At 42.8% G+C, this 72,089-nt stretch overlaps 1 long non-coding RNA gene across 1 annotated transcript; it reads left to right on the top strand.

The window, feature by feature from the left end:
• Nucleotides 1-34,983: 34,983 nt before the first annotated feature.
• LOC117509796 lies at nt 34,984-53,019 on the top strand. The gene is made up of 3 exons (XR_004560525.1): nt 34,984-34,996; nt 40,667-40,669; nt 52,935-53,019. It is a non-coding gene; the product is annotated as an uncharacterized LOC117509796 (long non-coding RNA).
• Nucleotides 53,020-72,089: the final 19,070 nt, after the last annotated feature.

Here is a 72,089-nt window from a genome sequence, read left to right as displayed (position 1 = left end):
CACGACAAAATGTTGCAAGTGTGTGTGTCACATTCACTTGACAGTCACTGGAAAAAATAGGTGTTGGTGATACATGTTGGGCTGAAAATCAGTTGCAGAGCGTATCCCAAGCATACCCAAAACCAGTGGTGGGCACAGATAACCAAAAAATTAACTTCGATAACAGATAATCAGATAACTGAAAAGTTATCTTTGATAAAGATAAAATGATAAACCACCCAAAAATGTATCAGAAGTTACAGATAACCAATAAATTCCAGTGTTGTCTCTGGTACACTTGCAACTACTAACAAGATGATTTTGAGTTTTAACACCACAATCACTTCTGGTAGCATCAAAGGTGACAACAGACCCAAACAATGAGCCAGCACTTCTGTCTTTGAATATCTTGCTCCCTGCTGGAAGCTCCTGTTTACTACATGGCTTCCAGCACAGAAGCAAACTGAGAGGAGCCATGAAGCTCAACTCTCTACTCAAGCACAACACTTCCGTCAGGCGGAGATCTTGGAAAATAAAACAATGCTGAGTTATGGTTTGGTGTATAAATAAAGTGAATACTGATAGAATAACTCTATTAATGTCCCCTCTCCCATTGAGAGCTTTTGTAAATTAAGTTTGAAAAAAAAGCTTCTGTTTATGTTTTGGTTCTGTAAACACGACTTCAACATGTGGTTTTTGAACATACAATGTGTGTGAGAACATAAATTGTGTGCTCTGAAGTTTTACACCGTGCGGTTCTGTGGTACAGTTTGAGCTGACTACAGTTTGAACCGATTACAGTGATTGAAAATATCAGCCCAGCTTCAGTTTGAATACTGCCATGAACACTACTAGCCAGTAGATGGCAGTAGAGACTTGCCAAAACAAAATTCCAGATAATCTGTGTCTGCTGCTACTCTGCTACGTTTAAGATGTGTGGAATTTAATAAACACAAACACAATAATGTCTATAAACCCAGAGAATATATTCACAAGCGTTTTAGGCACTAGAGTTTAATGCTGTTATCCGTGGAGCCTGATCAGAGTGTCTCAAATGCATTTCTCATGTCGTGACGTACTGAGATTATCCTATACCCATAATGCACATGGACACAGCATATCCACACTAAAACCTTAAAATTTAGCGCATTACTTTAAAACTAAAACATACAACCCCTGGCAAAAATTATGGAATCACCGGCCTCGGAGGATGTTCATTCAGTTGTTTAATTTTGTAGAAAAAAAGCAGATCACAGACATGACACAAAGCTAAAGTCATTTCAAATGGCAACTTTCTGGCTTTAAGAAACACTATAAGAAATCAAGAAAAAAGATTGTGGCAGTCAGTAATGGTTACTTTTTTAGACCAAGCAGAGGAAAAAAATATGGAATCACTCAATTCTGAGGAAAAAATTATGGAATCACCCTGTAAATTTTCATCCCCAAAACTAACACCTGCATCATATCAGATCTGCTCGTTAGTCTGCATCTAAAAAGGAGTGAACACAGCTTGGAGAGCTGTTGCACCAAGTGGACTGACATGAATCATGGCTCCAACACGAGATATGTCAGTTGAAACAAAGGAGAGGATTATTAAACTCTTAAAAGAGAGTAAATCATCATGCAATGCTGCAAAAGATGTTGGTTGTTCACAGTCAGCTGTGTCTAAACTCTGGACCAAATACAAACAACATGAGAAGGTTGTTAAAGGCAAACATACTGGTAGACCAAGGAAGACATCAAAGCGTCAAGACAGAAAACTTAAAGCAATATGTCTCAAAAATCGAAAAATGCACAACAAAACAAATGAGGAACGAATGGGAGGAAACTGGAGTCAACGTCTGTGACCAAACTGTAAGAAACCGCCTAATGGAAATGGGATTTACATACAGAAAAGCTAAACAAAAGCCATCATTAACACCTAAACAGAAAAAAAACAAGGTTACAATGGGCTAAGGAAAAGCAATCGTGGACTGTGGATGACTGGATGAAAGTCATATTCAGTGATGAATCTCGAATCTGCATTGGGCAAGGTGATGATGCTGGAACTTTTGTTTGGTGCCATTCCAATGAGATTTATAAAGATGACTGCCTGAAGAGAACATGTAAATTTCCACAGTCATTGATGATATGGGGTTGCATGTCAGGTAAAGGCACAGGGGAGATGGCTATCATTACATAATCAATAAATGCACAAGTTTACGTTGATATTTTGGACAATTGAAAGGATGTTTGGGGATGATGAAATCATTTTTCAAGATGATAATGCATCTTGCCATAGAGCAAAAACTGCGAAAACATTCCTTGCAAGAAGACACGTAGGGTCAATGTCATGGGACAGGGTCAATGTCAACGAGCAGATCTGATTTGATGCAGGTGTTAGTTTTGAGGATGAAAATTTACAGGGTGATTCCATAATTTTTGCCTCAGAATTGAGTGATTCCATATTTTTTTCCTCTGCTTGGTCTAAAAAAGTAACCGTTACTGACTGCCATAATATTTTTTTCTTGATTTCTTATAGTGTTTCTTAAAGCCAGAAAGTTGGCATTTGAAATGACTTTAGTTTTGTGTCATGTCTGTGATCTGCTTTTTTTCTACAAAATTAAACAACTGAATGAACATCCTCCGAGGCCGGTGATTCCATAATTTTTGCCAGGGGTTGTATATCTGATATTTTCACTTTATAAAACTTCAGACGTGACATTACTTTAAATAACTTGTACGAAATTAGTTTGGTTAAAATTTGAACCATAAGTTAAAAATGTATGCCTCTGGATGACTTGGGTGATATTACCATCAAATCAGTATGAGGTTAGAAGAAATGAGGGGGGCTTTTTTTGGTGATCAGTTCTCCTTTGCCTGCAGAGGATAGAGCGGTTTCTTCTAGAAGCAGCCCTCCTCTTTTTGCAGAGGGTAGAACTACACATCTGCTACAAAATGTTTAACAGGTAGGTGTTCAACTGATTTTAAGTTTTATAAGAGTTTATAGCTGTTCAGCTTTGTTTACCGCGTTAATGGTCTAAAAATTATCGGACAAAAATTTATCGGAAGATAATTAGTCTGATAATGGTTTTCAAAGTTATCTGAAAAGATAATCCGATAATGAAAACATTATCTTCGATAATTATCGGTTATCGGATTATCGGAACTGTGCCCACCACTGCCCAAAATACACGCAAAGATTGACTCTAGAATGTGGTGACAGATTTTTTTTGTTTTCTGGTATGCCACGGTGTGTATGATAGCAAATGGCACAATGACGGAGAGAAAAAAAAACAGAAGAGGAGGGAGCAAGAAGAAAAAGAGAAGAACAGCTCCACTCCTGAAGTTTGGAAAGTGGCCTCTGTGAACAGCCCGATACATTCAAAATCAGATGCGTATGAATTACTTATTTATTTTTTTAATCTGTAGCTGGGGACTACTTTGAGGTGCAACATAGGAAGCCAGACACAACATGTGTTTAAAGACACAAATTTGTATTTTTACATGCTTCCATGCAAGGACATAAAGAAAAAAAAAATCCTTTTCCACAGACACATGTTCACAAAATATTACTAATTTCTGATAATTTTACAGAAAGTAAAGAGTGTAAACTACATGGATGCGCACATTACTTACATGGCACATTCCAATGCAGCAAAATAATGAGGAGATCTGGACCCTCATGCACAAAGGCTCTGTATACACACAAACATGGCGTATGTCCCTCTCTACACAAATGTTCAGATGCATCAAACGTGAAATGATCGTGGAAATGTGCGGTGGTTTTATCTTTTCTCCACTTGGTCAGACCACCTTCACAAGTCAGACTAGACATGGGGCAGCAGCCTGGATCTGGCCACACCTCAAAGTGCTCACCTGAGTCAATCAAACCAGACTTTGTAGGAATAAAGGTACCTGGCATGGTTCAGACTGTGACATGTGTCTGTGAGACAAATATGTCAAAGTTCATCGCAAAAAAAAAATGCATCACGTGTGGGTGCATGTCTTATAAATTTGTGCAACATACACACAGCCATCACACACCAAAGTTACCGCCATCGTGCACATCAGTGCCATTTGCAAAAGAATCTTATAATATTTGACTGAAGCTTTTTTCTATACAAAGTCCGCAACCACATTCTTGAGCAGCCTGCAACAGAGACTATTAGCAGCTCTCTGAAATCACCAACAGTTTCATCTCTGGTTGACCAGGGTTTCGCACAATAAAAAAATGTAAACTCAGTATGAACTAACAGAATATAAAGTGAACAGAAAACCAGCCAGTTGAAACGTAGCTGAATCTAAAACCAAAAGAATGTAAAATTAATTCAATACAAAGCTAAGAAACTAAAAGGTTAAGTGATAAGACAGGTGAATCTTAAATAAAAATGAAGGTAAGCAATCATTTAAAAATATCTACAATAATAACAACAATAATAATTAGAGCTGCCACAAGCGACTATTTTGATAGTCGACAAGTCAGCGATTATTTTTGCGATTAGTCGACTAGTCGGATCATACGTAAATTGCAGCTTATCATTCATGCAGCATTTAATTGATATTGATACCATTATCGATTCCACTTATCAATCCGATTCCTTATTGATTCCCTTATCGATACCTCCTGTGAATTTTCTGTGTGCTACACAGGCTTTACAGGTTTTCTATGTCAACAACATTTTATTGAGTCTTAAAGTAAATAAATATTAAACTGGTCAATGGATCCTTGATCTCTGGACATAGATATTAAAAAAATCTGTAGTTTTTGTCAAAAGCATTTCCTTTCAGACATTAATGGCATGATTGTCCAACCTGGTCTCACGGCAAGTTGTTATTCAGCAGCACGAAATATACATTAATCTATTGGTTTGTGATATTGTGACGAAAAGCTCCTCATTTTCGTCACGGCAGCACGACTTCATTTTAATTCATTCCGTGATGGCTGCACAAAATTAAAAGTGAAGTGGGGGGTTGGGGTGGTTATGGTTAGGGTGGGGGGGAAGAAGGATTAGGTTATGGTTAAGGTTAGGGTTGGGGGTAGGAGTAGGGTTAGGAATAGTGAGGGGCGCACAAAAAAAAAAAAACGTGAGACTGGGCTGGATTGTCACTCCATACGTCTGAGCTGAGCTCAGCTGGCTGCTGGAGTCTGCAGGTCTGCAGCCATACAGTCTTGGGCTGCTGTATGTCATCCGGGACGTCTCAATTTGGGAGGGAAAAAAAAAACATTTTGATCAATTGCAGATTATTGTTTGAATTGCAACATTTGGAAAGAGGTGTCATTTGATTTAAATGGAGATGCGCTTTGAAGTTACTAATTCTGAGCGGACTCTGTCTTTCTAACTAGACTCGGCGACGCAGAGTTTGGAGCAATGGAAGTGAGGACGATTCTCATTTCTTTCTCACAACAAGGCAGGAGTCCCAGTTAGTCACTTTAATCCTCACAAAAGTTACTCATGATTGACAAATTTGAACGGATTTGACAGGGGATAAGAAGTGGAGTTGCCGCTTCTGAAGAGGAGAGAAGCAAAGATCCCACAAAACAGCGGATCGAAGCACTGCTTCATTGGTTTAAGGTTCAAAGCAAATGACTCGTCGACTACTAAATTAGTTGTCAACGGTTTCAATAGTTGACGTTGTCGTGACTAGTCGACTAGCGTGGCAGCCCTAATAATATATAATCATAATAATTTTATTTATAAAACACAAATGTTTCAAGTCAAATGTTATAGAGCTTGTGGAAAATATTAGAAATTAGAAACAATGATACAACTACAACTGTTTGTGCTACTAAAGATTTACATGCAGCTCATCTCAGAGTAAAGAGATAAAGTGAGTGAAGCCAGATTGAAAAGGTCTAGACGTGCACAGAACGGATGCAGGATGCATTAGGAAAAGGATGCTGAGGATGGAGCAGCCAGGCAGTAGAACAGAAAAGTCAATGAGGGGGTTTATAGATGTGGTGAGGCAGGACATGCAAGTGGTTGGTGTGACAGACGATGGAACAGAGGACAGGGTGAGATGCAGATGGATCATCTGCTGTGGAATCCCTATTCGGAGCAGGAAAACAAGAAACCCGAGGATCAGTAGACAGTATCAATCAGGCACAACAGGGTGACAATTAACTGGGAAACAGAGAGCCAGGACATCTCCAATGCAGATTACTACAGAAGATACATATACTGTACACCTGTGGGTGAAGACAGAAGCAGTGATAGAAAATTATTTGCCACAAGACACCTAACAGATGTCAGATTGAATGAATTAATGAATGAATAAAAGTTTTATTTCAGATGTCAAAAGCAAAACAAATAAAGAACAACAACAACTAACATAGAAAAGCAACAAATCATAAAAAAGACAAAACAAAAGAACAATGTCAACATAACAACATGTCCAAAGGGAGTAGGAAGAAGCGTATGCTTATCTCACCTACTCCTTGTCCTATCTAAGCCCTTTTCTTATCATCAGTTGATTTCAAAATACTAAGTAAATGTATATAAATACCTACTAACATCTCATGATTAGACATTTTTACATATGTGCATCTTTACAGACAAAAAAGAAAAAAATAAATAAATGTAAGTAATAAATTAATCTGTAAGTAAGTAAGTAAACTTTATTTATATAGCGCTTTTCACAGACAGGGGTCACAAAGCGCTTTACAAGGTAAAACAATAAAAAAAAGGAAGTTAAAATCTTAGCCAGAGAGAAGAAATGGTTTGAGAGAGGTGTCAAGGAAGCATTCTTTGTAAAACAGTTGAAACCCAGCCTTAACCGCGGAGCGGGTCTCAGACACGCTTTGTCCCCTGTTTACAATGTGGTACTCAGGTCAAAGCAGTTTCAGTCTTTTGTTCATGGTAATGAGTCATTCACGTCATCAGGAGAGAGTCGTCAAGGGAGCCATCAGGGGAGGCTTCCGTCCTGTCATTAGGAGAGTGCTAACTAGAGCACAATAGGTACTAATTAGAGCTATTGTTTAGTCACTAGCCTATAGCAGTCAGCCTCTCGGTAGGTGGGGTCTGGTTAGGTTAAAAAACTCCAGCTTTTGTTGGCTTCTGGTTTATTCTTCTCTACAAGACTCAAGACAGAAGTCAGACTACCAGAGCAAGAATTGTAGCTAAGGAAGCTTCTGTGATTTGAAGCGAAACGTCCTCACATCAAGCAACCCAGTCCAGTTGAAGATTCAAGCTTCTCTATCATGTTTGCAACGTAATGCCCCCAAAAAGGTGACCATTTGTTATATGTTGTGGGTTTAAATATGGCAGTTTTAAATATTTTACATCAAGCTTTTGTTTACAATAATTCAAACTAATTCAAGGGCAAAATGCTCCAGCAAATCATGACAGAGCCAGTTACTTCTGGCTAGCTATGAATTTTCCTGCTTTTATTGCTGAATCATCGCCTTTAACATACATTAGGGCCCCTTCACACATAGTGCAAATTTAGTTGACGTGCGCATGAAGCAGGAATCAAATGCAGTACGTGTAAAATTGTAACTGCTTCCAATGCCTCATACACGTGTTGCTACTACTATCTGCGCACACCAGAAGGTGTGTGCACTGTGCAAGCCCATCGAACCCTCTCGCGGCAGGTGTCGCCAAAATTCCAGCTGACATACATGAACATCTAACACTGCTCGTTTGGCACTTTGAAAATGTGTGGCCATTCGCACTATTAACACAACAACAGTCAGCAGACGATCACTGTCGAGCTGGATGTGAAATTTGTTTAAGTACCCCATGACTGTGGAGTTGCAAAAAGCCACACACATGTGCTGCATGTGTCTCGCGCGTGTGCATATGTCACCCTCCCACCCCCACCCCAACACATCCGCCGTGTCGGGAGGGCACACTTGTATAAAATGCTTATATTTACATACAGATCTGATCACATGGGGGCCGGACAGCCAGGTCAGATCACACACAGCACGGGGAGGTGCCTGTCAGCTGATCACAGCATACTGACAGCTAGATGACGGCTCAGTGCACACAGTAAAAACACAGAGACCACCGCCAGGACAGGTATATAAATAATTATGACAATATCTACATATGCAATTACATAACAAATAACGAAAATGAATGACCACATAACACAAAGTGACACGTTGGTCTGGCCGCTGAACGGAAAAGGGGGGCGTGTCCTCCCAAAGCTGTGGCTGTAAAGATCTCTGCTCCTGGACTTCCCAGCTTGAGAACACATTCCATGTTTGGAAGGACATGAACTTACAACATTCCTCCATGAGGCGCGTGTCTCTGCCTGTTGTCCTCACATGGAAATATATAAAACATCTTTTGCCTTTGCGCCGGGCTGCAACGGCTGCACACAGTGCACCTCCTTCATGTCCTTGTTGATTTCAAGCATTTTTTCACTCCAATTACAGGCCAGCGATGGTAGCGAAGTGCTTAAGTTTTGGTCTGGTAATCAGAGCTTACAGGTTCAAATCCCATGAGTGGCATTTTTTTTAAATCTAAGCACGGTTATTTAACCGCGGGGTTCTGTATTGCATCCCCTTTTATGTATTATTTATATCAACCCAGTGACATTCACTAATTATACAGCTGGTTTTTATTTTATTTTCCTTCACATCAGTGGTGCAATGTGGTGCACCTCGTCCCAGCTGCTCGCACTGTGTTCCTGCTCGCATGACACCGTCACATGCACGACACTGTTGCATCAGGATTGTGCACGCCTGCCCGTCGGCTCAATGTTTTCATTGTTCGCTCATACAAGCTGTTCCACCGTGAGTCACCCAGATTTGTATTTAATCGTACTATGTGTGAAGGGGCCCTTACATTCATTACACATTTAACTCAAAGTTAAAAGGCATATCTCACTCCAATCATCACTTGTTGTTGTTGTTGTTGTTGTTGTCCATTCGGCTGCTCCCGTTTTGTTCGGGGTCGCCACAGCGAACAGAGCCAGATCCGCACATGTTTTATGCCAGATGCCCTTCCTGACGCAACTCCAGTTTAACCTGAAGAAACACACACAGCTGCTGGTGTTCCAAAAAGGTCTCCCATCCAAGTACTGACCAGATGCCGCACTGCTTAGCTTCTGAGATCTGACAGAATCAGGCTAACACAGATCAGACCAGCTGCGTGTGAGTCCTGATGTACCTGATGACAATATAATTAGTCATACAGCATCTGAAACATGCATAACAGATTCAGAGCCATTTTTAGCCATTCACCCTATTGAGATATCCCATCATCCCTTGCGCGCCAGAGAGTCGCTGTCGTTTAAATGATGACAATTGCAAATGAACATTATACAACCAAAATGTAAATTTTTATGCTTTTCATCACGTTAATAAGAGACTGCTGCATGGGACCCTGAAAACTTGCTAAAACAAATATTCCAAATAATCCGTGTCTGCTACGTTTAACCTGCCTGGAATTTAATAAAAGCAAACTGAATTTCAGACATCTTATATATATTAGTCTGGAACAAACAAGACAAACAGTGCGGTAAAGGACAATAAGCAGGACGTTAAAGAGCAAACTTCACTTTCCCCCAGAATGACATGAACAGGAAGTGATAGCAGCTCACAGCGATTCCCATTGAAAATAATGGAGGAACAACCTGAGCTTCTTGCATGTTTACATAAAACAAACACAATATCAATGTCTATAAACCCAGACAATATATTCACGAGAGTTTTAGGCACAAGATACAAAGAGTCTTATGTTGTGATATTAATGCTGTTGTCTGTGTACAGCGGTTAAAGTGCAGCCTGATCAGAGTGACTCAGTGCAGTGCTCAATGTTATTGACATCTCGTAGAGCGGCGAACTCTCTGAAGTTTTGCAAGATTTTGCGGGATTCGAAACTCCAATAGGGTGAATAATAGTGACATCACCTTAGGTGTTGAAGGTTACTCCACCTGTGTCCACTTCATGAATTATACCAGGACACACAGTCAATCTGGATTGTCCACAAATGTAATGTAGCTGTGATATGGTTTAATATGGCTTTAATTTGGCTTTCAAGTCAAATTCTTGTATTTTGTGATCATCATATATCCATCTCTTTCTCTTTGTAACCTGTGGTTTATTCAGAAAAAAAACAAATCAAACAAACATTGGACACGTCTCAATAATTACATACTGTGAAAGTGGTGTATCTGATTTTACTCCTGCTGTGCTTGGACACCGAGCCCTGTAGAATTATTGTTCCACTGTGTGACACTGTTTTTGGTCCACGAAAAACAGTATTCTTCTTCATCTTACCGGCTCCTGGTAGCTTAGCATAGCTATCATTTAGCTCAGCTTGGCCAATAACACAATTGCGGAAGCTGGTCCATGTTACAGCTTTCTTTTTAGCAGCGATCACTCGTCACATTCTAGCTGACTCTCTGATCACAGAAGCGGCTTCCTCAGCGAGACTCACCGGCATCCTTAGCAGCTTAGCTTAGCATGGCGTGATGTGACACGGTGGCACAAACCACAAACATGGCAGGTTCCACATTTTCGAATGAGGTAACATGCTTTGTTTTTGTTCTCTTGGCTACACAAATCTAAAGGATAAAATCCGTGATCAGATCCATGTTTTGAAGGCCATTCTCAGGCTGTGCCAGTGTCACAGATTGAATGGTCCACCCTAAAAATCGGTCCGCCCTGCCTTCACTGCGCATGCGTAAACAGCCGTGACTCACCGATTATCACCTCGTTTCTGCTTAAACCTGCCCTCCAGTCATCATCTTTCTCAGCGATGGATATCTGAAGCTTTTGTACAACAATCATTTCCACATAAATTCAGCATTATTTCATCATAAAAAACGGAGGACGCAAAAAAAGCGCGGCAGCTACACAAGCTGCTATCTGCTGTGTTCACTGTGCCTCCGTCATTTCAAAGCATCACCGATTATCGCCTTGTTTCTGCTTAAAAGGGCCTTGTTTCTGCTTAAAACTGACTTTAGAATGATTTAAGAGGTTTTACCTTGTCATCTGATGGTTAATAATCACATTATTCCATTTGATCACTTGTCTGTCTCAAACGAGCTGCTGAGCTCCAAAATGATGCATGTGCGGTGGAGGCAGGGCAGACCAATTTTTAGGGGGGACCATTCAGTCTGGGAGACCGGCTTCATTTCTAAACCTCCTCTCACTTTCCTCCTCAAAATATTATCTTTGGAAAATCTGTCCACCTAATAAGCAGCACTAGTTGTTTTACTGCATCCTTGCAAAACACCCATTTTAACCATTTTGGGGTATTCACAAAACTACACAAAAACAATCACTGATTTCACACTGTAAAAAAAAATTGAGTTTATTTCAACAGAGCATCTCGAGAGGGCATTACATGGTGTCATCAAAGACCAGTTTTATGAAAAGTTCATGTTTCTGAGCATTTATCAGCAGCAAGTGAAATCAGGCTAATTTCTCCATGTTTATGACTTAATTTCTCACGGCATATGGCACAAAAAAATAAAACGCAGTACATTATCATTTTCCTAATTCTTCAAATTAATTCAAATCATACTCTAATTTGATAAACATTGGTCTGTGTGTTGTACTATTCCCCTACTAACTTGTTTTGTGAATATATGTTGGCCCCTGAATTGTCAAAGAGTTTGTGTTGAGTGAGACAAGGGTCACTGGAGTCAAAGGTCAAAATTTTGGGTTTATCTGTCTTTTCTCATCCTCCTCCTCCCATGCCCTTCGGTCAAGTTCCACCAAAATTGATATGTGGATGAGAAGCAACCCTAGAACTGCCCTAAAAAGGTTTGTTTGGGCAAAGGTCAAAATCCTTGGGGTTACAGGTCAAAATTGTTATTTCACTCTAATGTCCATCACACCCGGTACACATACATAGGTAGGGTCTTGAACAGCCCAGGTGAGGTTAAATTTGCTCAACACCAATCACTGGGGTCAAAGGCCAAATTTTTTAATTTTCTTTTGCAAATTGGAACGAAACTTGGCACTTAAATGAATCTGGGTTCTGGAATTGTCCAAGTAAGGTCAAATTTGCAAAAGGTTGAACATTGTACTGTCACTGATTTTGACCAAACCTGGTGTGTCAAAAGGTCGACACTGAAACTGCCCTTAAACAATTCACTTTTGGCAAAGGTCAAGGTATTTGATTTTCAACCTGATTGAACTAAAGGAGGTACAGTTGGATTTCAGAATCTCTTGACCAAGGACAGCCATTTGGGTGAAGGTCAAGGTAATTGGGGTTAAATGTCAGATTGCCATAGCCTTTACTGTCTTCAGACCCATGAGTACTGTTGGTAAGTGAAAAAATAATAATGAACAAGGTGATTTTTCCTCACAAAATCAGAACATTGTAGCCACATAAATTATGAGTGTGTCAGGTGTGTGATGCTGCCATGTTTCACAGTCAGTGCTTTCATTCAGAGAATGCCTGTCTATTTCATTATCATGTAAAGCTCTCTGTGGATATGAGCTTATTACAAGCAAGCTGTGCACATCTGATTGCAGTTGCCATTATGTTTTTACCAAGGCTGCAATCCCATTTGATATGTATGGTGTTTGCTCTAATACAAGCAGCAGCAAACACAGAAATGTTGCTCTCAGTATGGCCCTCCCACTCTCCATGTGGCTATAATTGTTTGTCCTTCCAGAAATGAATCAATGTGCAACACACAGGCTCCACCCACATATTGTCACCATTATGTATAAATACCGGCGAGGGCTTGCCTCTCGTGCCGTGATGTGAGCTGTGACCCAGCAATAAGCTTAAGAAAATATGTCTTGCTAGATTATTAAAGTCTAGTTCTGTCTGTATTGATTGGTCCTGATGCCCTTGAGGGAGTTTGGCTGTTTAGTAGTGTGACAAGGCACAGTGAGTCATAAACACAGTGACAGGATGTCAATGAGCCATAAACACTTCTATAAAAACTATCTCTCCCTGGTGTTACTGAGATTAGTTTCCCCATCACATGAACATGGAGGTGAACTGATGCTGTATTTCACTGCATGCATTTTTCCAATCACCCTATTTGGCTAAAATACTAGTTATCACAATTAAGTCAGCATGAAAGCCTTATGCTGAGATCTTTCCAGAATTAAAATGACTAAACTGAAATCAGTCCTATATTTCAATGAATAATATCCAACTACTCAACAGAAGCAGCTCTCAGAGTACAACAACCTGTTCTTACATGATGCCAAGTCAGGCACTGTCAAGTTATGTTTGATTTCACACAGCTCCTGCCCAACGTTGAAAAAAGGCTTGGGTTCACATGAAAGGGCGTTCAAGACAACTCATTCTTCTTTTCTGCATTTATTGCAATTCTTGAAGATTAAATAGGTTGATAACCAGTAGTGTCTTCCATTGAAACCTTGAGCTGTTCCTTCTGAGTCTCTTTGCTCTGTGAGTCAGTCAATGAATGGTTTGTTAATGTATGTTAGGGGAGGTGATGGTCTAGTGGTTAAGCGTTGGGCTTGAGACCAGAGGATCCTCGGGTCAAATCCCAGCCTGACCGGAAAATCACTAAGGGCCCTTGGGCAAGGTCCTTAATCCCCTAGTTGCTCCCGGTGTGTAGTGGGCGCCTTGCATGGCAGCAGCCTCACATCAGGGTGAATGTGAGGCATTGATGTGTAAAGTGCTTTGAGCGTCAGATGCAGATAGAAAAGCGCTATATAAATGCAGTCCATTTTACAATGGTCCAAATAGGTGTTAACAATCCTCTAGTTACTTTCTGCTCTCACTCAGAACTGTTTTCTTCCTCTCCCTGCTCATTTTGTGAGTCACAGAAGTCTGCAACTCTTTATCACTATCAGCTGGGCTGGAGTCGGTATTGCATTTCTGAGTCTGACTCAGTTTAACTGAACAGATATATTTATTCTTTGTGATTCAGTGATACCATAATACATGGTTCTGTGTGGTCTTGACATTTGATCAACTCTATCCAACACTGAACCCCTATTTCCTTCACTAACATGCAACACATCTACCATGCTTAATCTATAGTGGCACCAAGTTGGTTCAGTTTAATAGTTATGAGGTTGAAGTTGACTTTTCAAAGCACCTGAAGGTCAAAAAGTCACATTACTAATAGAAAGTTGACATGACTTCATATTTATATTTAAAGTCATAATATGTGTACCTTCAACTAATGTCTCAGAATAAACATTATAAACATCCTCCACACAGCAGGTTAGGTCCGGGAGCACTCACTCGTACTGCACATTGTCAGATTTACTACACTGTAGAACTGCCACGGGTTTTGGACTGAAACCAACTTTTATTTTCAAGGGTCAACAGCATACCTGGACCCACCTACCCCAAGGGTTCACTAGTAGCCCTCACGTGTTCTGTCAGGCTTTGGCTGACAGCTTGACCTCTTTGACCTTTTCACAGGGAATCGCCCTCTTGCAGTATGTGGATGATTTGCTGATTGTATCTCCTAGGAGCAGTGTGAGCATGACACCTTGTTGCTTCTTTCGCACCTGGCAAAGGTGGGACATAAGGTGTCACTAAAAAAAATTGGAGTTTGTAAAGCCTGATGTTACTTTCATTGGCCAAAATGAGGAACAGGTAAGCTTTGTGTCCAAAAGCTTTTTTCAGACTGTAAGCAGAGAACTGATCTAGAAGGTGTCAGGGGAGAAGCGTACACGTGCACATGCACAAATGCTGAGGGAACCTTCAGATTTCAGCAGAGTCTTATCAGTTTGTTTGGGAACAGAGTGTGATTAAAATACTCAAGCCAGAGAGAAGGGCAGAGAGCCAACTGAAAGGTATGACAATGTTTTCGGACCCTCAATTCTGATGGGTTTCAGTTGCCAGAATGGAAATGTGCACTGTGCGTGTTATCTTCTGTGCATAATATGTGGAGAGAATGTACATGCAGGTGAAAGTTAGATTAAGAATGTTGGAAAGTTGGAAGTGCAAGTTTGAGTTGGTGTAGAGTGTGTGGTTACATGAGGGTGTGTATGCAGGGGGACGAAAGTAAAAAAAGGTTGGTAATAATAACACGTGTTCAAGCCATCATTAATATGCCCCGCCCACAAACAACAACAACAAAAAAAACAAATGTGCTCCTATTGTAGGAATTTTATTCCTGATTATTCCTGCATAGAAGCCCCATTGAGATCAATGGTGAAGTTTTCTGGTCCCATCAGATTACACTGCTCTCTTGATGCGGAGACGACTTTCACTGCATTAAAAAAGGCCTTACAGATTGCTCACACTTTGGGTATTCCAGATTCTGCCAAACCATTTCACTTGTATGTGGATGAATGTGCAGGTTGCATGACCTCCGTTCTGACACAACCCCATGGGGGTCGAAACTACACTTGTGGTTACTTCTCTCGAAAACTTGATCCTGACACTCAGGGTTTTCCAACCTGTTTGCATGCTGTTGCTGCGACAGAGCAAGCAATCCTGGCTGTTCGTGAACTCACGGGTTATGCTCCCTTGACCGTTCATGTTCCACACTGCGTGTCTTCCATTCTGCATGATCAAAAGATATCACATATGTCTTCTTCCCATTGGATGAAATATCACACAACTGTGTTGGGTTTACCTGAAGTTACCATCAAACCTTGAACCCAGCAACCCTGTTGCCTCGACCTAAGGATGGTGAGCCTCAGTCCTGTGAGGCGGCACTTCAGGAGGTTTTGACTCCCAGACCTGATCTTTCTTCTGTCCCATTTCAAACAGTGACACGATCCTGTATGTAGATGGCTCTGACTCTCCTGACTCTGCTGGTATTAATCATGTGAGTTTTACTGTTGTTTCCGATCATGAGTTGATGTCCATCCATGGGTTCTCTTCCATCCAGCCTTTCTGCCCAGGCAGCAGAATTGGTTGCTTTAACAGAAGCTTGCAAATTAGCCATGGATCGGTCTGTTACCATTTACACAGACTCTCCTTATGCTTTTGGTGTTGTGCATGACATCACAGAGGGTTTCTGAAGTCCGATGGCTCTTCCATTATCATGAACCCCAAGCTTCAGCTCTTTTGGACGCCATTTTGCTACTTTCCTCTGAATTTGCTAATTATGCTGCTAAGCAGGCTGCCCTTCGGGCCCCTACTCTTACCCTCGTTTCTATTTCCGCTCCTCCCACTCCAGTGATTGATCTTGCTTGGCTTGCATCCATTGTGACTCCTGGTGATGTCTCTCTTTGACACAAAGCTGGTGCTGAGAAGGTTGATGGGATAAACCTTGCATGGCTAGAGCCCTTTTGCAAATTTATGCTAATTTATCATATGGTCATGACCATGTGTCCAAAGGGGGAATGTGTGCTGACATTCACAAATTTTGGTTCAATAAAGGCTTTGTGGCCTATGCAACTTACTGCTGTAAAAGACGTTTGATTTGTGCCCAAAACAATTCAGGTAAAACTACTCCATTGATTTCTGTGGGTGCACACCCCCCCCAACCGCAAGGTCCTTTTCAACACCTTATGATGGATTTCACTGAATTAACCCCAGCAGAGGGGAAGAAATACTGCCTTGTAATAGTGGACATGTTTTTGCAAATGGGTTGAGGCCTTTCCAACAAAACACACATTAGCAAAGGCAGTGGCAAATGCTTTAATTGCAGACATTGTTCCCAGTTGAGGAATTCCAGAAAAAACATTCTTCAGACAATGGAACACTTTGTGAATGAAGTGATCAAAGAGCTGAGTGCTGTCTTGGACACTGAGCTTAAAAATCACTGTAGCTATCATCCGCAATCGGGAGGAACTGTAGACAGGGAGAATGGCACATTAAAAAACAAATTGGCAAAATGCACCACTGAAAAAGGCCCAAATTGGGTAAAATGCTTACCACTGGCTCTGATGCAAATGAGATTTCACACACGACAGAGAGTTAATCTGTCACCCTAAGATTTTATCAATATCGATACCATTATTGATTCTACTTATCGATCCAGTTCCTTATCGATACCTCTTGTGAATTTTTTGTGTACTAAAAGTAGGCTTTACAGGTTTTCTATGTCAAAGGGTCAAAGAGCTTTTTCTTATCGTGCACCCGCTCAGTGGAATGGTCTTCCTGCGTCCATGAGGCAGTCAGAGTCCGTGGACATTTTTAAGTCAAGACTTAAAGCCTATTTTTATTATCTTTCTTATGAATAGTTTTTATTTTTTATCTGTTTTATTCTTTTACTTCTGTTTTTAATTATGTATTTGAATTATTTATTTATTTATTCATTTAAATTTTTTATGTTGAACTGTTCTATGTGAGGCGCCTTGAGATGGCTTTTGTTGTGATTTGGCGCTTTATAAGCCAATTAAATTGAAATTTAATTGAAACTGAACAACATTTTATTGAGTCTTAAAGTAAATAAATATGAAATTGGTCACTGGATCCTTAAACTTTGGACATAATAAACTCTACATGGTGGATCCTTGATCTCTGGACATAAATAGAAATAAACAAAATCTGTCGTTATTGTCAAAAGCATTTCCTTTCAGACATTCTTGGCATAAATATCTTTCCATACATCTGAGCTGAGCTCTTGCAGCTGACTGTGCTACACATCAGGATGAAATTTATAAAGAATGCAGGACATCTCATTTTGGGAAGAAAAAAATGTTTTAGTTGATTGTAGTTTCTTGTCTGTATTACAACGTTTGTAAGCGGTGTAATTTTATTCAAAGCGGCAATTCGTTTTGAAGTTACTGTATTAATTCAGACTGGACTCTGTCTCAGCAGAGAGCCGTGCAGTGTTTGGACCTGTGCCAACGGAACGGAGGACGATTCTCATTTCTTGACTGCCACAAGACAAGAGTCCCAGTTAGTGACTTTAATCCACACAAAAGTGACTCACAATTCACGATTAATGGCTTTGAGAGGATTTAAAAAGTGGACTTGTTGTTTCTGAAGAGCAATAAATCAAAGAACCATGAGCCAGTGGATCAAAGCATTGTGTCATTGGTTCACACTTCAAAGTGGTGTCACGCTGCAGAAACAGTTGATTACATAGCCGCTACAAGGTCTCTAATCAACGTAGAGGAATGATCATTTTCCCGACAAACACCTTCAAAAACAACGGCTGCTCTGACGGATCGATAAGGGAATCATTAAGCAAAAAGGCTATTGATATCGGTGGATCGAAACATTTCTTAACAATACTCGAAAAGAACCAGTTCTCGATACCCATCACTAGTCGTGAGTGAAGACAGCCCTTCCGTTGGCAGCTGAACAACCACTCTGTGATATCCATTTTGTGATCGTAACGAATCTGAGAAATAAGCGCTGGAGTGATCTTTGCTGGATAGACCCCTTCCAAGTGCAATTGACGACGCATGCCGCCATCAAGGTGGCAGAAGGATTGACATGGATACATGCAACTCACTGCAAAAAAGTACTGAAATAACTGGCCCCTGTTCTTGATCCCCTTCCCCCAACAACCTAAAGAGACTTCAACCAACCCAAGTCCATCCATCATGCTTGTTCGCATGAAAAAGCTTCCCAGTGTTCAGGTCATAGTATGTCTCCTTCTGGGCTTTCTGTTCTTTGCAGTCATCCCTATATTGAGGGGACACAATCCAATAGGTGAATCAGTCTTTACCTCCACCAAGGAGGTTGTTTTCGGTCACGTCCGTTTGTTTGTTGGTTGGTTGGTTGGTTGGTTGGTTTGTTTGTTAGCAGGATTGCTCAAAAAATCCTCAACGGATTTCAAAGAAATTACAACCCCTGGCAAAAATTATGGAATCACCGGCCTCGGAGGATGTTCATTCAGTTGTTTAATTTTGTAGAAAAAAAGCAGATCACAGACATGACACAAAACTAAAGTAATTTCAAGTGGCAACGTTTTGGCTTTAAGAAACACTATAAGAAATCAAGAAAAAAAATTGTGGCAGTCAGTAACGGTTACTTTTTTAGACCAAGCAGAGGGAAAAAATATGGACTCACTCAATTCTGAGGAATAAATTATGGAATCACCCTGTAAATTTTCATCCCCAAAACTAACACCTGCATCAATTCAGATCTGCCCATTAGTCTGCATCTAAAAAGGAGTGATCACACCTTGGAGAGCTGTTGCACCAAGTGGACTGACATGAATCATGGCTCCAACACGAGAGATGTCAGTTGAAACAAAAGAGAGGATTATCAAACTCTTAAAAGAGGGTAAATCATCACGCAATGTTGCAAAAGATGTTGGTTGTTCACAGTCAGCTGTGTCTAAACTCTGGACCAAATACAAACAACATGGGAAGGTTGTTAAAGGCAAACATACTGGTAGACCAAGGAAGACATCAAAGCGTCAAGACAGAAAACTTAAAGCAATATATCTCAAAAATCGAAAATGCACAACAAAACAAATGAGGAATGAATGGGAGGAAACTGGAGTCAACGTCTGTGACCGAACTGTAAGAAACTGCCTAAAGGAAATGGGATTTACATACAGAAAAGCTAAACGAAAGCCATCATTAACACCTAAACAGAAAAAAACAAGGTTACAATGGGCTAAGGAAGAGCAGTCGTGGACTGTGGATGACTGGATGAAAGTCATATTCAGTGATGAATCTCGAATCTGCATTGGGCAAGGTGATGATGCTGGAACTTTGGTGCCGTTCCAATGAGATTTATAAAGATGACTGCCTGAAGAGAACATGTAAATTTCCACAGTCATTGATGATATGTGGCTGAATGTCAGGTAAAGGCACTGGGGAGATGGCTGTCATTACATCATCAATAAATGCACACGTTTACATTGATATTTTGGACACTTTTCTTATCCCATCAATTGAAAAGATGTTTGGGGATGATGAAATCATTTTTCAAAATGATAATGCATCTTGCCATAGAGCAAGAGCAATAACAGTGATGTGTTGGAGCGTTCTTTTGTTTTTCATGATTCCATAATTTTTTTCCTCAGAATTGAGTGATTCCATGTTTTTTTCCCTCTGGTTAGTCTAAAAAAGTAAGCGTTACTGACTGCCACAATTTTTTTTTCCTGATTTCTTATAGTGTTTCTTAAAGCCAGAAAGTTGCCATTTGAAATGACTTTAGTTTTGTGTCATGTCTGTGATCTGCTTTTTTTCTACAAAATTAAACAACTGAATGAACATCCTCCGAGGCCGGTGATTCCATAATTTTTGCCAGGGGTTGTATGTATCTTGGCCTAACTTAGAAGTCATTAAATTTTGGTAATGATCCATAACACAATCCGGATTCAGTAATTTTTTAAGGATTCTTTATCATTGCAGGATAGGTGTTGGGAAAGTGTAGTGACACGGACCCACAACAGGGGGCGTAAATGAACGGACAATGGAGGAAGTCAAATATGAACACTTTACTGTTGTGAATAGCACAACTCAACACAGCAGATTACAGAATAGGTGCAAAAATCAATTAACAAAGGTGTCATGTGGGCAGGTTCGAGGATAGAAGACATCTGTCCTGAGAAGAACCGGAACCACACGATTTCCTCCGCCACTGAACCTGGAAAATACTGGAGCCGACAAGTTCCGAGTCCCCAGGTGGCCACCGTCTCCGCGTGTCGGATCTGGTACTGCTGGCGAAGAACAGAAACAATCAGATGTGGGTGTGTGAACACCCAGTAACACTTATGGTGGTTATTCCACCTCCACCTCTAACACAGGAAGAGACTGAGGGCTACTTAGGTTGGACGTGCGTCACTCGTCACGTCTCCCCACACTTAGTGTCCCGTTGTCAGTAGGCCCCTCCGGAACTCCTGCAACAACTCAGAGAATTACGACTTCTTTAGAACAACAACGGCTGAGAATATTACCTCCGTAGGTAGATGATATCTCGGCAACGAGGTGGAGATGACGTCTGGTCTTTATGGAGTGAGATGATGTAGAGTAGATGGGTGACAGCTGTCAAGAGATAATGAGTGACAGCTGTCACCCCCGGCTGTGTCCGTGGCGGCAGCGCCCTCTCGTGCCTGAAGCCCGCACTTCAAGCAGGGCGCCCTCTGGTGGTGGGCCAGCAGTACCTCCTATTCTGGCGGCCCACACAACAGGACCCCCCCCCCCTCAACGGGCGCCTCCTGGCGCCCGACCAGGCTTGTCCGGGTGGCGGCGGTAGAAATCGGCCAGGAGGGCCGGATCCAGGATGAAGCTCCTCTTCACCCAGGAGCGTTCTTCGGGTCCATACCCCTCCCAGTCCACCAAATACTGGAACCCCCGACCCATCCGACAGATGTCCAGGAGCTGGCGCACCGTCCAAGCCGGCTCCCCATCGATGATCCGGGCAGGAGGCGGCGCCGGTCCGGGAGCACAGAGGGGTGAGGTGTGGTGAGGTTTGATCCTTGACACATGAAAGAACGGGTGGATCCGCAGTGAAGCTCCAAACTCCCGGCTTCACTGCGGATCCACCAGGACTGAGGACTTTGAGGATTTTGTATGGTCTGATATACCTGTCCTTGAGTTTCGGGGAGTCCACCTGGAGGGGGATGTCCTTTGTGGATAGCCACACCTCCTGCCCGGGCTGGTAAGCAGGGGCCGGGGATCGCCGGCGGTCTGCATGGGTCTTTGCCCTCGTCCGGGCCTTCAACAAGGCAGAACGGGCGGAGCGCCACACCCGACGGCACTTCCGCAGGTGGGCCTGGACCGAGGGCACACCGACCTCTCCCTGCACCACGGGAAACAATGGGGGCTGATACCCCAAACACACCTCAAATGGGGAGAGGCCGGTGGCAGAGGACACCTGGCTGTTATGCGCATACTCGATCCAGGCCAGATGTTCACTCCAGGCCATCGGGTGTGCGGACGTCACACAGCGCAGGGCTTGCTCCAATTCCTGATTGGCCCGTTCTGCCTGTCCATTGGTTTGCGGGTGATGCCCAGACGAGAGGCTCACAGTGGCCCCAGGTTCCCGGCAGAAGCTCCTCCAGACGTGTGAGGAGAACTGGGGACCACGATCAGACATGATGTCGGTAGGTATCCCATGCAGACGGACGACGTGGTGGACCAGGAGGTCTGCAGTCTCCTGGGCCGTGGGGAGCTTCGGGAGGGCCACGAAGTGGGCCGCCTTGGAGAACCGGTCCACTATCGTGAAGATGATCGTCATGCCCTGGGACGGCAGGAGGCCCGTGACAAAATCCAGACCGATGTGGGACCAGGGGCGATGAGGCACAGGAAGTGGCTGAAGAAGTCCCTGTGCCTTCTGGTGGTCTGCCTTGCCCCTGGCACAGGTGGTGCAGGCCTGGATATATTCCCGGATGTCGGCCTCCAGGGACGCCCACCAGAAGCGCTGCCGGACCACTGCCACGGTCCTTCGCACCCCCGGATGACAGGAGAGCTTAGAACCATGACAGAAATCCAAGACAGCAGCTCTTGCCTCTGGTGGGACGTAGAGTCTGTTCTTAGGCCCTGTTCCGGGGTCCGGGCTCCGTGCCAGGGCCTCCCGGACGGTCTTCTCCACGTCCCAGGTGAGGGTGGCCACGATAGTGGACTCCGGAATGATGGGCTCCGGTGGATCCGACAGCTCAGTCTTGACTTCATCTTCATGCACCTGGGACAATGCATCCGATCTCTGGTTCTTGGTCCCGGGGCGGTAGGTGATTCAGAAGTCAAAACGCCAGAAGAACAGTGACCAGCGGGCTTGCCTGGGGTTCAGCCACTTGGCGGTCCTGATATACTCCAGGTTCTGATGGTCAGTGAAAACCGTGAAAGGCACAGACGCTCCCTCCAACAGGTGTCTCCACTCCTCAAGAGCCTCTTTCACCGCAAGGAGTTCTCGGTTGCCGACGTCATAGTTCCGTTCTGCCGGGGTCATCCTGCGGGAAAAATAGGCACACGGATGAAGAACCTTATCGGTCTCTCCACTCTGGGGTAGCACGGCTCCTATCCCTGAGTCAGAGGTGTCCACTTCAACCACAAACTGGCGGCTAGGATCGGGCTGCACCAGAACGGGTGCAGTCAAAAACCGCCGTTTCAACTCCTGGAATGCGGCACCGCACCGATCCGACTAGGTGAAGGGGACCTTCGGAGAGGTCAGGGCTGTCAGGGGGCTAACTACCTGACTATAGCCCTTAATGAACCTCCTGTAGAAATTTGCGAAGCCGAGGAACTGTTGCAGCTTCCTACGGCTTGTTGGTTGGGGCCAATCTCTCACCGCTGCAACCTTGGCCGGATCAGGGGCGACGGAGTTGGAGGAGATGATAAACCCCAGGAAGGACAAAGAAGTGCGGTGGAACTCGCACTTCTCGCCCTTCACAAACAGCCGGTTCTCCAACAACCGCTGCAGGACCTGATGTACATGTCGGACATGAGTCTCAGGGTCCGGAGAGAAGATAAGAATATCGTCCAGATATACGAAGATGAATTGGTGCAGGAAGTCCCGCAAGACGTCATTAACCAACGCTTGGAATGTCGCGGGGGCGTTAGTGAGGCCGAACGGCATGACCAGGTACTCAAAGTGACCTAACAGGGTGTTAAATGCCATCTTCCACTCGTCTCCCTTCCGGACCCGAACCAGGTGGTATGCATTCCTAAGGTCCAATTTGGTAAAGATCTTGGCTCCATGCAGGGGGGTGAACACCGAATCTAATAAGGGCAACGGGTATCGGTTGCGAACCGTGATCTCATTCAGCCCCCTGTAATCAATGCATGGACGAAGTCCGCCATCTTTCTTGCCCACAAAAAAGAAACCTGCTCCCATCGAGGAGGTGGAATTCCGGATCAGCCCGGCAGCTAAGGAGTCCCGGATGTAGGTCTCCATTGATTCGCGCTCAGGTCGTGAGAGGTTGTACAGCCTGCTGGACGGGAACTCAGCGCCTGGAATCAAATCAATGGCACAATCGTACGGACAGTGCGGGGGAAGGGTGAGTGCCAGATCCTTGCTGAAAACGTCAATAAGATCGTGGTACTCAACCGGCACCATTGACAGATTGGGAGGGATTTAGCCTGTGAACCGGGAGGAACCGAGGATTCCTAAAACACACAATGGCAGGTCTCGCTCCACGGCACCACTACCCTGGACGGCCAATCAATCCGGGGATTGTGCTTTAACATCCACGGGAACCCCAAAATCACGCAGGAGGTAGAAGGAGTCACAAAAAACTCAATCTCCTCCCGGTGATTGCCAGACACCACCAGAGTTACTGGTAGTGTCTTGTGTGTGATCAAAGGGAGAAGGGTGCCATCTAGTGCCCGCACCTGCAATGGTGAAGGGAGCGCAACCAGAGGGAGCCCTACCTCCCTGGCCCATCTGCTGTCTAGCAGAGTCCCTTCTGACCCCGTGTCCACCAGTGCTGGGGCCTGAAGGGTTAAATCCCCGCTAAGGATTGTAACTGGGAGTCGTGTGGAAATATGTGTGTGTCCCACGTGAATGTCTTGGCCCACCCTAAGCCCAGTTTCTAGGGGCAGGCGTTGGTGTTTAACCGCTCGGGGCAGTCTCTCAATTGATGCTCAATTGAGCCGCAGACAAAGCACCCCCCGCGGGCCAGCCTCCTTTGTCTATTAGGTGGTCTAAATGTGGCCCTGTTCGTGTCCATAGCCTCATCAGCAGGGGGAGCTGTAGCCACACAGAGTGTAGAGGCCGTGGAGCGTGGGGAGGGCAGAACCCTTTTGGAACCGGAAGGGAGAGGGACGGCACGTGCCCGGTGTTGGGTATTTTCTCCTCCAAACATTCTTAAAACCTTTGATAAGACAAACAGAGTCAAGAAACACCAGTGAGACAGAAAGTCAAATTAATCATGCGCGGCGTGCGGCCAGGCTGTACACCAAGGCTACACTAAGTCTGGCCTGTGCTCCCGCTCTTTTTATTAGAGATGCCCTCATTACATCATAAAACTTGTCCTAAGGGGGGGGGGGGGGGGGGGACAACGCGAGACAAGTTTCTTCCCGTAACATAAAACACATACGTCAATAAGCGCAGCTGTAAGGAAAAACAGTTTCTTTCTTTTACTCTTATCGTCGGAGGTCAGCACATCTCGTTCGTCTGTTGCAGTTATCAGCTGTTGTGCATCTGCCTGGAGTGTCCTGGTCTTCACGCTAAGCATCACATCACAACAGTCAAAACAACCTTCAGGTCTATTACTCCCAGTTCATGACTGACCCCGTCATGCTTCACTCCCAGTCGTTAGCGGCTACAAAAACAAGTTGTATAATAATAATAATAAGTACATCCAGCTCCTCATTCCCAGTTCAGATTGACCCCAGCATGCTAAAACAAGGTTGGATAACACGTACATTCTCGGGGTCAGGTGCAAACAGCACAACACCGTTCTCATCAGAAAGAAGACAAAAGGTACAAATGTTTAACAGTGATAACATATATATAAAATCTTTAACATTCCCCTCCTGTTTATCACCTGTTAAACATACAGTAGTAGTTATCACCTAGCTTAGCACTTCTTTTTGAGATTTTCACTAACAGGTTCATCATGGTATGTTCTATAGGCTTACACCCCAGAGGTGATGTCATCATTGTCACCATCATCGGTGTCTGGGTCATCATACTTCCATTGGTCTGGGTACAGGTCATGGGAGTCATCGTCCTCCTCGGTGTCGTCTTGCCCCAGGAGTGGATATGATGCTGGTCCCCCTCCTGGTCCTGGACTTATTGCTGTGGTTATCATTCTATTTACAAGGCCTCGGAGACATGGAATACAACAACATCCACACAATGTTAGAATTGCAGCAAATACTGCTATAGACACTAATAGTGAAGAAATCAAAGACCTCCATCTTCCCATCCCTTCCCAGCCACCAATCCCAGCCTTCGGTGTTTACTCCACTGTGCTCTTTCATCTTCCTGTTCAACGTTCTCAGCCCGTCAATGGCTTGAGTGAGACTGCCGTCTGCAGCCGTGTTGTTGGGAATGAATGTGCAGCATTGTTCTCCGAACATGGCACAAACACCTCCTTTCTCCGCCAACAACATATCCAGAGCAATACGATTCTGGAAGGCCATAAGGGACGTGGCTTCTAACTGTGAATGGACAGCCTTAAATCCTTCCTCAGTCCAATTTCCTAATTTCTGTACATTGTAGTGGATGTAGTTTATTCTGTCCACGTTTTTATTAATTGAACACCACCAACAGATGGAAGATTCGAATCCAGCTGCTATTGATCAACCAGTTTATACTCGTCAGGCACTCCTCTGGGGACTCCTATTGCGTCAATATATGTTGGATTTCCTACTCCTTTCCACTCTCTTTTTACTCTATGTCTGGCTATGCCTTTCTGCCAATCGTCAGGAATAAGAGAGGCTGCATATGTCGTAACGTCTTCAGGGGTCATGGGTATGGCTTTAACTGGTAACAATAATGATATTAATGCACAATAACCTGACACATTTCGTGGCAGTCTGTCAAAGATTCTGTTATCACCACACCACCACCATACATCACTCCTACCGACAGGTTTGAATGTGGGAGTACTATGGACCACATTCTTACACCAGGCAGTGTGGCTAAGCTACCCAAAGTCTTACTTGTCCCTGTCAAGTGTACACATGTATGGTTAGCATGCCCAACTTTGCTTGAAAATAAAGGTTTGATCTTAGTCAATTTGGTTCAATGGATAGATCTTGTCCCACTTAGAACATTTGTTGTTTGCTGCAATGTATGTCTGTGTCATAACCGTCAGCAGACAGTCTTTGGGTAATACTGCCGGTATTACCTGTAATATAGGTCTGGGTCCCATACATACAACACAGTCCTTCTTTGCTGCTAGTCCTGCTTGTTCTGCCATTAAAAGCCAATTGTTATTTTGTCCACTAATTCCTGTAGTTACTAGGAACCAGTCACTCTGCCTTCATGTCTTTTGTGCCTTGTACGGACATCCCCTTGCTTGTATGGGCACTCCCTTTGCTTGTATGGCACCCCCTTTGACGTACTTAATTCGGTCAATATTGGTTGCTGTACTCTATCTGTTTCACAGAGGAAAAAATGGAAATACGGATCTTTTCCTTGTTTGTATACCCAAGGAGGAACAACCAACAGTCTCCCTCTATATCAGGTGGGAATATGGTTCCTTTTTCTGTGGTATTCACCACTATAGACAGCTTATCATCTGTTTGATACATTTTGAGAATTTGACTCTGGTACTTAGCCCACTCGCGTTTGTGCCCATCTTGGTGTCCATCTACTCCATTCATAGCGGCTACCAACGTTTCCCATCTCTTATCTTGTTGATCAGTGGTCATATACCATGAGAAACTATTTCCGTAATTAGTCCCTCTGTCACCATCCCCACCATCCCATATTCCATGGTAAGAGCACTATATGGTACAGAGATGACCACAGAAGCTTTCTAGGAATGCAGGCTTGTATACCAAATCGGTACGCATTGTTCCTATCACAGCTATGTACTGTGGGCATTTATTATCGGACTGGGGTCTTCGGTACTTCTTTTTGGTCTCTGCAATCTGCGGAGGTGATCCTATTATCATGTCCCGTGCTTATGGCTTTTAATAATAAGCCCAATCCGAAAAAGAAAAGTAGCATAACAGGACTGTCATGGGGTCCAGAAACCCTCGTCTTTTGTTTTTTTTCTTTCGCCATTTCTGCACACTACAGCACACCTATGTTCAGAACAGTGGCTTCTTAATGTCTTCTGCTAGCTTTCGTGTCTAACCTGGATCTTAACACCAAGCTCACACACTATTACTAGTCTTGTCCTACTGTTCTTACTGTTTGTCTGTGTCTGCAGAATGACTTTCTACAGTGAGTCAAATGAATCCATGTACTTCTTTCCCCAATTTTCAAGGCTGTGGGTGTTGTGAGTAGTACTTGATGGGGCCCTTCCCATTTAGGTGAATGCCAGTGTTTTCTCTTGATGCTTCTTATCAACAACCCAGTCTCCAGGTACCACTTTAGGGTCCTCCTGTGGAGAAATGGGATCATCAGTGTTTGGAACTCTCCCTCGTTGTCCTTCTAACATTTTCTCATGTAATCCGCCAAATTGGCTTCCTCAGGTACATCCCAAATTTGCCCATAATATGGCAATCGATATTTTCTGCCAAACAATGTTTCATACGGTGTCAACCCCATGGTACTAGTTATGTTTATATACATTTTTACCAAATCTACACAATGTGTCCATGGTCTGCCTGTTTCCTCCATTGTCTTTCTAAGTCTGTTTTTTACTGTTCCATTCATCCTTTCCACTAATCCGGCGCTTTGTGGATGATAAGCACAATGATTTTTGAGATTGACCTGTAGCGCTTCTCCTACGTATTGCACTATTGTATTAACAAAATGCGCTCCATTATCTGAATAGACTGTTTCTGGTATTTCAAATCATGGAATGATGTCTTTGCACAATGCCTTAGCCACTGTAAGTGCATCTGCATGTTTTGTAGGGAACAATTCTACCCATTTTGAGAAGGCATCAATTATGACTAAACAAAATTCCTTCCCTTCATGTTTACTCAGCTGTATATAATCCATATGAATCACTTGAAAGGGATATTGTGGTGTTGGAAATTTGCCTCTTTGGGGTCTCAAATTAGAGAGAAAACTGACCCACCTTTCGTCAAAAAAGTGACAGCTGCCAATCAAAATCGACTACATCACTAAGCCCCGCCCCCTCTATGACATCACAGCCAATCAGATTCGATGACGTCACTATGTCCCGCCCCTAAGCCCCTCCCCTAGTCCCGCCTCCAAGCCCCGCCCCTTATGACATCACAGCCAATCATAATCGATGACGTCACTATGCCCCGCCCCTAGTCCCACCTCCGAGCCCCCGCCCCTTATGACGTCACATCCAATCAGAGTCGATGACGTCAGTATGTCCCGCCCCTAAGCCCCACCCCCGGCTCCTCCCCTAGTTCCGCCCCTGGCTCCTCCCCTAGCCCCACCCCCCAAGCTCCTCCCCTAACCCCGGCCAAGCACCGCCTCCAAGCCTTACCTCCCCTCCCACCCAGGGTCTAATATTTTAATGTCATTTTATTTCATGAATTAAAGAACGATTAAAAATACCTAGATCTTTTTAATGTATTAAAGAATTAACTAATTCTGAAATAATTAAACATAAATCAGTGTCTATTATTTAATGCCCCTTTAATATTTTTAATTCTTAAATTATTACGTTTCCTTTTCTGTTTTTTAATTCGTAAATTAAAGAAGGGGGTACAAATAGCTGTCTCTCGGCTGTAAGTCTTTGCAGCAAGACGGTCAAATACCCACGCATAGAGCCGCTCGCGGAAACATGACCCCACGGCTGTAAAACCTGTTGCAGACGCTGTGTCTGTGTGAGTGCGTGTGTGTGTGTGTGTGTGCGTGCGTGTGTGTGTGTGTGTGTGTGTGTGTGGCGGGACACCCGCTGAGCGGAGATGCTGCCCCGAGGTGATGAACCCGAAGAACAATAAACAATGCTCCTTATCACTCACGCCAGATGATGTTTTCTTTTAAGATATTAGCCGATCGATCATGGTGCGCGGGACACCCGCTGAGCGGAGATGCTGCCCCGAGCCCGAACAATAAACAATGCTCCTTATCACTTACGTCCCTGGGAACGAGTCAGCGAGCATTTCCACTACGACCGGTGAAGAGTGAAGATGCCTGGACCCCCAGCTATACCCATAGCTGGGGGTCCAGGCATCTTGTTTGTGTCTTGCATCATTATTGACCATGTGTTTGGAAGTGGGTGGAAATAATTTCAGTTAGTGTTAAAAACATCCATATTTCAAATTTTTCAAAACTTTTCTTCTCCAGTTTTTCATATTTATATGAATGTTGCCCTAAAAAAATGCAGAATCAGCCAGATGTTGAAGTATTTTTTATGTGGAACTGAGTTTATGTAAGCATCATTGTTCATTATCAGATATCAAAGTTTTAAAAAAACACATCAGTCATAGACACTTTAGTCTTCCCTAATATGCTTACTTCACACAAAATAACACCTGCATCAGGATTTTCTTAATGGGCTCTGAGCATTGTTTAGGAAGTGCACATTTCCTTTAGCAAAACAAATTTGTCAATTCCTTCATTAATTCTAATTTAACCCTTATAAGGTCTTTGGGTCTGTGGGACCCGTTTTCAGTTTGTAGCTTAAGATAAATGATACAAATAATGTTTTTTTCAAATTGGCTCATTTTCTGTGAGGAACATAAATCAGAAAACATTTTCAATGACGCATCCCCATATACCCCCCTTCACATTTACATTTCACACAGGGTCTTCAGGTCCACTGGGCCCGGTGCTAGTTCCCACACAGTGGTGCAACCTTGCAGGGAACTGCACCCACATTCCCATATATTTCCCCTGTCTTGTGGGAAACAATCTTGGGGACGTGACAGTATAAATTCAGTATTTAACATCTCCCATAATCCCCCTGTGCTTCCCAGAATGCGCCACAGTTCAGGTGTTTCAAAGCCATGTAAACAATATCTCAAGCGACGATGTACGAGGTCTATTAGAAAAGTATCCGACCTTATTATTTTTTTCAAAAACCATATGGATTTGAATCACGTGTGATTGCGTCAGACAAGCTTGAACCCTCGTGTGCATTCATGAGTTTTTCCACGCCTGTCGGTTGCATCATTCGCTTGTGAGCAGGCTTTGAGTGAGGAGTGGTCCACCCCCTTGGCGGATTTTCATTGTCAGGAAATGGCGGAATGATTTGGGCTTTTTTCCATCAGAATTTTTTCAGAAACTGTTAGAGACTGGCACCTGGAAACCATTCGAAAAATTTATCTGGCTTTCGGTGAAAATTTTACAGGCTTCACAGAGAATAAGGACTGTTACTACAGCTTTGAGGATGGCTTTAAGGACGCTCGGCGCGTCGCACTCCGTGCCGCCATCGAGAGCCACAAACCACCGGATCATTTCTAAACGGATGGCTCTGTGGAGCCGGACCGTTGTGTGCACTTTCTCTGGTTATCACAAGAGCTGGACATCAACCATTTTCCAGCAGATTTCACTTTTAACAAGAGATTTTGTCAAGGAAAGCCGAGCGGAGGCTTCGCGCGTCACGACCGATTTGCTGATGGAGCGAGACAAAGGAACACCTCCGTTTTGGTCTCACAGGATGGCTTTGAGATGGCGTTCAGACAGCTGTCGGTGGTTTTTCCATCGAGTGATTATCCGAGAAATTGTGGATGTGCCTGGACATGCCAGAACATGTCCCATGAGGCTTCATCACGCCGTTGGTGTGCGCCATGTGGCACCGCCACGATGCGCGGAATTTCTCCACACGTCTGTCTCAATGTGCCAAAAAAGTGCTGATGTCCACGTCTTTTCACAATTCCTGTGCTAGTCAGACGATGTCCCGGATAAAACACAGCGTCCGGTTTGGAAATGAACGGCACATTCCACTGTTACAGGAGTTTTTGTCATGAAAAGAGGAGTGGAGGCTTTGCGCGTCGCGGCGGTGCTGCATGGCGCACAGCAACGTAGTGATGAAGCCTCACGGGACATGTTCTGGCATGTCCAGGCACATCCACAATTTCTCGGATAATCACTCAATGGAAAAACCACCGACAGCTGTCTGAACGCCATTTCAAAGCCATCCTGTGAGACCAAAACGGAGGTGTTCCTTTGTCGCGCTCCATCAGCAAATCGGTCGTGACGCGCGAAGCCTCCGCTCGGCTTTCCTTGACAAAATCTCTTGTTAAAAGTGAAATCTGCTGGAAAATGGTTGATGTCCAGCTCTTGTGATAACCAGAGAAAGTGCACACGATGGTCCAGCTCCACAGAGCCATCCGTTTAGAAATGATCCGGTGGTTTGTGGCTCTCGATGGCGGCAGAGAGCGCGGTGCGCCGAGCGTCCTTAAAGCTGTCCTTAAAGCTGTAGTAAGAGTCTTTATTCTCTGTGAAGCCCGTAAAATTTTTACCGAAAGCCAGATAAATTTTTCGAATGGTTTCCAGGTGCCAGTCTCTAACAGTTTCTGAAAAAATTCTGATGGAAAAAAAGCCCAAATCATTCCGCCATTTCCTGACAATGAAAATCCGCTGAGGGGGTAGACCACTCCTCACTCAAAGCGTGCTCACAGGCGAATGACGCAACCGACAGGCGTGGAAAAACTCACGCATGCGCACGAGGGTTCAAGCTTGTCTGACGCAATCACACGTGATTCAAATCCATATGGTTTTTGAAAAAATAATAAGGTCGGATACTTTTCTAATAGACCTCGTAGATGGCGTTGATCCAGTGAGTTCATGAGCGATTATGATGATGATACGTGCTCTCAAGTTGAGAGGGTTATCTCGAAGAGTGATGAACTTCTGCTGTGCCCCAATGTTGTCTTGTTGTCCATACTTCACAAGGTGTGTTTGCATTGTGCCCTGAACCAGAACTCTGCTGAAACTGACCTCTCGTGGGAGTAACGGAACACAAGACAGTGTAAGATTCACAACTGCAAAACACAGAATAGCTCTGTCAGAATGGTTCTACACCACAACTGATCAAGATGGCAAAGCGACCCCTCTGACCCAGACAAATTTCTCTCTAGGGGATACTAATAAAGACACTTTGACTTTGACTTTGTTCAGGTTGCCTTACAGTTGATATGGGAAGAGACAGAGGGTTTTGAAGGTGATGCAGAGGAAGAAGTACATATGCAATATACACATAGTGGGCCTCATGTATCAACGTGTATACGGCGATATTTGAGCGTATATGGGGTGTACACCAAAACGGCCGCGCTACTTGGCATTTATCAGTGTTGTCGTTGGCGTACGCTGCGCTGAAAATATACACCAGGTCGAGAGGTGGCGTAAATTTATACACCAAAATGAACCAGCGCTGGAATCCACATAAAAATGAAAATGATCAACATGATAAACAGTGCCATTATACAAATCAATGCATATGTTACATAAATAACACTTTCTTGATTATACTATACGAATATATTATACGAATAATCAATACAAATCCCGCTTTTGCGGGATTGCTGGTCTATCGAGCACGATCCGTGGCCACAGCGCTGACTGCAAAGAAAGCACTGCTCGCCTTTTTCTCCACAACCTGGAGCCAGAGCAGCGCTGAGCTTAACTTTATGTGGTGTGATCGTTTTAGACAATGAAATTGATAATTACAATTGTAGTGTTGTCATTCATTAAAAGGGAGTTTTTCCTTCCCACTGTAGCCAAGTGCTTGCTCACAGGGGGTCGTTTTGACCGTTGTTGTTTTACATAATTATTGTATGGCCTTGCCTTACAATATAAAGCGCCTTGGGGCAACTGTTTGTTGTGATTTGGCGCTATATAAAAAAATTGATTGATTGATTCCCTTCACCCGTGCTGCAATCAGGTTGTGTCGTCTCCATTCGTTTGTCACAATAAAATAAATAAAGAAATACATCTTAAGAATAAAGAAATCTGAAAAATTAGGCGTGTCTTATTAATTGAGCAAGAAAACATCCACATGTCAAGAATTACTGACATGTGAAAAGAGAATACAGTGGTCCCTCGCTATAACGCGGTTCACCTTTCGCGGCCTCGCCGTTTCACGGAGTTTTTAGTCCAATTTGCATCCTTTTTTTTACAGTGTTCTGTGTTCTGCGTGTCTGTTTATAAGAATCTTCTTGCCCAGAAGAAAAAAGAGCGCCATCAACTACTCATAACTGTGTTATGACTCGGAAACAGACACCTGCAGCCAGGTGTGAGTGGAAAAAGGCGCGGCGTCAGGACGCAGAGGCGTGTTCTGTGAAATACTGGTCAGTCACTATTAATAATTTCTTATGTGTCCAACATCGTAGGTTGATCGTTAAAATTAAATTCGTTAGTTCTAAAAGCCATCATAATTATTTATAGGAAAACATTCTATTTTTATTTCTCAAACAAATGTTTGGGCCTGAAAACAGTTTGGTCTTATTTTTCTACTAAGGTTTGAACTTTGAGAGTGTTTACACACGAGAGAAAAGTGAGAAAATGTTCATGCCTGATTGAGAAAAGTGTATAAATTGGTTTTACAGGGTTTTACAGCTTTGAAACGTCTATAATAATTGTAAAAAATAACGCTGACTACGTCGCGGACTTCGCTTTTTGCTGACTATTTTTAGAACGTAACTCCCGCGATAAACGAGTGACCACTGTAACACTTTTTTGATTATACTACAAAACAATTAATACGACGGCCGCTTTTGACGCTCTATTGGCACGCATCATGATTGGTGGAGTTCTTTTTCTTTGCCGTCTTCCTGGCTTCCATGTCGTAAAATGAGGGTGTGTCTGAAGCGGAGTCTGAATATTTATGGGCGTGTTTATTATAATTACGATTGTTTTCACCCGCCGCATTTATCAAGGTCACGTCAGGCGTACGCTGGAAATGGGCAGGTGCGCACTGCTTGATACATGTCACGGCAACTTTGGTGTACTTCAAATTCACACCGGAAATGTATGCCAAAAGTGCACAACGTTGATACATGAGACCCAGTGAAACTCTGCCCCTCATGTGTGGTACAGTCTGGTATGAAAATCGTCAAGTTCAATGGAGCTAATGTGTTGTTCTGAGAGATGTTATTTGTAAACTGACTGGAGTACGTTGAATTTCTTATGAAATTCAAATAATACACTATAGTTTTGGAAAAACTTGCTTCATTTGCACATTTGTTAGTTATTTATCTGTTTAATGATGCATATCCCTATTTTATGAATGAATGTATTTATTTGGCACACAGAATAACAACACAGACAATAACAAAACTCACAACGTACAATGAACCCCTGTGGCCAAAAGGGTGAAGGCAAAAGGGTGAAGGCAGAAGCAAAGCTTGTAAATACCCTCCCCTTATACCATAAAAAATACAGAATGTATACATATATAAAGATATATACTCATAACAACAATACAAAAGAAATGTACACGAACAATACAACTCAGTCAATGCACCAGAATTTCAAAACACAACCAAACGAGCAACAGTGCACAATCCAAAGCACAACAAAATGGCAAACCTAATTCTTCAAACTATAACGGGTAAATATAATAAATTTATAATGATATATATATATATATGAAATTCATTATTTATAATACAAATTTTTGTAAAGCCTTTTAAAGCCAACTAAAGTAGCAAGTAATTTAATATCATCAGGACAATTATTACAAATATTAACACCTTTAATGGAAACACAATGACTTTTCACAGTAGTTTGGATATTTCATTTTTCAAATAATACTGTCCCTCTCAAATTGTAGCTGGAGTCCCTCATTTTAAACAGATCCTGCACATGTTGAGGCAAAAGTTTATTTTCGACTTCATACCTAATTTGTATTGTGATGTAATCAACCACATCACCACATGGGAGAGGAAGTCTTGTGTTTTATGCAGAATTGCAATGACTTATGACATTTTAGATTTAACATAATTAATATGTGTTTACCAGCTTAATTTATCATCAATATATACACCAAGAAATTTTGTATCTGTTACAATTTCAGTTTCGGTATCATGTAATAATAAGTTGCTGCTTACGTTGCTGGACTTATTCCCAAATATGATACACTTAGTTTTACCAAAATGGAACGTTAATTTGTTTGAATAACACCATTGTTTAAATTTCTGTAATTCATTCTCCATTGTGTCCAGGAGCTGTTCCAAATATTCCCACTACAAAACACAGTCATATAATCAGCAAATAAAATACAACTTGCAGACTTGGAAACCAACCACGAATCATTAATGTACAAAAGAAACAGCAATGGCCCAAGGACTGAACCCTGGGACACCCCATATGTTATCTTCAAGAACTCAGAATTTCTCCCACCAATGTGGACACACTGATACCTATTGTGTAAGTAGCTCATTATCCAATCATGTGCCAATCCCCTGATACCATACTTCTGTAATTTTTCCAATAGCAAAGTATGATCTATAGTATCAAATGTTTTCTGTAAATCAAAGAAACCCCTACAGTACATTGTTTATTTTCAAATGTGTTGGAAATTTATTCAACGAAATCCATTACAGGCAAAGAAGTAGTGAGATATTTGAAAACCCTATTGCTGCTTGCTAAGGATATGATGTTTAGCTAAGAAATCATTTAACCTCATTATTAATACCTTTTCCAAAATTTTAGAAAATTGTGGTAAGAGGGAGACTGGCCTATAATTTGAAAAAAAAAAAAAAAAACATGTTTGTCACCACATTTGAACAATGGTATCACTTTTGCTATTTCATTTTGAAAGGAAACTTCCCAGTCATTAATGACAAATTACAGATATACATTAAAGGCTTATACCCCTGTCACACATTGCCGGAATCACGCAGAGTGGCATTGGACTTATGAATCGGCGCACATCCAAAACTGTCGGATTTCAGTTCCAAAATGTTCTGACAACCATCTGCGGAAGTCCACACAGTTGGTCAAAATCCTATGCTATCCTATAAATGGTGCGGGAAAATGCTTGAATTCAACAAAGAGATGGATGTATTTAAAAAAAATAAATAAAACCACATGCCATAAAAAACACAGCATGTCAGCAGTGAATCCCTCTTATCAAGTATGATCCGTCTTTTCCGTCTGTAGATGAACCATGGTCACAGATGTACAGTCATGAAATGACATGAATGAGAAGTAGGGCACTCTGATCATGTCCACATCTGCTGGCGCCGGTGCACCACAGGACTGATGCCGCATCATGTGGAACAGAGCTCACGTGGGTGATGTGACAATCAGATTGCCCGCTGCGGGTCATGATCTAACGGTCCGTTTCAACCTGGGGACAGCCTGTCAATGTGCACGCCATGTACGCGCTCGCTCGCTCGCTGCAGCCATTGCCACAGCAATATATGTTTTTATTTATGTCCACCGTAAGGACAGCAAGCAGACACACACGTATCACAGTGGGCAGTTGTTAGCCCATGTCCATCCAAACACAGTACATGTTGTCCAGCCATGACAACCATCTCTACAGATCTCCACAGCCGCATCTGTCGGCGGCCACACCTCCTGTCAGTTTAGCACACACACCAACTCACTGTGTCTGTTTGCAAAGCCACACTCGTGGAGCACTTAGACAAATTTCACATCCAGCCCAACAGTGATTGTCTGCAGACTGTTATCATGTTAATAGTGTGACTGGCTACACATGGAGTGGTGTTAGATGTGCGTGCGTGTCACCTGTGTGAAGGGGCCCTTACCAAGTGCCATCAGAATGCCATCAGCAAGTTCTGCAACAATTAGGTTGCAAAGATCTCAAGAGAGCTCTTTGTTTTTTACCCATCATGAAACACCTTTTTATAGGCCATCAGGTGGGACTGAACCAGCTGATATTAATTTGCACTGACTCGGGGCAGGATTGGTTTCCAATAGATATCCTCCTGACTACTAGGTTTTTTATTATATATATATATATATATATATATATATATATATATATATATATATATATATATATATATATATATATATATACACACACACACACAAACCCAATTCCAATGAAGTTGGGATGCTGTGTGAAATGTAAATAAAAACAGAATACTATGATTTGCAAGTCTTCTTCAACCTATATTCAATTGAATACACCACAAAGACAAGATATTTAATGTTCAAACTGATAAACTTTATTGTTTCTGCAAATTTGCACATTTGCTCATTTTGAAATGGATGCCTGAAACACATTTCAAAAAAGTTTGGACAGCGGTATGTTTACCACTGTGTTACATCACCTTTCCTTCTAACAACACTCAATAAGCATTTGGGAACTGAGGACACTAACTGTGAGCATCATGATTGGGTATAAAAGGAGCATCCCCAAAAGGCTCAACCATTCGCAAACAAAGATGAGGCAAGGATCACCACTTTGTGAACAACTGTGTGAAAAAAATAGTCCAACAGTTTAAGAACAATGTTTCTCAATGTTCAGTTACAAGGAATTTAGGGATTCCATCATCTAGTAAAAGTAAGTCCCTTCGGCTGTTCCCTTGTTTGCACTCGGGGTCACCACAGCAAATCCAAGGTGGATCTGCATGTTGAATTGGCACAGGTTTTACGCCGGATGCCCTTCCTGACACAACTCCACATTACATGGAGAAATGTGGCAGGAGTGGGATTTGAATCTGGAACCTTCTGCTCTGAAACCAAGCACATTAACCACTTGGCCACCACCCCTACTATAGGGATTCCATCATCTACAGTCCATAATATAATCAGTAGATTCGCAGAATATGGAGAATTTTCTACACGTAAGCAGCAAGGCCGAAAACCAACACTGAATGCCCGTGACCCCTCAGGCGGCATTGCATTAAAAACTGACTTCATTGTGTAAAGGATCTTACCGCGTGGGCTCAGGAACACTTCAGAAAACCATTGTCAGTTAACACAGTTTGTCACTACATCTACAAGTGCAAGTTAAAACTCTACCATGCAAAGCAAAAGCCATACATCAACAACATCCAGAAACGCTCCCAACTTCTCTGGGCCCGAGCTCATTTGAAATGGACAGATGCAAACTGATGAAGTGTGCTGTGGTCTGATGAGTCCACATTTCAAATTGTTTTTGGAAATCATGGACATTGTGTCCTCCAAACAAAAGAGGAAAAAGTCCATCCAGATTGTTACCAGTACAAAGTTCAAAAGCCAGCATCTGTGATGGTATGGGGTGTGTTTGTGCCCATGGCATGGGCAACTTACACATCTGTGATTGCACCATCATTGCTGAAAGGTACATCCAGGTTTTGGAGCAACACATGCTGCCATCCAAGCAACATCTTTTTCAGGGACATCCCTGCTTATTTCAGCAAGACAATGCCAAGCCACATTCTGCATGTGTTACAACAGCATGGCTTCGTAGTAAAAGAGTGCGGGTACTAAACTGGTCTGCCTGCAGTCCAGACCTGTCGCCAACTGAAAATGTGTGGCACATTATGAAGCGCAAAATATGACAACGGAGACCCCGGACTGTTGAACATCTGAAGTCATACATCAAGCAAGAATGGGAAAGAATTCCACCTACAAAGCTTCAACAATTAGTGTCCTCAGTTCCCAAATGCTTATTGAGTGTTGTTAGAAGGAAAGGTGATGTAACACAATGGTAAACATACCACTGTCCAAGCTTTTGTGAAACGTGTTGCAGGCTTCCATTTCAAAATGAGCAAATATTTGCACAAAAACAATAAAGTTTATCAGTTTGAACATTAAATATCTTGTCTTTGTGGTGTATTCAACTGAATATAGGTTGAAGAGGATTTGCAAATCATTGTATTCTGTTTTTATTTGCATTTTACATATATATATATATATATATATATATATATATATATATATATATATATATATATATATATATATATATATATATATATATATATATATATCCTAGTCTAAGTCTGGCGGTTAACCATAAATTAAGTTATGTGTAGTTATGGGAAATGACAGAGAAAAAGTGGCATGGAAAGCTAAGATACCAGCCAAAATCTATGGTTTATTTCTTTGTATGTAGGGATTACTTGGGTTGTTCCTGATATCTGGTGAAAATTTCATGTCAGTAGCACCTTTGGAAATAAATTTACTGAGAAAAATGGTGACGTCCCCACTCCAGACGCATACAGCAGACAGTCAGCCACTATGCATGCACGTGTCGAGCGGACCAATTCAGTGAGATTCCACATGAGAAAGTTATCACCTTTACTCCTGTTTTCGCAGGATGTTGCATCTCCTCTATTGCTTCCTCTCTCCACCAGTCATGCATCAGTGGGACACTACCCTAAGTGAAGATAATGTTGACTACTGGATGGAAAGGCTTTGCACAGTGGAACAATTAGCTAAACACAGAAAACAGATTCAGAACAATGTTGTTTCTTTTGGACAGAAAAGCTCCCTCAAAATGTGCAACTGGATGTGCAGATACAGTACATAAATGACACTCACTACAATAAACCTACTGGTATTTGTGCATGTGAACTTCAGCAATATGGCTAAACAGAAACAGAAATTACGCAGTGATCATAAACATAAATGTTCTAGACTGAATTTGAGATGGGTGTGTTTTCTCAGTTTCTCATTCTTACAATGTTTGCAGCATCTTAAAAATGTTTTAAACTTTTTGTTGGTTTGTTTTTACCTCGGAGGCAGCCTCCAAGTGTTTTTCCTAGGCCATCTATTACAGTACAAGTGTGCACAGACACTGAACAATTATGGATATTAACAAGGACAACTACTCCTCCCTCCTCCTCCCCCCTCACCACAACACATGCACGCTTACAAGGAAAACAGAACAAACCATGTGTCTTCATTTGTAATCAGTGCGGACTCAGAAGTGGTGCCAAGCCTCTTGCTGAGGGAGCTCTGTTAAGAAGATGATCTTGGCAGACAATGTCCTGGCAGAAGGTGCCCCAGATCCTTGTCTTAATTCTCTCTCTCGCTCCTTTGCACTGTGTCAGCATCCCTCTGTTTCAGTCTTTCCTCTGTTCCATCTCTGAGACTGCAGGCAGATAAGCTAACTATAAACCGGCTGGGCATCCATCATGGAATGGCTGTGTTGTTTGGAGCTGTTGTGTTAATTCTGACGTGGACAGAGTGAAATTGATCGAGCCATAACAACACTGAAACATGACAGGTGATCACAGTTTAAATAAAGAATTTACAGAAAGGGTGTGCAGCACAGTGGATTTGTGGTTAGCACTGTTCTCGGGGGATCGCGTCCCACCTGGTCCTTTCTGTGTGGAGTTTGCGTGTTCTCCCAATGTTTGCATGTGTTCCTTTGCTTTGGCTTCTTCCCACATCCAAAAGACATGCAGGTTAGGTGAATTGGAAACTTTAAATTGACTGTAGTTGTGTATGTGTGTTAATGTGTTTGTCTATACGTGGCCCTGCGACAGTCTTGCATCCTGTCCACTGCGTACCCTGCCTCTCACCCTATGACTGCTGGGATAGGCTCCAGCACCCCACCCTTTGACCCTTGATTGGAGTTAGTGGGTATAGAAAATGAATGAATATATAGGAAGGGTAGCTTTAACAACCCGCTATGTCACGTGGTACTTTACCATTTTTTGTGGGTACAAAATCATTAAGTGGCATAAAAGTGCAACACTTTTTAAAGGATCATACCAAAGAACAGAAGCACATATATGGTACGTTCAGGAAACCTTTTTGTAACCCGTAAAACTGAAACAGGTGCACTGGTTTCAGGTCTTTTGGTACTCTATGAAATAAATTTATTTACACGTAAATATTACATTAAATGTACCTCAACCTTTTGTATAACACTATACACACGTGTATGGTGTTGTACTTTCTGTGAAGAAGAAGGATTAAAAAGTTTACCCAACATGATTTGCATGAAAGGCTGTTACATGGTGGCTTAGCAGTTAGCACTGTTGCTTCACAGCAAGAAGGTCCTGGGATCACATCCCACCTGGTCTTTTCTGTGTGGAGTTCTCCCTGTGTTCACATGGGTTCCCTCTGCATGCTTCATCTTCCTCCCACTTCTAAAGACATGTATGTTAGGTAAATGGGAAACTTTAAATTGACCATAGGTATTTGTCTCTCTATACAGTTGTGTTCAAAATAATAGTAGTGTGTCTAAACAAAGTGAGAAAAAATCAAAATTCTGAAAATAGCTTTTATTTCCATACAAGCAAATGCATTGGGAACACTGCACATTCTATTCCAAATCAAAACATGCTCTCTGCATGATTGTGGAGTGCAGATGACCACATTTGAGCTGTCTGTGAAAACTGTCTAAATGCTCCACAAGTGTGCCGTTACCAAGCAACACACATGGGTGTGACTGTGCTGAAATTCCCCCCAACACATGTGGCAGCATGCCAGTGTGTCCCCCCCAACACGTAGCGCGCATGTGTCTCATGTCCCCCCATCCCCCAATGCATGCGGCCTGCATGTGTGTTGCTCCCCCCCGCCCCCGCCACATGTGTTGCACGGGGCAAACTTACATGACATGCTGATAATTACATACAGACAAGATCACATGGAAACCGGCCAGCCACATCTGAGCACACAGCATGGCAAGGCACCTCTCAGCTGATCATAGACCAGCCACTCATTGACAGCTGGAATTGACAGCTCAGTGCATATGATGTGTTAAATTAACTTAACACAGCCATGAGTAGTATAGAAATAAATACTACAACACCTACAATTACATCACAAATAACTAAAATAAATAATCACTGAACAAAGGAACAGAGAGTGACACTTTGTTATGTGCACTGATCGAAAAAGTGGGTGTGTCCACAAACAGCTGCAGCTGTTGACATCTGTGGACCTGCAAGTCACTGCTGGAGAACATGTACCATGTTACAACTCCACACCGGGAGGCACGTGCATGTGCTTGCTGTTGTCATGTGGAAATACATAAAAACATATATCGCCTTTGCAACGGCTGGCGCGACCGTGTCAGCACGCACATCGGCAGGCTGTGCCAGGTGAAATGGACTGTCTGATCATGTGTACACTCAGCTGAATGTGACTTCACCCATGTGAGCTATGGTCTACACGATGCAGTGTCTGTCCTTCGCCACGCCACTCTCTGGACATGTAGGGCTAGACAGACACACGCATGGGCCCAGCTGGACACGCCAGGCCAGCAGATGTGCACATGATAAGAGGGCACTGCGTCATTCATGTCATTTCATGACTTGACATCTATGACCATGGGTCATATACAGAAGAACAGAAGGATCATACTTGTATTGTCCACTGAATAAGAAGGATTAAATATTAGAAATTATGGTGTTTTTTTTATGGTGTGTGATTTTTTAATTTTTTCCCCTCACAACAGCAGTGTGATGTGGTGCCACATGTTCCAGCTGCTCACACTGTGTTTGTGCTTGTTCCTGCACGTGCACGAAACTGCTGCTACTGTATTGTTAACATGTGTCCTACCGTGTATCCCTTTTGACAGCAGGTGGAATGTTTTGCGGTTCCCCATTTTGTTTTTTGCTCCTGGATTTTTGGCCGGTTTCTGCTTCTTTCATCCAATTTCATTTTATGTGTGAAGGGGCCCTTAAGGTTGTCAAACTTTAAAGTTTTGTTACTAACATATGAAATCCTTCATGGAGTAGGACCTGGCTATTTGGCTCATCTAATTAGACCTTATGTACTAGCCTGTGTTCTGTGTTATCAGGATGCAGAATTACTATGTGTTCCAGAGGATAAAGAGACGTCAGCAGCCCTCAGAGCTTTTTCCAACCATGCACCTATTCTGTGGAATAGTCTGCCTCCTGGAGTCATTCAAATATTGGCCTCTCTTCATTGGCTTCCTGTTAATTCTAGAATAGAATTTAAAATTCTTCTTCTTACTTATAAGGTTCTGAATAATCAGGTCCCATCTTATCTTAGGGACCTCGTAGTACCATATCACCCCAATAGAGCGCTTCGCTCTCAGACTGCAGGCTTACTTGTAGTTCCTAGGGTTTGTAAGAGTAGAATGGGAGGCAGAGCCTTCAGCTTTCAGGCTCCTCTCCTGTGGAACCAGCTCCCAATTCAGATCAGGGAGACAGACACCCTCTCTACTTTTAAGATTAGGCTTAAAACTTTCCTTTTTGCTAAAGCTTATAGTTAGGGCTGGATCAGGTGACCCTGAACCATCCCGTAGACTGCTGGGGGGTTCCCATGATGCACTGTTTCTTTCTCTTTTTGCTCTGTATGCACCACTCTGCATTTAATCATTAGTGATCGATCTCTGCTCCCCTCCACAGCATGTCTTTTTCCTGGTTCTCTCCCTCAGCCCCAACCAGTCCCAGCAGAAGACTGCCCCTCCCTGAGCCTGGTTCTGCTGGAGGTTTCTTCCTGTTAAAAGGGAGTTTTTCCTTCCCACTGTAGCCAAGTGCTTGCTCACAGGGGGTCGTTTTGACCGTTGGGGTTTTACATAATTATTGTATGGCCTTGCCTTACAATATAAAGCGCCTTGGGGCAACTGTTTGTTGTGATTTGGCGCTATATAAAAAAAATTGATTGATTGATTGAAATCTAGGCTAACAACCCATCTGTTCTCCCTTTCCTATGACTGATATTTCAATGTTGTACTGTACTAATTTTTCTTCCATGTTAAATTATGTTACTAGAAACTGGAGCAGGATTTGGTCTCATCATATTTAAGTCCTGGCACTGTGAAGCAAAGGGCTAGCTGGCCAGCTGGTGACAATCATAATAGCATCCTGTTACATTGCTCCTGAAAATTTGTGTCTGTTCAGGGTTTGTTCTGTTTGATTTCTGCTCCGTCTCTCTTGTCTGAGGTCGTGCTGATCTTCAGTCACTCTTGTTATTGTTAGAATGGCCTAAGCAGTTGGTCACCCCTCTGAGGCTGGTCTGCTTGAGGTTTCTTCCTCTAAAATGCCTGAGGGAGTTATTCCTGAGTACTTTTCCTACATGCTTGCTAAGGTTACAGCTTACCCTTGTGAAGCACCTTGCGGTGACTTATGTTGAGATTTGGTGCTGTATCAATAAACTGAACTGAACAATCATTTTGCATGTTACAACTGTACCTGTTAGTGATGCATCAGGTTGAAAGACATATGTAGCATATATACTAATATATACTACTAATATACTACTATATTGGATTAACCATGGAATTGATCAGCTGGTCTCTGAACGCTATTGACACCATTTTTTCAACAAGGAAATCAGGGCTGAGGGACCCTGCGTGCCCAGATGGAACCTACCCTGCGGGCTATGTTCTTGACACCTGAGAGACATGGCATGTCACATGCTTTGTGCCATTCTCTGTGGAGGACATTGAGGATTTATTTATATTTGGTTTCACTGTAGGAGGGCTGGTACTTATTGGTTTATGTGCTGCCCTGACCTACCGGAAAGTGGCAAGATGGCTGCCACCAGAAACACGACCCCTCACCTGTCCATCATGATTAATGAGTTTGGCAAGGTGATGCATTCTCAGACTGCGTTAACCCTTGAACTCAGATGCAAAATGGATAACATCTCCGAGCAAATGCACACCTTGCAAAGGAAGATGTCGGAGACCAGGGAATATTCATAGTTGGATCTGGTTGTTCATGTGAAGCTGTAAAGGTGTTTTTCACTGCTCAACCATAAACATGGCAGGCTTATCAGCCTCTAAAGGACAAAATGCCCTGTTATTTTCCTCCAGAAGAATTTCTACGGCCTTGGTGAACAGTCGGCTGCCTTCTTATCTTCCAGTACACATGGGCAGAAACTGACTCACACATGGACAGAGACTGAAAGCATGCTCCCACCTTCCCCCTACCCCCCTCCTGTCCTCATTCCACACCCCATCCCGGCTGTTGCTCATCCACTCCTATCCCATCCCCCCGGGGTGCTGCACAGTTTTATCTGCAGTAGGTCCCCGTTCCCCCTAAGCTGATGGCAACACGACTACATGTTGCTGCGGCTCCCCCACACTCACATCGCCTCAATTCGGTAAACAGACTGTTTCAAGTTTAGTGCACATAAACAATGTCAAATGTATATGTGTTGTCTTAATTTTGATGTGTGCCATTATTACGGTAAACAAGTAATAATTGTGGATTAATTGCTGTATCTTGTCTGTGGTAACTTGAGTGTGGATGTAATCTCGTTGCACTCGTGTAATGACAATGACAATAAATGTAGACTAGTCTGTCTAGACAGACAGACAGACAGACAGACAGACAGATAGATAGATAGATAGATAGATAGATAGATAGATAGATAGATAGATAGATAGATAGATAGATAGATAGATAGATAGATAGATAGATAGATAGATAGATAGATAGATAGATAGATAGATAGATAGATAGATAGATAGATAGATAGATAGATCGATCTTTATTTTGTGTGCACAGTGTTTTCAGGAAATGAGGCACACATACTGTTTTATGGCTCATTGATTCGGCCCTGATATTGATGGCTGTGGACTCCCGTGACACATTTTGCATGGAGGCAGAAATTAGTTATCTCTACACAAGAATTGTCCTGAGTGGATGAGAAACAGTTATTTAATGGATCCTATCATGTTCCAGTCACAAAAAATGTGACAGGTGCCAAATTTAGAGGAAATCTTTGAACAATTTAGAAACATTTTGCCATTGTGAGTTGGAAGCTGGTTTCCGTGGTAAGTTCTGTGAGTGTCAGAGTATCACTTTTATGGATAATTCAGCATATGGGCTTATCTGGACTGCATGCAGCATATTTATATTCATAAAAATTTTGTGTTCACTTCATTAATGGAAAAAATAAAATTTACATCTAGACTTGTTCATACATGGATTGTACTCAAAATGAGAAAGAATACACTACATTCACTACTTTTCTCATTTATAGAGTGGTCCAGACCTGTCTTAGGAGCCATGCATAATTAGCCTGCTGTTACCCACACCTACAGTTTTCACTAATTGACTGTCTATCCGTTTGAACTCCAGCAATGCGTCTTTGTCCTCTGGAAGAACAAGGGCTGTATTTCAAAAGAATTATTCAGTTCATACAAGATCCTGTTGTCCATAGCAAAGGACATTCCAAAAAACAAACAACAAAAAAAAGGTTTTTAAGTTTATGTTGTCTTCACTAAGACAATAATTTAGTGCAATACAAGCAGCAATTGCAACACTTTTTCCTTAAATTAGTTTTACCTAAAATCTGACATGTTTGTGTTAATGTTATTCTACACCTGGATGATAACATCATTCCAAATTTAATCATATCAAAACAATACCATTGTTTTAAATTGGCTTTACATGTTATTGTTTAACAATACAAAGTTGATTCCTCATAGCTCATGTCAGGGGTCACGTTTTGGCTGTGGTCCTGTGATTTTTTTTTCCCTCCATCATACCTGTTATTTTTCTCTTGTGACATTTGCTTGTTCTGCTCTTGTTGTGACGTCTGTGTTAGTTTCACTACTGTCATGGGTCATGTTTTGTCTATTTTATAGTCACACTTTGTGATTTCTGATTATTTTAAATCTGTTATTTTGTAGAGTTGGCATTAATGATTTGATTCTGACAATTATTTTGTGTTAGTTTTGACTTCCAGGCTATTGACCTCCACTTTGGAGTGCCAGTTTGTACTTCTGGGTTTGATTGCTCTGTGTCCTTCATAAACACCATGAGAATGTCGTCCAGTCACCGGATTGTTGCATTGGGGTCTGTCCCACTCTCTAGCCTTTTGTGTTACAGTGGTTATTAATTCCATGATACTGACTCAAGTTGCCTTTATGAGCGTCGTTTTTCTTATTGTTTTTGGCTCTAGTTCCAGTGTACTGATATGTCGTCATTGACTCCTGCTGCCGTTCTAGAGTCCTGTTTTTCACATTCCCCTTTGGACTCTGTGGTATGAGAATTCCTGGTTTTTGATGTCATTCTTTGTTTTGGACAGTTATACTATTTAATCACCTGAAAGACTTGCTCGTGAAAATTCCTGGTTACTGAACTCAAACTGTGTTTTGGTAACTCCAGCTGCTTCGTATTTGTAAGGCAGTTACTAACAAAAACTCTGCCTACAGTATTACTCTGTCATTTAGGAAATTCATTCATTCATTCATCTTCAACCGCTTAGTCCAATTAAGGGTTGCGGGGGGCTGGAGCCTATCCCAGCAGTCATAGGGTATGAGGCGGGGTACACCCAGGACAGGACGCCAGTCTGTCGCAGGGCCACAAACAGACAAACAAACACACACACACCCACACACACACCTAAGGACAATTTAAAGATTCCAATCCACCTAACCCGCATGTCTTTGGATGTGGGAGGAAACCGGAGCACCCGGAGGAAACCCACGCAAACAAGGGGAGAACATGCAAACTCCACACAGAAAGGCCACAGGAATTGAACCCACGACCTTCTTGCTGCGAGGCAACAGTGCTAACCACTAAGCCACTGTGCCACCATTTAGGAAATTCTATTGTTTAAATCCTCTAAAAGATAGTTGCTAGTGAAAATTCTGGTAACTGTATTCATTCAGTGTTTTGGAAAAGTCCATGTGACAGAAATCAGTCTGACAGCACATCTGCTGTCTAGTGATTCTAGTATTCTCTAGTGATTTTCCTGTTAGACTAGACAACATGATGTGATTCCCATGTAATGGAACCAATCTTGTTTCATTATCCATCCCGGTCTCTCATATTGCCACTGTAGTTCTGTGAATTGTTTCAAACAATAAACCTGTTCTAAGCATCCTTTGTTGTGGTTCTCTGGACTGGGGTCATAGTCTAGAGCTGCTGCATTGCAAAACCACTTATTCTTTCAAACAGGCTTTCTTTTGATTATCTCAATGATAGAAATTCTCCTTGAACCCTCTTGTTGTTCTCATTCCTGTGGCGCTGAATCATTTCTTCATACTTTACTGATGGCATGACCTTCAGGTGACAAAGCATTAACAGCACTGATTATTTTTCCAATTCTCTGGCTTTAGCATATCACTTTATTGCACTCTTTATGTTGTTAGAATTAATATACAGTAGGTAAAATAAGTATTGAATGCATCACCATTTTTCTCAAAAATATTTGTAAAGGTGCTATTCACATGAAATGTTCACCAGATTTCAGTAACAACCCAAGTAATCCATGCATGCAGGTGATGGTCTAGTGGTTAAGATGTTGGGCTTGAGTCCAGAAGATCATGGGTTCAAATCCCCGCCTGACTGGAAAATCACTCAGGGCCCTTGGGCAAGGCCTTTAATCCCCTATTGCTCCCGGTGTGTAGTGAGCGCCTTGTATGGCAGCACCCTGACATCGGGGTGAATGTGAGGCATAATTGTAAAGTGCTTTGAGCGTCTGATGCAGATGGAAAAGTGCTATATAAATGCAGTCCATTTATTTCAGTCAGCGTGTCAAGTACTTTTTCCCTATGTCATTCTGTTTTATTACACACCTTAATTCATGGACATGTATGATTTGATTACTTTGTATGTGTGGATTACTTAGGTTGTTACTGAGATCTGGTGAAAATTTCATGTCAATATCAGCTTTAGAAATATATTTACTGAGAAAAATGGTGACATGCTCAATACTTCTTTTACCCACTGTATTTTCTGTAGTGGATCTCTGGGAGCTGGGCAGCAATCTTACAACGTGAAGTTCCTCTTCTTTGTCTTTGGTGTCATTTTCTTTAAGGAACACACACACACACACACACACACACACACACACACACACACACACACACACACACACACACACACACACACACTCATCTTCAACCACTTTGTCCAGTTAAGGGTCACGGGGGGCTGGAGCCTATCCCAGCAGTCACAGAGCGTGAGGCGGGGTACACCCTAAAAAATATCATTTTTACAGCTTTGTTTTTTGAAAAAAGCTATTAAATGTGGTAGGAAGCAATGTTTGCAATATTTAAATTTAGCTGCTTTTGACTTTATTTTTAAGGATAATTTCATGTCAGAATCAGTCCGTCGCCTGCAGATTTGACATTCATGCACAAGTTTTGGTTTATGAGTTTTCTATTAGTTTGTTTATACATTGTTCATTTACCATTCTTCTTTTTATGTCTTTTTATGTCCCCTTCTCCTTAGTTCCCCATGCTGTGCACCGGCATCATGGCACATATTTCTGAGAAAATTTACTCAGTCAGTAAGATGGCATATGTGGACTTTGGACCACTCACCCAGGGGCTAAATAGTTTAAATAAATAAATAAAACTGGGATGGCACACATTTAAGAATAAAAGGCCATTAATCAAGACATCAGCAGAATGGGTTTTATGATTCTAAGAAGGAAAGGGAAAATCTTTGGCATTTGACACCTAAGCAGAATGCACATCATGAAAACACATACAAAAATGTTGGACAGCACACATTTATGAACTCAAGATAAAATAAAAATTCAATGGGACTGCACGTTTGTATTTGTTAATCAGTATATACAAGACAGACAGACAACAGTTTGTAGAGAGAGCAATTCATGTCAAAACTGCATAAAACACTCAAAAAAAAAAAACATGTTTGAAATGTAGCATCACTTTCTATCTTGTTAATGCAGTTTACAGTCCCGGCATCATGAGTGGGTCTTAGGGTGCCTGGCCCGCTCTTGGAGGCAGTTGGGCGTGCCCTGGATGGAGGAGCCTGTCAGTCACCCACCTACCACAAAAATCACAGGCTACCCAGAATGATATGTGCCAGATTGGGCCTGAGCCCCTCCCTCTGTCATATTCATAATCAGGGACAAAGGGTGGCTCACCCCAGCTGTGTGCATGTCAGTCTCTGTGTGCCGTGCCCCTCCCTGGAGGAATTTCATTCATCCAGGAACACCTTAGGGGAAAATTCACACTTGCTATCTGATCACATCATCGGCGTTTAGAAATGACATTTTCAGTATGTAGTTCTGAGCGATGCAATGGTCAATGTGGCATCTTTTCTGATCTCATAATTATGAGATCTTTTCTCATAAATATGATCTGTTAATTATGAGATCTTTGCTTGTAATTGCAAGATAAGGTAAGTATTTTTTTTTTAATCCAGTGAATGCAATGCGCTTAGCTGTGAAAGAGAATGAGAAGTGAAAAAACTCTGCTGAACTAACAGATGGATATATGGCGATTCTGTAACCATAGACCACGGAGGGTCTAGGGTCCTAGATGAAAGTGAAAGAGAGAATGAAAGAAATTGAATTTCACCGTTATGGATAACTCAGCTGGGTATGAGTTGCTTGTAGCTTATATTTGTATTTGCTTCATAAAGGAGGTGCATGAAGTTTTTAATATCCTATTAGCCTGATATTAGAGGTGTATTTAAACTGTGTGACCTTGCTTTACAGCCCCGTGCTTTATTAATGTGAGTTAGACGTGAAGATTGCGCTTTCCTTCTCAATCTGTTATAATTGCATATTCAAGAGTTCAATTTTTTTTTAAATATCCCAAGGAGACACCCTCAATTAAATAGGACTTTACACTTCTGGCCAAAAAAAAGTGCCCCCCTCAGAGCAATGTAAGGTCCCTCCACAAATCTGTGTCAGGTGCCAGGACTGGCAGTTTACAGTGTCAAGCACAGTGCAATCATCCATCTTTTTCACACTTAATCCATGTTAGAAGCATTCTGTGCTAGGTTGAGAGAAAGCAGAAATACAAATCAATGTTCACATATCAGGCGCTCCATGTTTTATTTACACAAGCAAATCAACAGCTTTCAGCTCAAGTGTGAAAGGGGCCACAATGACATTAGTGCATCTTAATTCTGTTCATTATCTATCTTTGTCATCTCATGCTTGGATTCCAGTGCTGACTCATTGATTCTTCAATGCTTGCTGTTGCTACCTGTCCATTTACTATTTCTTGTTTTTGCCCATCCATTTCCATTTGAGTGGGATTCCTTGTTCCTCTCTCCCCGCTTTCATTCAGTCTGTCACTTTGTGTTTTTCTCTCTCTTCCCATGTCCCAGCTTCTATCCTCGCTTTATCGTTATCCCAGCACTTTCATTATCCCTTGTCTAGCTGCATTCATTCAATTTGTCTTTCTCTGCATTGCTGTCAGCATTTTTCCCTTTTCCCATCACTCGACCTCTCGGTGCGCCCTCTCTCTTCACATCCCTCTGTTCTCATTATTATCTCACAGCAATGCTCCTCCATTCTGTGCCAAACATAGTGTTTTCATATTCCTTTAGCATATGGTGAGCTATCGTTGCTGTACAAAAGTCATCAGTATTTCTATCACCTCGTCAATCCTGTAATATCTAAGCAGATGGTTTCACATGAACTGCTGATGGTTTTCTTCCCAAACACAGACCACAACTCTTGTCACTGTTTGAACCTTTTTATGAAAAGAAAATATGAGGACAAAAACAAAGTATCTGACCTAATTTCATCATACAGAAACAAATGAAACATGTGAGTTGTTGTTTGGTGGGGAGGTGTAGGGAACCTTCTTACAAATATGTGAATTTTTGTCCCTTCTGCAGAGTGCATCAGTCGCTAGTGGTCAGACAGAGTGAACATGTGTACTAAGCACCCATCGCATTCTTATTTGCTATATAACATGACAGAATGACCTGAGCAAAGGCATTGCATCAAATTTTGCCAAAACCTTGGTGCCCAGTGGTGGGCACACTTCCGATAATACAATAACAGATAATTATCGAAGATAATGTTTTCATTATCGAATTATCTTTTTAGATAACTTTAAAAACCATTATCAGACCAATTATCTTCAGATTAATTTTTGTCCGATAACTTTTAGACCGATAAAGTTGAACAGCGACAAGCATTTTTAAAATTTAAAATCAGTTCAGCACCCACCTGTTAAAAGTTTTGTAACAGATGGATAGTTATATCCTCTGCTAACAAAAGAGAGCTGCTTCTGTGAAAAGCATCTCTATCCTCTGTAGACAAAGGAGAAATGAGCCCCCCCCCCCCCCCCAAAAAAAAATCATTTCCTATAACACCATACTGATATGCTGGCAATATCACCTAAGTCATCCAGAGGCATACATTTTTAACTTATGGTTCAAATTTTAACCAAACTAATTTTGGACAAGTTATTTAAAATTATTGTCATGTCTGAAGTTTTATAAAGTGAAAATATCAGATATATGTTTTAGTTTTAAAGTAATGTGCTAATTTTTAAGGTTTTGTGAGCACATGCTGTGCCCAGCAGTGCATTATGGGTAGGATGATGTAATCTCAGTACGTTCATGACAGGACAATTGCATTTCAGACACTCTGTTCAGGCTTCACGGACAACAGCATTAAACTCTAGTGCCTAAAACTCTTGTGAATATATTCTCTGGGTTTATAGACGTTGTTATTGTATTTGCGTTTGTTAAATTCCACGCATTTTAAATGTAGCAGACAGGTATTATCTGGAATTTTGTTTTCAAGGCCTCTACTGCCATCTACTGGCCAGTAGTGTTCTTGGCAGTATTCACCCTAAGTACTAAGCGTCTGGGCACCAGTAGATGCAGTGTTCTATTTATTTTGACACCGGTTATATCAGATGATTGTCAAATCAACTTTTTGGTTTTGCAAATGGCTTTTTTTTTTTACAAATGAAGTTTAAAAACAAAACAAAACAACAGCAAAAAGTGGGAGCGGTTAGACGCTTGTAGCTTCTCAGCAGCAGGATACCCTCACGACGGCCGACCAGAATAATATCAAACAGGTTTGATTTTCATTGGACCATACAATCGGCGATCAGGAGGTGGTCCTGAGATGTTAAACGCAGCTTGTTACTCCATGTACACTACACGATGCAGGACGCGCGATTAACCTGAAACTCGGTCCAAAAAATTCCTGCATGTGTCGAGGCCGAAGGATTTTCAGGCTTGTCTGTGGAAGAAGAAAGAGTCAGGACATTGACTGTTTGTCAAATAACAGGCTTTAATACAAAGCTTTGGACGGTATTTCAACCAGAGAGTGTGCTCTGATTGGAACAGTGTAAAGTGTGGCTTTCTGAGCACAGCTTTTATCCACATCAGGGTAGGAAGAAATTATGCATACAGTGTTAACACAATACATTTGTTCACACATAAACACAGAGTTAGAGGAAAAGTAAGTAGTGGTTGTTCTCCTATTTATGACAGGGCTGTGATGATCAAAATGATGATCAAAGGGTCCTTTTCATTTACAAGTCCTTGGGGGTCTCGGAGCCACATCCCACTGTGAGACTGTCTACAGTGCTTCTTCTTGCATTGTGATTGATCAGGGTTTTAGCAGAGTAACACGGAGCCATTTGGCTGAGGAGGCAGCCTAAGGAATGGTTTTTATCAAATGTGTCACAAAAGGCTGTTGATCACTAAGTTTCACACCAAGCGTGTCTTTAGCATTTAAGTGACAGAAGGGTTACAGTTGGTCAAACAAACAGAACTTTAAACATTTGGTCAAACATTTAATAGAAGAAGGAACATTTACTTTAATAGAAAAGCAAATTTATCATTTTAGTTTCCACACATGAAAAATCATCTCGCACAGTGTAAAGCACGTTTTACAACATCATAAAACGTGCGCACATTCTCACCACATGCAAAACATTTTGCGATGACACTTCCAGGGCTCCGTAAAAATGCTTGTTTTTACAAATAAAAAAAGGAATATTTTCCAAAAGCACATTTATCTGTAAACACCAACACACGACAGACGTCACATTAACGTGTTGGTTTAAATAATGAATGACTGAACCAATCAGTGTTTAGCAGAGGCACTTTTACCCAGAATCCTTTGCGATCTGTCTGTGTTTGTTACAAAACCTCAGAATTAGTGCATTATTCAACATTAAAAGATATATGCTATATTTTAACTTTGTACAAATGACAGAATTGACATTAATGGAGTTATTCTATCAGTATTAATGTTATTTATAAATCAAAACCATAAGTCAGCATGACTTTATTTTTCAAGACCTCCGCCTGACCGGAGCATTGTGATTGATAGACAGTTGGCTTTATGGCTGTTCTCAGAGTGCCTCTGTGCTGGGAGCTCTGTAGTAAACAAGCGCTTCCAGCAGGAGCAGAATGTTCAAAGATGAAAGTGTGGTCTCATTGTTTGGGGCTGTTGTTACTTTTAATATTACTAGAAGCTATTGTGGCATTAAAACTTAAATTAGTTTTATTAGTAGTTGTAAATGTACCAGAGACAATATTGTAATTTATCTGTTATCGGTTATCTGTAACTTCCAATACATTTTTGGGTGGTTTATTGTTTTATCTTTATCGAAGATAACTTTTCAGTTATCTGATTATCTGTTATCGAAGTTAATTTTTTGGTTATCTGTGTCCACCACTGGTGATACCCAAGTGGAAACCATTCGCAATATTCAGCAGGCTTTTGGCGATGATGCCATGTATATAACACAAATAAAAGAGTGGTATAACCACTTCAAAAATGGGCACACATCAGTGCACAGCGAAGCACATTCTGGTAGATCATGCACAAACTGAAATGACCACAATGATTGATAGAATGTGGACTTTGGTCGTGGTTGACTGTGGTGTCTGCATTCAAGAACTTGTAGACAAGGTGGGTGGGGATAAACACAGGTTTGGTACATTCTATTGTGATGGAGGATTTGGTCATGAGGATGTCAATGAAATTCGAACTGAGACTGACAATGGCCAAGCACAAGCGACTGCATCCAAATTTCTTGTGGGACATGCTGGAATATGCAGAAAGCAACCTCGACTTCCTGAACAGAATCATCACTGGTGACATGAGTTTACGGGTATGACCTGGCACAACACTCCAGTGATTCATCAGCCTCCATACTCTCCTGACATGGCTACCTCTGATTTTTGGCTGTTCCCCAAGATCAAAATAACGTCACAATAAGACATCATGCGGAACGCGATGGCCAGATGGACACCATTTCACAGGAGGCCTTCCAGAAATGCTTCCAACAATGGCATAACTGCTGGAGGAAGTGTGTGCAGTCCCAAGGAGACCAATTAGGATGGGTTAAATGCAGAGGACAAATTTCTTTTTATGTATTATACTCAACAAAAATATAAACGCAACACTTTTGGTTTTGCTCCCATTTTGTATGAGATTAACTCAACGATCTAAAACTTTTTCCACTTACACAATATCACCATTTCCCTCAAATACTGTGCACAAACCAGTCTAAATCTGTGATAGTGAGCACTTCTCCTTTGCTGAGATAATCCATCCCACCTCACAGGTGTGCCATATCAAGATGCTGATTAGACACCATGATTAGTGCACAGGTGTGCCTTAGACTGCCCACAATAAAAGGCCACTCTGAAAGGTGCAGTTTTGTTTTATTGGGGGGGGGGGGGATACCAGTCAGTATCTGGTGTGACCACCATTTGCCTCATGCAGTGCAACACATCTCCTTCGCATCATCCGTGAAGAGAACACCTCTCCAAAGTGCCAAACAGCAGCGAATGTGAGCATTTGCCCACTCAAATCGGTGACGACGACGAACTGGAGTCAGGTCGAGACCCTGATGAGGACGACGAGCATGCAGATGAGCTTCCCTGAGACAGTTTCTGACAGTTTGTGCAGAAATTCTTTGGTTATGCAAACCGATTGTTCCAGCAGCTGTCCGAGTGGCTGGTCTCAGACGATCTTGGAGGTGAACATGCTGGATGTGGAGGTCCTAGGCTGGTGTGGTTACACGTGGTCTGCGGTTGTGAGGCTGGTTGGATGTACTGCCAAATTCTCTGAAATGCCTTTGGAGATGGCTTATGGTAGAGAAATGAACATTCAATACACGAGCAACAGTTCTGGTTGACATTCCTGCTGTCAGCATGCCAATTGCACGCTCCCTCAAATCTTGCGACATCTGTGGCATTGTGCTGTGTGATAAAACTGCACCTTTCAGAGTGGCCTTTTATTGTGGGCAGTCTAAGGCACACCTGTGCACTAATCATGGTGTCTAATCAGCATCTTGATATGGCACACCTGTGAGGTGGGATGGATTATCTCAGCAAAGGAGAAGCGCTCACTATCACAGATTTAGACTGGTTTGTGCACAGTATTTGAGAGAAATGGTGATATTGTGTATGTGGAAAAAGTTTTAGATCTTTGAGTTCATCTCATACAAAATGGGAGCAAAACCAAAAGTGTTGCGTTTATATTTTTGTTGAGTGTGTACAATGACAATACAGGCCCCTTCTTCTCCTTCTCCTTTGTTTCAGACCCTCAGATGAAATACAGCCAAAGGCTGGATATTTTTTGAATGGACCACGTATATATAAACAAAGGATATTCAAATCCATTTTTATCCACAATCCTATCATTGCAGCTTCAGCCTCTAAAGTACTCAGGATAATCCCAAAGCCATCTTGAAGAAATGTCAGCACAGATGGCCTCCTCTCATGAAACTGCACCATAATCTGACTCAAAACAGAAAAGGCTGTCGGATGAACAGATATATCTGTTCAAGTGGAATACCGAGACAGGTGCACATTCTAAAACTATAATATGCTGTACATGCCAGCTTCTGTACAAAATTCTGATGGACACCTTCTAATCTCCATTATTTCCATATTCCTCACATCACTTTTTTTTTTTGCTTCATTGCTTTATTTCACATGTCAAAAATAATTAAAAGACAGGTCACACAATTACATCATTACAGTCAGGGCCGGCCCAAGCCTTTATGGGGCCTTAAGCAGAATTTCATTTGGGGGCCCCCCTACCATCACCTCAGCACCAGATGCCTCATTATTCCATAGGCTACACTGTTATGTGTGTAACGTACACACAATCATTAGCATTATTTGTAATTATCTTACATCATACAGGTGTCATTATTGTTTTTAACCTTAAAGGGGTAGCAAACTCATAAATATGTTTTAATTAACGTCTACATACAGAGTGATGTATAAGTATGGACTACATTTATAGTAAACACGTTAAATAGTTTAATTTCTTTCAGATGTGCAAAATGTTCAATATCCAAATACAAAATAGAATCAAATGACATTCACATTATCTTACAGAAAAATAAAGTTGTAATCAAAATTAAATACTTAAATAATAAATACAATACTTAAATAATCTCCAAAATGAACATAGAAATCCACAACATAACAGCAATGTGTGTCCATAGCAATGCACAAACATTGCACTGGGGGTTATTGATTTAACTTTGGCCTGCAAACCATTGACAGCTGAGCTACTTTTCCCCACCTTTTGCACCAAATTAATCTGAGGAGTTGATCTGCCCTGCTGTTTATCAAATGGCTTCGCCAAAATCCGGTCCACAACATTCAAATTGTCTGCCATTATGTGCAGCTTGCTACCTAGCTAGCTCGCTAGCTGGGACTGGCGCGAGGCTAGAGTGAAGTGTATCCGCCTGTGAGCGCTTTGTGACGGTGGAGGAGCTCAGCAGCACCCGCTGCTCGGTAGGGACAGAAACTGTGATAGATGTCAGAAAGAGTGATAGAAATCAGTCTCCAAACACAAGCAGCTACAAAAAAAAACAAAAACAAAAACACCAGAAATAGAAGCTCGATTTGTCGCTAGTCGTTTTTAACAAAGAAAATGCCGCTAAGAGGATTAGGAAAGTCTCCGGTTCAACTCAGAACAGAATGAAAATTAAAAAATGCTCCCACGGATGTTTACACCAAAAGATCGCTGATTCGCTCATTTCGCTGTCAATCAAAAAGGGATTCAGCCTCAGACAGATCATCCATTCATCATGCAGAAGCTGAGCGTCCGGGCCAGCCGAGGCCAGCCCACTGCCCCATAGACCCCCAGACACACTGAGCGTCCGATGGGCGGGACAAAGCCCAGCATTTATCCAATGACTCGTCTCGTTTCGCTGCATGCTTTGTGTCACTATTGAAGTCTGTCTGTGGACGCTCAGCGTTCACACTGTTTAAAGCACTGTGAAGCTGCGGGTTTGAGTGAGAGGAAAGCCACGTCGTTACCAGTGATAAGAAGCTGATTCTGAACAAAAGATGAGCGCGTTGTAGCGCATATTTAGTCAATGACATGTACACACAACAGTATATATTTGATCACTTATTTTTTGACATTTTAGGGGAAGCTGAGCTTCCCCCGCAGTCTTAGAGCAATCGCCTCTGACTTTAAGACACCTAAAGCACTTTACACTAAACGAACGGAGCATTTCGCAAATAATGACAACAAAAATTGTAATATTGGACATGCAAACCTACCTTTGTCTTGTTGTTTTTTCTCGTCTTCCAACTTCTTTTTTCTTTTCTCCGCTCCAGAGGGATAATTTCTTTTCTGAGACATGACTTGCACTTACTTCATTCCTCATGATTAGTCATCGACCACCTGACCCAAGCGGTGCATCTAAATTTGCCCAACGGTGGCAGCAGCCAACAGGAAGTATCAATTAACCTAGTATTGGTATTTTGTCAAAATGAATTAATTTTTTTTCAGGTGTAATACAATTTCGTTTAAATTAATTAACTTTTTTATCGCAATGTCTCGGTGCTCTCGGGGCCCCCTGGTGGAGTGGAGGCCCTAAGCGACCGCATAGTTGGCATATGCCTTGGGACGGCATTGATTACAGTGGGTTCTTTCTTAAGCTCCTGTGCAAGGCTAAGGGCCCCCTCACACATAACACAATTAAGGCAGAATGGCACACAAAGGAGGAGTCAAATGCCACTCCTGAAAAATCAGCACCACCTCAAATGCCTTGTACAGTAGTCACTATATTGATCATGGACGATTCCAGTCACCCCCTGTACCCTGAGTTCGCAATGCTTCCATGTGGTCGTAGATTTATGTCTAAGAAATGTAAGACCAATAGGTATAAGAACTCCTTTATTCCTATTGTTATTAGATTTTTAAATACTATCACATGAGTGGTTTTTAACTAGGTTTTCTTATTACAGAATTGTTATGTTTACTGTGTGGTGAGTTTTCATGGTGAGTTTTTATGCTATATTTTAGATCATGTTATGTCTATGTATGTCCGAATGTGTTCTACTGCTGGCTGCACAACGAATTGCCCCTGGGGGGCTAATAAAGTCTACTTGATACTTGATACACTACAACCATTTGCACACACCAGCAGTTGAAAGACAGCGAGTGCGCTGTGAGTGCTCATTCGATCACCCTCTCGGCAGGTGCCGGCGAAATTCCAGGTGTCACACATGAACATTAAACACTGCTCACTGAGCACTTAGAAAATGCGTGGCTATTTGTGCTCCTGGTATGAGAGTTGAGAGCAGCTGACCACATTGAGCTGTCTGTAAAAACTGTCTATGTGCCCCACGAGTATGATGTCACCAAGCAACTCACATGGGTGTGGCTGTGCTGAACTCCCCCCTCCAACACATGTTGCTTGCATGTGTATCACGCATCCCCTGCCCCTCCAACATGTGGTGTGCGTGTGTGTCGTGGCCCCACAGCACATGTGGTATGCCAGTGTGTTGGCTCCCGCTTAACATATGTGGTGCACGGGGGAGCACACTTGCATGACTTGTTGATATTTATGTACATAAAAGATCACATGGGGACTGGCCAGCCATGTCTGAGCGCACACAGGACAGGAAGGTACTTCTCAGCTGATCAAAGGCCAACCACTCACTGACAGCTGGAAATAATGGCTCAGTGCACGCGGCGTGTTATATTAAAAACACAGAGAACAGAGCCAGGACAAGTATATAAATAAATACTACAATAACTACATACACAATTACACAACAAATAACTAAAATAAATAATCACAGAACATAGAAACAGAGTGACACTTTGTTCTGTGTGTTGAATGCACAGGTGGGCATGGTCGCACACAGCAGCAGCTGTTGAGATCTCAGGACCCGCAAGTCACAGCTGGAGAACACATACCGTGTTTTGAAGGACATGATCTTACAACTCAAAGGCGTGAGGAGCGAGCGTGTGCTTGCTGTCCTCATGTGGAAATACAGTGAGGAAAATAAGTATTTGAACACCCTGTGATTTTGCAAGTTCTCCCACTTAGAAATCATGGAGGGGTCTGAAATTTTCATCTTAGGTGCATGTCCACTGTGAGAGACATAATCTAAAAAAAAAAATCTGGAAATCACAATGTATGATTTTTTTTTTTTTTTAATAATTTATTTCTATGTTACTGCTGCAAATAAGTATTTGAACACCTGTGAAAATCAATGTTAATATTTGGTACAGGAGCCTTTGTTTGCAATTACAGAGGTCAAGTGTTTCCTGTAGTTTTTCACCAGGTTTTCACACACTGCAGCAGGGATTTTGGTCCACTCCTCCATACAGATCTTCTCCAAATCTTTCAGGTTTGGAGTTTCAGCTCCCTCCAAAGATTTTCTATTGCGTTCAGGTCTGGAGACTGGCCAAGCCACTCCAGGACCTTGAACTGCTTCTTACGGAGCCCCTCCTTAGTTGCCCTGGCTGTGTGTTTGGGGTCATTGTCATGCTGGAAGACACAGCCATGACCCATCTTCAATGTTCTTACTGAGGGAAGGAGGTTGTTTGCCAAAATCTTGCAATACATGACTCAATCCATCCTCCCTTCAATACAGTGCAATTGTCCTGTCCCCTTTGCAGAAGAGCACCCCCAGAGTATGATGTTTCCACCCCGATGCTTCACGGTTCAGATGGTTTTCTTGGGGTTGTTATCCTCTAAACATGGTAAGTGGAGTTGATTCCAAAAAGCTCTATTCTGGTCTCATCTGACCACATGACCTCCAATGCCTCCTCTGGATCATCCAGATGATAACTGGAGAACTTCAAATGGGCCTGGACATGTGCTGGCTTGAGCAGGGGGACCTTGCTGCCCTGCAGGATTTTAAACCATGACAGCATCATGTGTTACTAATGTAATCTTTGTGACTGTGGTCCCAGCTATCTTCAGGTCATTGACCAGGTCCTCCTGTGTAGTTCTGAACTTTCTCAGAATCATCCTTACCCCACAAAGTGAGATCTTGCATGGAATCCCAGACCGAGGGTGACTGACAGTCATCTTGTGTTTCTTCCACTTTCTAATAAATAATCATAACAGTTGTTGTCTTCTACCAAGCTGCTTGCCTATTGTCCCGTAGTCCATCCCAGCCTTGTGCAGGTCTACAGTTTTGTCCCTGGTGTCCTTAGACAGCTCTTTGGTCTTGGCTATGGTGGACAGGTTGGAGTGTGATTGATTGAGTGTGTGAACAGGTGTCTTTTATATAGGTAACAAGTTCAAACAGGTGCAATTAATACAGGTAAAGAGTGCACAATAAGAGGGCTTCTTAAAGAAAAATAGGTTGACAGGATCAAATACTTATTTGCAGCAGTAACATACAAATAAATTATTAAAAAAAATCATACATTGTGATTTCTGGATTTTTTTTTTTTTTTTAGATTATGTCTCACAGTGGACATGCACCTAAGATGAAAATTTCAGACCCCTCCATGATTTCTAAGTGGGAGAACTTGCAAAATCGCAGGGTGTTCAAATACTTATTTTCCTCACTGTACATTAAAACATATATCGCCTTTGCCATGGGCTGGAGCGGCCGCTCAGAGTGCACACCAGCAGGCTGCTCCATGTGAAAAGGACTCTCTTGTCATGTGAACACTCATCTGGCGATTTGGATGTCACGTCACCCAGGTGAGCTATGGTCCACATGATGCGGTGTCTCTCCTTCGGCGCACCAGTCGATGGACACATGTACCGCTCACTGGACATGTGTGCGGGTCAGCTGGACACGCCGGGCCAGCAGATGTGGACATAAGCGTGCACTGCTTCATTCATGTCATTTTATGACTGGGTGTCTATGACTATGGGTCATCTACAGAGGAACAGAAGGTTCAAACTTGTATTGTCCACTCAATAAGAGGGATTCAATGAACTGCAGTCTTTTTTTATGGTGTACAGTTTTTATTTGTTTCCCTACAGCAGCGGCGCAATGTAGTGCCACACATTCCAGCTGCTCACACTGTGTTCATGTGCGCGCACGAGGGGGCACAAAACTGTCGCTGCTGTATTGTGCATGCCTGTCCGACTATCTATCCTTCCCGACAGCAGATGGAATGTTTCATGGTTCCCCATTTTGTTTATTGTTCCCAGATTTTCTCCCAGTTTCTGCTTTTCTCACCCAATGGCATTTCATATGTGAAAGAAGCATGAGTCCCAGGTGTGTAATTTAGAAATTACAGAACAATGAGTGAGCAGGATCAGTGTACTCAGCAGATGCAAACAATCACTGGGTTACAATGGTTGGCCAGCTGACAGATTGGTTGCTATGTATGTTATGTGAACCCACAGGCAGAGGTTATTGGGTCTCAGACTGTGAAGGAGAGTGACACTGAGGCTCCAGATGGGGAAGCAGTAGGGGGTGAGGGCTGCCATCTTTACCACGTTATAACACAGAACCAAGAACACACATATGACATCAGTGTGACGATGATCTGAGGATGAAAAATAATTTTAAATCTTTGTCAGGATTTGAGTTTTGTCTGCTTTTATTTCTTTGCTTGGATTTGTTTTTTTTCTGTTTTTGTTTGTTTATTGCTGGGTCTTTTCCTGATTGGGTCTGTCGGTCCCTTTCTCTCTTGTCTGTCTCTTCTGGCTCTTGGTGGTGGGCATTTTCCTCTCTCTGGCCACACCCTCATGATGGTGCGTTGCACACACATGATGGTGCATTGCACCTTATCACCTGGGTGTATACTCCTTATTTTGCTCTGCTCCTTTGCCAGATTGACACGCCTAGTGCCTTCTCTCCAGCTCTGTTTTGTGTATTCTCGACCTGCTTGCCTGTATCCTTGACCAGGCTTTTGCCTGATGTTCCTGGTTTTGCTACTCTTGTTGGACTTTCTTACTGTGTACTGGACCCGTTTGCTGCTTCAGTAAACTGATTTTACTTACAGAGCCTGTTGTCTGAGTCCTGCATATGCGTCCAGCCTAACCTGTCATCCAGACCTGATAATCTTCAATTTCATGGGCTCTATCTTCCAACCAGTACAAAGTAGCATGTAGCCCAATGCAAGTGTCATTGCTAGTTTCCACCTGACACAGATGTCATGTCATTTCTGCACCCTTTGAATGCGTTTTTGAAATTAAATAGCATATACACTTATGTGCAAATTGTAAAGATTCAGCAATGGACCCCAACACAGTGAACCACAATGGAAGGCCGGAAAAAATGACTTCTTGTCCACAAAACCTCAGTGCAACAAATGGCGGACAACAGGCTTGGTAGTAGGCAGGTAGTAGGTCAGAGTATTTGTTGCTGTTGTTTTTTGTTGTTGTTGTTGTTGTTGTTGTTTTTGTTTTTTCCCTCAAAATACACGTTTCCATAAACTGCATTTTCAATTTGCACAATTTGGAGGGCAATGGAAACCCACACATCAAAATTGTTCTCTTCTAAAACAGATCAGATAGCGCACCTATCAGAAAATACACTTTTTAAAAATCTAGTGTCCTTCACTGTGGTCTGATTATGATCTCAGTTGATTTTAGGAATTGATGAGGCAGTTACAAATCAATGAATTTATACACAAACATACACTGAAAGAAGAACCAACTTAAAAAGTTGTTTCAATTGGAAACACCTGAATGAATTAAGATGTCCGAACTTAAGTTAGTATGTTAGCTCTTAAGTTAGTATGTTAAACTTAAGTTAGTACTAACTTAAGTTTAAACAACTTAATTCATTTCGATGTTACCAATTGAAACAATTCATTTAAGCTGGTTCAGCTATTCTCTTTTTTCAGTGTAGTACTCTGCCAATGTTCTTTGTACTGAACAAAATTTTCCATCCATCCATTTTCATTTTCTTCCACTTTATCCGGAGTCGGGCTGCGGGGGCAGCAGCTCAAGCAAAACCGCCCAGACCCCCCGATCCACACACACCTCCCCCAGCTCCTCCGGGGGAACCCCAAGGCGTTCCCAAGCCAGCCGAGAGATGTAGTCCCTCCAGCGTGTCCTGGGTCTTCCCTGGGGCCTCCTCCAAATGGGATGTGCCCGGAACACCTCTCCAGCGAGGCGTCCAGGGGGCATCCGGAAAAGATGCCCGAGCCACCTCAACTGACTCCTTTCGACATGGAAGAGCAGTGGCTCCTTTCCGAGCTCCTCCTGAGTGACCGAGCTCCTCACCCTATCTATAAGGGAGCGCCCAGCCACCCTGCAGAGGAAACTCATCTCGGCCGCTTGTACTCGCAATCTCGTTCTTTCGGTCATGAGCCAAATCTCATGACCACAGGTGAGGATCGGAACGTAGATCGATCGGTAAATCGAGAGCTTTGTCCCCCTACTCAGCTCTCTCTTCACCACGACAGACCGATACAGAGACCGCATCACTGCAGATGCTGCACCGATCCGTCTATCGATCTCACACTCCATCTGTCCCTCACTCATGAACAAGACCCCGAGATACTTAAACTCCTCCACTTGAGGCAAGGACACTCCACCAACCTGAAGAGGACAAAGCACCTTTTTCCGGTCGAGAACCATGGCCTCGGATTTGGAGGTGCTGATTTTCATCCCATACGCTTCACACTCGGCTGCAAACCACCCCAGTGCACGCTGAAGGTCCTGATTTGACGAAGCCAACAGAACCACATCGTCCGCAAACAGCAGAGACGAGATTCTGTGGTTCCCAAACCAGAGCCCCTCTACACGCTGGCTGCGCCTAGAAATTCTGTCCATAAAAATAATGAACAGAACCGGTGACAAAGGGCAGCCCTGGCGGAGGCCAACGTGCACTGGAAACAGGTTTGACTTAATACCGGCAATGCGAACCAAGCTCCTGCTGCGGTCGTACAGGGACTGGATAGCCCTTAGCAAAGGACCCCGGACCCCGTACTCCCGGAGCACTCCCCACAGGGTGCCCCGAGGGACATGGTCGAACGCCTTCTCCAGATCCACAAAACACATGTGGACTGGTTGGGCGAACTCCCATGAACCCTCGAGCACCCAATGGAGCGTGTAGAGCTGGTCCAGTGTGCCGCAACTAGGATGAAAACCACACTGCTCCTCCTGAATCTGAGTTTCGACCATCGGTTGAATTCTCCTCTCCAGTACTCTGGAATAGACCTTACCGGGGAGGCTGAGGAGTGTGATCCCCCTATAGTTGGAACACACCCTCCGGTCCCCCTTCTTAAACAGAGGGACCACCACCCCGGTCTGCCAATCCAGAGGCACTGTCCCCGATCGCCACTCAATGTTGCAGAGGCGTGTCAGCCAAGACAGTCCCACAACATCCACAGACTTAAGGTACTCAAGATGGATTTCATCCACCCCAGGAGCCTTGCCACTGAGGAGCTTTCTAACCACCACGGTAACTTCGGCCTGGGTAATGGATGAGTCTGCCTCTGAGTCCCCAGCCTCTGCTTCCTCTTCGGAAGATGTGACGATGGGATTGAGGAGATCCTCGAAGTACTCCTTCCACCACCCGACAACATCCCCAGTCAGGGTCAACAGCTCCCCACCCGCACCGTAAACAGTGCTGGTGGAGAGCTGCTTCCGCCTCCTGAGGCGTCGGATGGTTTGCCAGAATCTCTTCGAGGCTGACCGATAGTCCTCCTCCATAGCCTCCCCGAACTCCTCCCAGACCCGGGTTTTTGCCCCTGCGACCGCACGGGCTGTGGCATGCTTGACCTGCCAGTACCTGTCAGCTGCGTCTGGGGTCCCACCTACCAACAAAGATAAGTAGGACTCCTTCTTCAGCTTGACGGCATCCCTTTCGGGGATTGCCGCCGTGACAGGCACCAGAGACCTTGCGACCACAGCTACGAGCGGCCGCATCGACAATGGAGGTGGAGAACATGGTCCACTCGGACTCCATGTCTCCAACCTCCCCTGGGATCTGGGAGAAGCTCTCCCGGAGGTGGGAGTTGAAGACCTCACTGACAGAGGGTTCCACCAGTCGCTCCCAGCAGACCCTCACGATATGTTTGGGCCTGCCAGGTCTGACCAGCTTCCTCCCCTCCCAGCAGATCCAACTCACCACCAGGTGGTGATCGGTCGACAGCTCTGCCCCTCTCTTCACTTGAGTGTCCAAGACACGTGGCCGAAGGTCAGATGATACGACTACAAAGTCGATCATCGACCTCCGGCTCAGGGAGTCCTGGTGCCACGTGCACTTATGGAGACCCTTGTGCTCGAACATGGTGTTCGTGATGGACAAACTGTGACAGAAATCCAACAACTGAACACCACTCGGGTTCAGATCGGGGAGGCCGTGCTTCCCGATCACCCCCCTCCAGGTCTCACTGTCGCCGCCCACGTGGGCTTAAAATCCCCCAGGACAACAATGGAGTCCCCCGTCGGAGAGCTATCTAGTACCCCTCCCAGGGACTCCAAGAAGGTTGGGTACTCTGCACTGCTGCTCAGCCCGTAGGCCGAGACAACGGTGAGAGACCTGTCGCCGACCCGAAGGCGTAGGGACGCGACCCTCTCATTCACCGGAGTGAACTCCAACACATGGCGACTGAGCTGGGGTGCAATAAGCAATGCGACCCCAGCTCTCCGCCTCTCCCCGTGGGCAACGCCAGAAAAATGAAGTGTCCAGCCCCTCTCCAGGAGTTGGGTACCAGAGCCCAAGCTGTGCGTGGAGGTGAGCCCGACTATCTCTCGTCGGTATCTCTCAACCTCCCGCACAAGCTCAAGCTCCTTCCCCCCTAGCGAGATGACATTCCGCGTCCCAACAGCCAGGGGCTGTGAGCATGGACCGGGCCGCCGGGCCACACGCCCTCGACCGCCACCCAATCCTCTCTGCACCCGACCCCCATGGCCCCCTATGCAGGTGGTGAACCCGCAGGAGGGCGGGCCCACATCGCTCTTTCGGGCTGAGCACGACCAGGCCCCATGGACCACCAAGCGCTTGCGCGCGAGCCCCAACCCCAGGCCTGGCTCCAGGGTGGGGCCCCTGCTCCGCCATACCAGGCGACGTCTCGGTCCTTGATTTTTTTACTGGTCATGGAGCTTCTGAACTGCCCTTAGTCTGACCCGTCACCTAGGACCTGTTTGCCTTGAGAGACCCTACATGGAGCACAAAGCCCCCGACAACATAGCTCCTAGGATCATCCGGGTACGCAAACTCCCCCACCACAATAAGGTGGCGGCTATTACTGGTGTTATGTGCAAGCTTAAAGATTCATTTCATCTTGAAAGTTGATCATTTTTTCACAAACTAAAAATATTGCATCTCTGCTTCTATCAGCGTCAGCTGTGAATATCTACTTTTTTGTCTTTTACTTCACTGATGAAAACAGAAATATTTATACACAGACTTCCTTTCTTGTTGAAGACCATCTGCTCAAAATTAGTTGTAATTAGACTCTGCACTAGTGTGCAACACCAGCTACATTTACATGAAGGGCAGCAATCAGAATCGAATCATTCTGATCAGTAAATACACACGTATTGTTTACATGACCAAAATAAAAATGACAAGATTTGCACAGATTCCTCAGTACAGTGTAGTTGGCTAGTTTGACATGTATGAAAGGTAGCTCCTGCTTCTCAGCACAATTTCATTTCAACAATGGACCCATGCATTATAGTCAACCTGACCATTATGACTGAAACTACAGCAAAAGAGGCGCTCTAAACCAGTGGTTCCCAAAACTTATTACACTGAAAAAAGTGAAACACAGTGCACTTCATTCAAAGTACTTATTTACATTGGTCTAATGGAAAATTGTGGTTTCCAGTTTAAATCTGCTGGAATCACTTTACAAAATCATAAATATACATTGTGAGAAACTTAAAAAATTAGCTGTAACAAATTACATCAATTTTTTTAAGTTGATCCAAAGTAACATTTTTTTTTCAGTGTAGGTCATGCACCCCCTCGCTGCAGTCAAACGCATTGTGTAAAATAGCTGGTGTGAAAGCTGCCTCATACCCTTGAACGGAACCATGGTTCAGTGGTTTTGCAGTGTGATATAAACATTTTGGATCATTTGGACTTGGAGACAAATTGCAGGAAGGAGACAGGTTGTCATCACTCATGAAACAGTAGAAGAAGAAAAGAAAGTCAATAATTAAACAAATGTGCCTAATTAAAACTGGGTGACTGTCTATGTCTCTGTCTGTCATTTCTCCTTGTAAAGGATCAAACATCTGTTTTGTGTGTGACTGTGGCAGGCAGCAGTTGAAAATGTTTCGCTTTGGATAGCAACTGCTGTGAAATCTCTCTCCACTCACTCCAAAAAAGAAAACAAAGTGTTGTACATTTAGGAAGGTGCTGTCCAATGATGGCCTATCAACCAATAACATAAATGAAAAAAGTCTGAACTTGACCTAAATGTATGGAGGTTCATTGCAGACAAATGCAAATAGTCATATAATTTATCCAAATAATTATTTTGATAATTCATTTATTTTTCTCCACTCAAGCAGAACTTTTTATTTTGGTATGTCCTCAAACGGAACTATACACTAAATTGACCACAACCAAGGCCAGATGCACACTGTCAAACATGCAGCCTGCACAGATGACATCAGAACATGAGTACATTATGAAAAGTTCTTTAGTCTGACCGCAATCTTGCATTGTGAAAGCAATCTAACCAGAGCACATAAATGCAAACATAAAACGTGTCAAAACGCCCTTAGATTATTTATATATATATATATATATATATATATATATATATATATATATATATATATATATATATATATATATATATATATATATATATATACCAGTGGGCACCTGTTTTCTATGCTCAACAAGTGAACAGGAAATAGTGCACATGCACGTTTCTGTCATATCAATGAAACATCAGATAAATCACTTCAGTATGATTGCACAGCTTCATCATAGAGTTTCACCTTCGCTTAGCATACGGGCATATCATGTCTGTAAGTCTTCTATTGTGGCCAGCCTGGTAGCACACAGCCAAACAATTCTTTGAAGAATCTATAGTACGAGGTCTGTGAGAAAAGTATCCAACCTTTTTATTATATGCAAAAAATATATGGATTTGATTCATATGTTTTTGGGTGATTCTTAGACTACAGGCACTTATTATGTCCTTTGATCATATTGTATGAAAAACAGAAAAAAGGGGAAATTTCACACTTTTATAGTTATCTTTACAATGAAAGTGTGTTAAGAAATTTGTTCTAGTAGTCTATGATGACTTTTTCACCTTTTTTCAGCATCATTATATGCAAATATTGCCATTTTGTGCTTGTCCCACACCCAGACTTTTGATCTTCAATGATAAAAATGAATGGTAAAGAAACGTTTTTTCTAATGTTTTAAAATATCTCTGAATAAAATATCAGTAAAATAATCAAAACATAATTGGGGTATTACAACTGTTGTGATTTTTTTTAAACAAAATGTAGTTGTCCCACACTATTTCCACCACAACACTGTAATGTCCCTTTAAACAGTTTGTACGAAAGATTGTTTGGGTAGTTTCTATGGAGATAAACAGTGACATCAGAGCACATGTATATAGCGCCAAATCACAAAAAACAGTTGCCCCAAGGTACTTTATATTGTAAGGCAATGGTGTGGTGGAAATTACATTTACAAGGCCAATAGTGCCCGTAGTTAAAGAATCACCCTTTTACGTCAGCCAAGCTTGAACCTTCGTGCGCATGCGTGAGTTTTTTCATGCCTGTCGGTTGCGTCATTCGCCTGTGGGCAGGCTTTGAGTGAGCACTGCTCCACCCCTCTCATCGTTTTTTCATTGCGAGGAAATGGCGGAATGATTTGGGCTTTTTTTCCATCAGAATTTTTTCAGAAACTGTTAGAGACAGGCAGCTGGAAACCATTCGAAAAATTTATCTGGCTTTCGGTGAAAATTTTTACAGGCTTCACAGAGAATAAGGAGTGTTACTACAGCTTTAAGGACAGCCCACAATGGCGCACGCCACGCTCCGAGCCGCCATCGAGAGGCAAAAACCACCACATCATTTCTAAACAGATGGCTGTGTGGAGCCGGGACCGTTGTGTGCAATTTCTCTGGTTATCACAAGAGCTGGACATCAGCCATTTTCCGGCAGATTTCACTTTTAACAAGAGATTTTGTCATGGAAAGCCGCGCAGAGGCTTCGCGCGTCACGACGGATTTGCTGATGGAGCAAGACAAAGAACACCTCCGTTTTGGAGTGTTAGAGGACAAGTTGGGACATGCCTATCTCGGCTTTTAGTGGCTTACCAGTCGAGTGAGTATAAGAGAAATTGTGGAGAGCTGGGCACTCAAAATGCTTTATATTGTAAGGCAAAAGCCATACAATAATTACAGAAAAACCCCAACGGTCAAAACAACCCTCTGTGAGCAAGCACTTGGTGACAGTGGGAAGGAAAAACTCCCTTTTAACAGGAAGAAACCTCCAGCAGAACCAGGCTCAGGGAGGGGCAGTCTTCTGCTGGGACTGGTTGGGGCTGAGGGAGAGAACCAGGAAAAAGACATGCTGTGGAAGAGAGCAGAGATCAATCACTAATGATTAAATGCAGAGTGGTGCATACAGAGCAAAAAGAGTAAGAAACACTCAGTGCATCATGGGAACCCCCCAGCAGTCTAAGTCTATAGCAGCATAACTAAGGGATGGTTCAGGGTCACCTGATCCAGCCCTAACTATAAGCTTTAGCAAAAAGGAAAGTTTTAAGCCTAATCTTAAAAGTAGAGAGGGTGTCTGTCTCCCTGATGCAAATTGGGAGCTGGTTCCACAGGAGAGGAGCCTGAAAGCTGAAGGCTCTGCCTCCCATTCTACTCTTAAAAACCCTAGGAACTACAAGTAAGCCTGCAGTCTGAGACCGGGAACTATATGAATGAGAATAAATTTAAATTAAATTGAAATTGAGGTGTGCCTTAGGCTGGCCACAATAATAGGCCACTCTAAAATCTGCAGTTTTATCACACAGCACAATGCCACAGATGTCGCAAGTTTTCAGAGTGTGTACATTTAGCATGCTGACTGCAGGAATGACCGCTAGAGCTATTGCTTGTGAATTGAATGTTCATTTCTCGACCACAAGCCATCTCCAAAGAATTTTCAGAGAATTTGGCAGTACATCCAACCGGCAACACAACCACAGACCACGTGTAACCACACCAGCCCAGGACCTCCACATGCAACATGTTCACCTCCAAGATCATCTGAGACCACCCACCCGGACAGCTGCAACAATCAGTTTGCAGAACCAAAGAATTTCTGCACAAACTGTCAGACACCATTTTAGGGAAGCTCATCTGCATGCTCGGTGTCTTTATCAGGGTCTCGACCTGACTGCAGTTCATCATCGTAACTGACTTGAGTGGGCAAATGCTCACATTCAATGACGTCTGCCTGCTGATCAACTCTTTGTGAAGGAGATGTGTTGCACTGCATGAGGCAGTTGGTGGTTACACCAGATACCGATTGGTTTTCTGAGACAGCCCCTCCCAATAAAGCAAACCTGCAGGTACAGAGAAAGCAACACTTCGGAAAGGACTGTTGTTTGTCCCATCCAACCACATTGATCCTTTTTCTGTGGTTGATCCTTTTTAGACAGCTCTGTTTGAAACACTTCTTTTTATAGGTCCAATATTGTGTTTAATGGCAATATTATAAGCACAAACTTTGATTCTAATATCAGTGAATCTCTTAGAGAAGTGACTCATTTTAAAAAGAAATCAGTGTTTCTGCCTTCTTCTAATTTAAATCCCACTTAGTCACCTTTAATCTGTTAGTCGAGCATGGCCAAGTGCACTAGGTCCTTCTAAAAATAATATAACAAGAAGTGAATTGGATGTGTTATGCTCCTTGGAAGCTAGACAGGACATTATTATTCACCCTGCCGAAAAGGGGGCTTCTGTTGTTATTATAGGGTTAAAAAATTATTAATGTGGCATCTTGAAACTGCTAAATGATGAAAAATACTACCATCCTCTACTTTCTAATCCTACTTCTTGCACAAAAAAATAGGATTCATGAATTTATTGATAAATCTCATTAAAAAGGCTACAAATTACTGAGAGAGAGAAGACTTTTATTCAAAGCCGACTAGCCCCGTTGTCCAGTATTTTATCGGTTATCTAAAATTTATAAATGACTTGATGATTCCCCCCCCCCCCCTTATGCCT

Source organism: Thalassophryne amazonica, chromosome 5 (assembly GCF_902500255.1).
Source record: "Thalassophryne amazonica chromosome 5, fThaAma1.1, whole genome shotgun sequence".
Lineage (NCBI taxonomy): Eukaryota > Metazoa > Chordata > Actinopteri > Batrachoidiformes > Batrachoididae > Thalassophryne > Thalassophryne amazonica.
The sequence above is the reverse complement of the archived record's forward strand: the minus strand, read 5'-3'. Positions and strand labels throughout refer to the sequence as shown.